The sequence below is a fragment of the Spinacia oleracea genome, chromosome 2 (assembly GCF_020520425.1).
Source record: "Spinacia oleracea cultivar Varoflay chromosome 2, BTI_SOV_V1, whole genome shotgun sequence".
Lineage (NCBI taxonomy): Eukaryota > Viridiplantae > Streptophyta > Magnoliopsida > Caryophyllales > Amaranthaceae > Spinacia > Spinacia oleracea.
The window spans coordinates 6,465,810-6,537,898 of NC_079488.1; the positions used below are offsets into that span (position 1 = coordinate 6,465,810).

A 72,089-nucleotide genomic window follows, 5' to 3' on the forward strand; every position below is an offset into this window, starting at 1 on the left:
TCCCCTGTTATGGAGCATTGACTCCCCCTGTTATGAAGCACTGGCTTCCCCTCTTCGTAGGAGACGTCCTACCATGTTTTCCTGTAAAGTCCTGACGACCAGAATAATACTGTTAAAAGGAAAAAGGTTAATGAAATAATGTTCCTGAAATGATGTTCCTGAAATGATGTTCCTGAAATAATATTCCTGAAATAATGTTCCTGAAATGATGTTTCTGAAATGACGTTTCTAAAATTATGTTTCTGAAATGATGTTTTCGAAATGATGCTTCTGAAATGATGATTTATTAAATGTTTTACTATATTCTATTCTCCCTGTGTTATTAATAAAATGAATTGAAATGATGTTACGATGCTAGGGTAACTTGTTACTGAGTCTTCGGCTCACCGTTTTGTTTTCCGTTTTAGGTACTGCTGGGGACCACGGAAACGAGTAGTGGCGAGGATTTCACTATGTTCACCTAAGTTACTGTTAAGTTGTAACAAGTTTAAGTGAAGATTCTTGATTAAGTTACGTACTTTGATTAAGGAATTGAGAAGGATTATTATGTTAATTTTGGAGTTTAATAGCTTATGATTGATGGTTGCCTTGTAATTCTCAAGAGGGAGTTACGGCAGTAATGTCCCGACCGAATTAGGATGTTTCCGCTGCTAAGTATTCCTTAATAAGTGAATTAGAGGTCGGGGCGTTACAGTACCAAAGTTATTTTTCAATTCAAATATGGTATGCGAACCATCAAATAGTTGTAATTAGTTATAGCTTATCCTATTTGAAGAAAATGGTGCCTCCCACGGAGATTTTCAAGACGGACTTTGAAGTCAAAGCTTCAAGATGAAGTCGGGCCATACTATATCACATTTATCTTATGCATGTTTTAAGTTATTTATTGCTTTTAAATATGTCTTAAAATGCATGAGATCAAAAGCTTGATTATGTTGCATGATTAAGGATTTTAGTTCACTTAAAATCTAACCAACATAGTAAGAGCCTTAAGTTCCAAACTTAAAAATTGAGTTAAAAGGTGCCATGCCAAAATATACACTTGCTTGGATATCCTTTACATCAATCTAGTAATAGTTTTCGCTCAGCGAGGTGTTACTTATTGGTCCTAAAGGGGCAAGGTACACAAATAATTGTGAGTACATGTTAGTTTTGGTGAAACTCAACGATATAAGTAAGGAGTCCTTTTATGTCGTGGCAAAATCGATAGGTTTACCTAATAAGTTCTTAGACGTACTTATCAACCAAGAATAGTTTCTAGACTATTAGCAAAAGGTTTTTGCTTACCTAAGATGTTTTAGGATTAAGTCGACAAACTGTGCTTAGTTCTTCAATGATTTTAGGATCTTGGAATCATTTTATTCACACCTGCCGGAACAATAAAATCGAATAAAATGCTAATAACTTGTTTGAATTGCATGGTTGCTTTAATTTCAAGTTATTATTCATGATAAATGTTTAGACTTTGCATGCTTCAATGTATGTTTTAATTATTGTTTATAATTAAATATCTTGCAATGCAATAAATCCTTTTAGAAAGGTAACAGTAAATTTCCTCGATTGGTAGTGAATCCAAGAACGATTCACGGAAATGAGAGAAAGTGAGCAATTTAAAATGTACGTTTCTTTTAGCGACTTTTATGGTTGTTTTCGAATATCAAAATCGAATGGCAAACCAATTGGTGCTTGTGAATTCGAAATACAATGTAGTTTTGAGATCATAAAGCATTGAGTTTAATACGCTCAGCTTTACCAATGGTTAACAACCTAATATCTTTGTCCATTTAATTCTCGAATGAGTCTAGTCCCTAGACATTCGAATAGATCGATGCTTAGAGAACTTTAGAAGCTTCTGGTAAGATCATCTAGTTGAAACAGAATATTCAACATAAATTAAATAGAAAGAACCTTGTTGGAGTGACATTGGACATGTCTAACAAAATATAAAAGTCAACACTAGAGAAATCAATTCTTAAGGCTATAAGAAAGGGTACAAGAAATAGGAAAACAAAGGAACAAATGAAAGGAATTTACGATTTCGTTTCTACCTATAAGTTTATGTTTAAAGAGAAGTGACCTAGCAATCAAACTTCCTTGGTATCATATACCGCTTGAGGTTCTTACTTCGGTAATAACTCAAACAATGGAAGCTAGGATACACTAATGACCTACAAGTGGGAAATGAAGCATGGCATTGCTACATTAATTGTAGGGTCATCTAAGTTTGTTTTAAGTCCTTTCAAAGGCTGGAACTTAATGGCTATTTTGTTCCATAATCAGCATACCTAAATTTCTGCTTCAAACACAAAAAGACTCACATTCAAGAAAAACAAAAACAATGTTTGTTTGTTTATTTGAATGAAATGGTCAATTACAGGTTGAGTCAATATGCTTGATTAAAACAAACAACTCTTTAAAGAACTTTACTAGGTTCAAATCAACCCCTTGATTTGAGTTCCACTAATCTTTGGCATTGTTGCTTAGACCATATCAATAAGTTAACATTCAAAAGCTCTATTTTGATGGACTTTTGAAAGTTGATTTATTTCTAGATCATTTTAAGACAACTAGTCTTACTTGTTGAAAGTAACAAAAGATATGAACTATTGTTAGAACGCCTAGACAATAGAGTTCAAAGCTAAAGAAAGATTTTATGACTTTATTATTTCACATGGATTTGAGTGAATATAGGTTTATTTACTCAAATGTGATATAAGTTGAATCTGTTTGGCTAGTTCAAAGATTCAGAAGTATAAAATCCACTTGGCAAGAAATCATAAAGATCTAGGTTAGATCATGTTGATGATTACTTGAGACCAAATATGATCATCAATGATTGTGTGTTGTAATTTCACAATCTAGGTCCATAAGTTATGGCATATCTTAGTTGGAATAATCGATGTCAATTGGTACTTGATTCGATTAATGATGAATCATAAAGGCTTTTCCTATAATTTCTAAAACAAAATGATCAACTACCACCAAACTAAACCAAATTCGTCAAAGCTATTGAAAAGTAATTTCAGAATAACTTTTCATAAAATATATCTAGAGAGTTCCTAAACTCAGTGGGAGCTTAGTGTTTTTCATTCGACAAACTAAGGCCCAAGTATAGATATATGTTTCATTGTGATTTATTCAAATGAGACACAAGGGTATTGTTTCTACCACGAATTTTTGAGAACATAATGTTTGTTTGCTCGAAATGATGTCCTTTTGGAGATTCGTTTCCAAAATGACAAGTGGGAGAAAATAGACCTCGAAAGTCTTCGAGGCGAACAACAAACATAAACGGACATTCCGGAGGCTTTTCGAAGTGCTTCAGAAAATCCGGACTTATTCTTTAAGGACTTTAGAAGTGGCTTTAAAGAATAGACATCTCTTAGAAGACTTTACAAGTGCTTCAAGGAGAACAGAATATTCAAAGGACTTTCAAGTGGCTATTGATATTCTATTGTTTGATGTTCTATACCCTAGTAGGCATAGAGTTCAAGTCACTGGAACTATGAGATTCTTCTATTAGATAGTGAAGAAACGTGGAGTTCAGGTCATTGAAGCTATGCGATTCTTCCATTAGATAGTGAAGAAACCTACAACTTGCAATCAAACTATTATCATGTAGATTAATGAGTTTGTGACTTGTAAGAAAGCTATGACGAAACCCAGATTCCCTAAAATGGTTAGAGGCCATATATAGACTCAAATGTTTTAAATGGTTAGAGGCCATAAAACATACTCAATGTTTTGATGACAAAATTGAAATTTTGTTGATTTGCAAGAATAGTTTCACACCTATTGGTTGCAAGTTTGTTTTAAGGATAAAAACCATCAAACATGGAATTGTGTTCACGCACAAAGCTAGATTAGTTCTAAAAGGTTACAAGCAAATTTATGGCATGGATTGTGTTGAAACCTCATGCATAATCGTAATGCTCAAGTCTATAATTCAAGCAATGATTGCATATCGGTACATATGGCAATTGGATGACAAAACGTATTCCTCAATCAAATGTTGGAATAAACTATGTACATGGTATGTCATAGGATTTGTGGATCCAAATAAATGCTTAAAAAGGAAAGCTAGCTTATAAAATCTAAGTACAGATTTAAGCAAGCAATTGGGAATTGGAACTGTATTTTAAGTGAAGCTAATAAGCATTTTAGTTTCATAAAATATACATGATTCTTATAGATATATAAGAAGTTTAGTGGGAGTACTTAAAACTTAATTGGTCCTATGTGTATTACACACATATCTCTCTATTGTGAAATAACATTCAAATGCTAATGACTTAGATTTGAAATAATTCATCGATGATGGACCATGGCGAAACTTAGTACATACTGGGTATTAAGATCTATTTACAAAGATCTTATGATATTGTTTTGGATTAAGTAATGGCATTTACTAAATCAAACACGAAAGTCTCCATTGGAGATATTCGACCCATGTGAATAAATCTAAGTAAAGAATGTTTGAACTATGTATAAGCATTTACTAAGTTAAACATCCAAGGATCTAAGTAAGATTCTTAACCTATATTATATGTCAAAGAATTTAGCTGGATTTAGTATCTACTGAAACTAGATGAGCTAAAGTTACATGAATAGAATTCAATTGGGAATTATTCTGCAAAAGAATTTATCATGTATGATATAATATGAGGATCGCCAAAAACGTATCGTATGACTTTAGGCATGACGAACATATACCAATCTCTATTGATCTAAGTGAAGATCAACTAGATTGAGATCAAGAATACTTATGATACTTGAAAAGGTACATAGGAATAGTTCTTGATTCAAGGAAACAAAGATATGCTAAATATTGATGCTACACGCATAAACACTGGCAAAGGATCAAGCAAGACCCTTTGGAGTTAACCATTGATAAGGACGAGCTATAGAGCATCGTGTTTTGAAAATGGCAACATGGGTTGGAGACCATGAGTTGTTGCGTGGGAAATTAAAATAATAATTTCTATGTTCCAAGATATAGTTGGAGAATCTTCCACATATCTATGAACTGCCTGGATAGGTAAATCCAAACAAAGCATCACTAGCAACCTATACAGTTGAAGTAAAAGTAATTATTGCCTAAGAAGCAATAAAACAGGGTTGTTTAAAGTTCTTCACTGAACTTGGGTAGATCACCTATCTGCTGGCTTGATGGTTCTTCATTGAAAAATGCGTACAACCACTCTTGAAGCAAGAAAAACGTCTGCTAACTTGATGGTTCTTCATTGAAAAATGAGTAAAACCACCATCGAAGTAAGAAAGACTAGATCACATAATAAACAAACTCGAAAAGATCTTATCATCATATCTCGAAGAACATTCGATGAAAAGGATATTAAGATTGGAAAAGCATGATAACTAAACCTATGCAACAAGTGAGAAGCAACACTCACATTGTGGCACTGGAAATCAAGCATAGCTTTGAATTCCATGAACTGTTTTTAAAGATGGGTTTGAGGCCCATGGTTATAAAACATTGGGGTTGAAAATTTATCATATATGAAATGTGTTTTCATATTCCATTTAATCTTGGTTTAGTATTAAATGATGAGTCCCTTCAATTTGACAATATATTCAAGATAGACTGTCAGGACCAGTCCTGTGACTAAGAAATGTCTATCAAGTGAACTTGAATGTCAAAGGTTGAAAATGGTCCCTAGTCGGAGTTTTCTATAAAATTGGACGAATAGAAAACGTTAGACGACTAGAATGCAAGATGACTAGTAGTTCTGTTTCTTGAACTATGTGGACATGGCAATGTCATAATCATTTGCATAGATGCTTACTTTGGGAAGACTAGTATCGGACAAGACCTATGAAACTTTACTGTAAGAGATAAAAATCTGTCATAAGTAAATTTCATTAAATTATTAGACACTAAATCCTCAATACCTGAGTGATTTGAGATTACTTGTTTGAGAACTGGTTGCTTTGACGTTGACCAACCGTCGCACCGTAAAAGGAGGCTATAAAGGCAACGCTCAGGTAATCACCTATCAAACGAAGTCTAATCTCAAGATCGCAAGATTGGGATTGTCCTCCCATAAATCGGGATGAGATGCTTAAAAGTTGTACAAGGCCACTCGGAGAGCTAGAAACTGTGAAATGCATGGCCGTGCTCGGATGAATCATAGGCTATGATTATCTGTTTATTTGATCAGTTGAACTCTGAAACCGAGGAACACCTCTGGACATAATAAGGATGACAACTCTTACCTTATGTTCAAGAGCAAGCATCGAGCGACAAAGGAATTAGGAAATGCACACTTGTCCCTAAGGACAAGTGGGAGACTGAAGGAAATAATGCCCTTGGTCCAAGTATGCATTCTATGTTAAGTCTAATAAATGCGGTTCAGTATTAATTAACAAGTTAATAATTCAGTGAGATCAAGTGAGCTGAATGCCTAGCTAGAGGCCGCTTCAGTTCAAGTGGAATTAATGATATTAATCCACAGCTTACTCTTGACTGAACCCGTAGGGTCACACAAATAGTACGTAAACGGATCAAGTATTTAATGGCATTAAATACTCCATCTATGAATATTCGGAATCGACGGATCTTGGTTTCAGTGGGAGCTGAGATCGTCACAGGCAATGAATACTCCGGAAACGATGATATTGCCGGAAACGGAAATATGGATCGTATCGGAAATATAAATATTATCCAAGTCGTAGATGTTGCCGGAAACGGAAACATGGTACGTATCGGAAAATATTATCGGAAATGGAAATATTACCAGAATCGGAAATATTGCCGGAAACGGAAATATTGTCAGAATCGGAAATATTATCGGAATCGGAAAATAATTCCGGAAACGGAAATATTAAATATTTGTTCGAAACGGAAATTAATTCCGGAATCGGAAATGTTAAATATTGTTCGTATCGGAAATGAATTCCGGAATCGGAAATTTAATCGGAAGCGTATCGTACGAATAAGCATCGGACGAGGCCTGCCGGACGAGGGCCCAGCTCGAAGCCAGGCCATCGCCCAGCAAGCCAAACGCGCGCCACAAGCCCAGCCAAGGCAGCGCCCAGACCTACCGCAAGGCAGGCCCAGCGCGCGCCAAGGCCGCGGCTGCGTGGGCTGCTGCTCGCACGCACGCGCATGGGCGGCCCATCGTGGCTGCCGTGTGTGTGTGTGTGAGTTTGTGTTCATGCACGATTCCTAAAACGTGCAGAGTTCGGTTAATGATTAAATTCCTAATTCTATTTGATAAATTAATTAATTAGAGTTCTTGTAGGATTCTAAGTTTAATTAATTTGTATCCTAATAGGATTCCAATTCTCTTTCCATACCCCTATAAATATGTGGCCTGGGTTCACAATTTATAACGAGTTTTCAAGTATTCAAAGTGAGTTTTTAAGAGAAAAATTCAGCCACACATCTTGCTCAAAAGTGCCGAAAATTCTAGTACCTTAAGGGCGATTCTAGTTGGTCAATCTTAAGGCGGATCCGGACGTGCTGTGGACTATCTACGGAGGGACGACACTTGGAGTCCTAAAGACTTGTTCTTGCTCGGTTCGGGCGCAGCTAGGGAGGGCACGCAACAAAGAGTATGCATCTAAATTATGCTATATGATTATGTGTAAATAATATGTATTCCTGGGTTAATGGTTGTTTCCGCATGATTTATGTAATATCATATGTATCATAACCTAACACGAAAATGAGTGAAAAGACGAAAAGAAATGAGAAGTTAGGAAAGAAGAAGAAGAAGAAGAAGAAGAAGAAGAAGAAGAAGAAGAAGAGGAAGAACAGAGTAGTTGGCAGCAGCAACAGGTCGAATTTGGAAGAAGAAGAAGAAGAAGTGGGGGTCTGGGTTCTAATTTAAAGGGGTGGGTGGGTATTTTGAGAGGGTGGGTTTTATTAAATGGGCGGGTATTTATTAAACGGATCGGTTTTTTAAGTGGGCACCTGATTTTTTTTAACAACCTGACACGTCATCAGTATTTACTTACCAAACCGGTCACTTTTGGGAAAGGCCCACGCAAAGTCAACACCCCTCTTAGTTGGGACCAGTCAGTAATAATCCGTACTTGGGACCTTTTAAAGAAGAACGTCCATAGTTGGGACTGCCTTTATCAATTTTTCTTAATTATTAATTAGACAACTACCACCACCAATCATTTTGTTAGGAATTAAACACAACTTAGTTAAGTCTACAAGAATACGAAACGGACTTGGAGTCAAATATAGTCTTGTTTGGTTTAATATTTTATTTCCTAGTTTATTTAGAATTGTAATTAGAAAACTAGATATATTTTGGTATGTAACAATCTTTAGAATTATTTAGATTTGGGAAGCAAGTATAATTCTAGTAAATGTAGGTTTCTAGTTTAGCCTATAAAAGGGATTTAGGCCTAACTAGAAAATAAAAGGGGAAATACATTGGTGAGAGGAATCATCAATTGAGGGTTTATTGTATTATTTTGCAGAAACTTAATAATACGATAATATTTGAGAGGAGGAAATCTAAATTTCCTCACAAACATATGTGTCTTTTATTATTGTTTTTGCTATTTGGTCTATATTGTATTTACAGGGTTTGTTTCTAATCGTTCGTGGCACGCGTTTGGTTATAACACATCTAAAAATAAAGTATACTTAATTTTTTATTTTTTTTTTGACCGACAAAAGTAGTCAAGTAACACTGTAATACAATTACAACAAACAATACACAACCTCATATAATCACTTATGCAAACTTTTTTTTTAATTTTTTACGAATAAAAAACTAGTACTGAATATCAGTGGATCGTGGAATTACGACTAAAAACTAGTACTGATAATGAAATTGTGGAGGGCTTGATTCAATCAACTTTCGTTGCACGTGAAGAGAATATGAAGCGTACTCTGCTATGGATCATCAGTGATTAGTGAATTGGGGTTTTATTTGGACTTATTTGTTTAATAAAAAAAAGAATCTTTATTATACGTTAATAAACGTGCAAAAGTCCAAACGTAACAAACAAAAAGAAACGGATATAGTATATTTCAATTTCTCATATACTATATTTCACTTTTTTTAACCGTGTATTTAGCCAAACGGGAATATGACGAATAGAGTATTATTTTATTAGGAAAGTAGATAATGAGATAATTTTGTTGAAAAATAGAAAGTGGAGTGTTTATTTTAATACAATGCAAGAGAGTAGGGCCCGTATTTTATACCGATGCAAAGAGAGATGTATTAAAATAACTGTGAGACATTTTCAAAATAGAAATGTATTTTTAATATTAATTTAGGACGAATAAAAAATAAAGGTGTAAATATTAATGTGAGACCCTTGATTAATAAGTTGATTGGAAACAAAACTTTCGAAATAGGATAGTACATTATTAGTCCATTAGTAGAATAGTAGGCTCTTAATTATTTACACTCCACTTAAGCTTGGAAAAAGTTGCGCAACATTACCCCACCTACCTTTATGTTTTCCTATGAGATTATGTAAGAATTTAAAATTAACTTAAATATTGCAAATAGACAAGAAAATTGTTCATGTAGTATTGTTATTTTTAAGAGCGGTAACAGGGACTTAGGTGTCAAATCGGATCTCGGATGGATAATGGGTTGATTCATGACAGTTTGGGTCTATTCATTTTGGGTCAACTTTGAGTCAATTGTTGTCATATTCAGGCCAATTTCAGGTCTGGTCAAGTCTGGTTCGGGTAAAAAACGGACCGGGCAATTTCGGCTCAAAGTTCTAAATGAATTTGGTCGGTCAAACTCGGGTCGGATAACTTTGGCTCGGGTCATTTCGGCTCAAATCATTTCAGTTCAGATTATTCAGTACCAGTTCGGGTCATTTCAGTTAGGTATCGGGTTGGTTCGATTTCAGTCTAGATCTTTTCAAGTCACTATCGATAAATGTTTTCATTCTATTTGTGTTTATTAAGCTATTAATCCATTTATCTACGAACATCAATAAAGTAAAAAAAAAAAAATACATATATTTTTTTATTTGTATGAGAGTTGAATGATATATGCATGGGCCCAAAAAAATCTTTAAATAAGTTTATCTATTATAGTAAAAAAAATTGTTGAAAATGGAGTTTGTAAAATAATTATGTATTGACGTTGTAAAGTCTTTACCGTAAACGGATAAACTTTAGGCCCTGTTCTGTTCGACTTATTTTGACTTATTTCAGACAAAATAAGTTCAGATACGTTCAGTCAGATAATATAAGTTCAGCAAAAATAAGTTTTTTTCAGACATTTCACACACAAATAAGTTTTTTTCAGACAAAATAAGTTTTTTTTTTCCAGATAAAATAAATTCAGATGAGTTCAGATAAATTTAGTTAAGTTTAGATAAACTTATTTAATTTAATTTCAGATAATATAAGTTCAGTCAAAATAAACCCAATAAAACGGATCCTTAACGAGATTTGCACTATTATTATCGCCCAGAATTAATCACTGCAAAAGTATGCAAACGTTACCCACCTACCTTTTACGTATACTAGTCCGCGTCACTTACGATGATGCGCATTTCATTTCATTTTCATTCCCCCTTATGCCCTCTGCACAATCAAATTTAACAACGACAACGACAACGACGACTTTCCAACGACTTTTCTTCTTCTCCCCTCTCATTTTCTCTCTCCTCTCAATCTCAAACTTCTCTCCACTCTCAGCTCTTACACACAAAAACAACAATCTATGCCGAACAAAGGCGGCTTCAATCTCAGGCTCGATGTTCCTCCTGATGAAGATTCTCTTGCTAAATTTCTGTATGATTATTTTGCTTTTATTCTTAATAATAATGTATTTGATTTCATTTCATTTCTTCATCATTTTCTACTTTTGTTTTTTCTGATTTTACTTTTATTCTTAATAATGTAGTACTTGATTTGATTTGTTCATTACTTTCTTGTTTTTGATTTTGTTGAATTTTTGTTGTAGAACTCAAAGTGGTACATTTCGACATGGCGATCTTTTGGTTAATATGGATGGAATTCGAATTGTCCCGAAAACCGATGCAGATGCTGTGAGTTCTTTTTTTTTAAAAACCTTCCTTTCGTCTAATTTGTATTTTTTTTAAATTTATTTATTTGTGTGGTTAATTTGGTTTTCTGATCTCCATTTTATGATAATTTGCTCAATGTGAACAATTGCATAAAATGTTGAATTTTGGATTGATGAAGAATTTCAGAAAGATTTTATGTTGGAGCATCAATTAATAACCATGAAGATGTACATTAATTTTTTTTAATTTTGGTGTATTTTGGAAGTTGTGGCTGAAGTGAGTGAGTGTGTGAGATTTATTAGTGGTTAGGATTTTCAGCACCTGATTAAACAATGTTCATTAGTGAATATCGAAAGCTGGTTATGGATCGAAATGCCTAAGATGTATTATTTAATGCCTAATTAGCTCAATGTGCACAATTGCATAAAATGTTAATTTTGGATTGATAAAGAATTTCAGAAAGATTTTATGTTGGAGCATCAATTAATTATAACCATGAAGATGCTCATTAATTTTGGTGTGTTTTGGAAGTTGGGAAATGAAATGGCTGAAGTAAGTGAGTGTGTGAGATTTCATTAGTGATTAGGATTTCAGGCACCTAATTAAACGACGTTCATTAGCGAGTATCAAAAGCTGGTTATGGATCGAAATGCCTAAGATGTATTATTTCATTGTGAAGTTATAATTTGTTGTTTACAAGTCTGTTCGGTACTCTTTTGGAGGAAAGGTTTTAGTTTAAGAAGTATCATGTATATTATCGTGGTAGACGATGTGGATTATTTGCAGAATGTAGGCCATGAGTTTCTGAATATGGGGAGGACTGAATACTCAACTTAGGTGAACATAGAGTCATTGTTGAACAAGATTTACAAGGAATGGAAGTATGTGTTTCTCTCAGGTATCTTATGCTTCCGATCTAGTATGGAAAAGCAAATTAGTAAATGTCTAACCGATAGAGGAGAGTGACACAAATTGGAGGCTTTGAAGCTACCTACATCCCCTTCCCTCTCCCTCTTGCCTTGTCTCACCTTAGTGAAGTCCTTATGAGTGGCAATGATGATGACTGCGTATGATGTACACTATTGGCTTGTTTATACTGTATGTGATAATGTGATCAGGAACTTTCAAAAGCTGACACCGATTCCTCTTTGATACCTTTCTTTTTCTTTCTTATGGTGGATTTTTCCATGTATAAACAAAAACAGAACTGCATCTTCTAAGTTATACGGTTATACCTTCAAGGAGAGTTTGTTAGCGTATAATTGCAGGAAAATAATACTTCAATACCAAAAGAATTTCTTGACTGCCAAGATATTGTGCGGATTTGATATTTGCATCAAAATGGTTCCTAATTTTTCTCTTATACAAAACATATTCAGATATGCATTTCTATATGTAGGCAATGTTGACAAAAAATTCTTAATTTTGGTGGTCAGTGTATTATCATCCTCCCTCCCTCCCCCCCCCCCAAACACAAGTTGCAAGACTTATAGTTACAAACATTAATGCTTGGCCAAATAATGTGCTCTTAACTACACCAAGAGGCATTCTTTTCTTATATCCGTATCTCTTTTCTTCTCTTTCTTTTTAATGCCTTTGTAACAAAGTGCAACTTACTTATTAGTCTTGTTTTTATTCAATAACTTATTGCTCACTGTCATTTTGTTTGTTTCCCTCAGCCTCCTCCCCCCATTAAGCCGTTGGACAACCAGATAAGCCTGGCTGATGTAGACATGATTAAGGTCATTGGCAAAGGTAGTGGTGGACTCGTACAGCTGGTGCAGCACAAATGGACTAACCAGTTCTTTGCTTTGAAGGTAAGGTTTTGGTGAAAGTATTAGATCAGAAGGTTGCAGGGATTTAGAAGTATATGTGAAACTTATTGCTTATTTGAATCATGTTATGTCAGCCTGAAATGTGTTCTATATGACTCTACTTTTATCTTGTGAGATCTTTCTTCCAAGGTTTGTGTGTTTGAGGAGATAGTATGGAGTAGTAAGTGCCACACCTTGTTAATTTTCTTTCAGTGCGACTAGTACTTCCATCCATTGTTAAATCCTATCTTATCTGGCTGTATTCTTCAGAATGAACTCTGCAAAGTTTAGACCTCCAACTCTCCAAGTTTGTGCATTCAGAAACCGTCTCTCTAGTCTTTGACTAGTTTTGGGTATGGTTGTGTAGGTTTTGACCTCCCAGGCCTCGCTTCTCTGCATCTGGGATATATATAATACGAAGTAGGTCATTGTTGAATCATACAAGTCCAATTCACTGTTTTTATAAGTTGACACATGGCTGCGTAGAATCCCCACCCCCTGGTTCAGGCCATTAAGCGCATTTCCTGGCATTGTTAATCGCCTTGAGTCTTGGACTCATATTGTCCCCTATCCAAGATTACCAGTTATGCCCCTAGGACTGGTACTTTCAGACATTAAGAATCCTAGTAAAGCTGTGAAGTTCTTAACTTCCACCTATTTAGTACAACTTTATGGAACATACTACCTAATAAAAAAATACTACCTTTGTTCCTTTATGATGGTTACAAGTTACAACTACTGTAGATACACATATTTAGGAGCATACAATAGAGTAAACCTGTCAAACGGGTCGGTCGGATCGGGTTGCAAAAAATTAATTTTGAGTTCGGTTTAATTCGGGTCGATCACTTTCAGGTTCGGGTTTACAAATGCTTGTTCAAGACCCAGAACTTTCGGGTTCGGGTTGACCCAACGGGTTGAGAGATTTTAATACCCCCATTATATTTTGATTAATTTAGCTAATAAATATACAAAATATGAGCACGAATTAACAAACTTTCCTACACAAGTTTATATTTAGTCAAATTCAACTATAAAATGGCTATAATTCAAATTAAAATCATATTACACTCAACAATAGTAACAACAACGTGTTTACTATGCTTAAAATTCCTCATAATTTCATTCATCCATGTCAAAAACGAGTTCGATCGGGTTTTGACCCATTACTTTTCAGGTTGCCTGGGTTCATATAAAATCGGGTACGGGTCACAAAATCTTGTTCAAGACCCAGTATTTTCGGGTCGGGTTCGGCTCAGTTTTCGAGTCGGTCGTTTTTGACAGGTCTACAAGAGAGGGTATATGTAGTGGACTAGTGGTGCATGTGCAAGACAATGTAGGAAAGAGGATTTTGTAAGTTGGGTTTATGTACAAAAAGTAGGCAAGACAATGGTGTAAGTGGATTTTGTGTAAGAAAACGTAAGGGAAAAAGAATGTTCCATGTGGGATAAGATGAAATACAAACTTTGCCAAAGAGGGAATAAAATAGAAGTGCAAAGAAATAACTTACGTAAAAGGAAAGCATAACCATAAAAAGGAACGGAGGTAGTATATTTTAAAATAACTATTATCAACTTTTTATTTTGGTTGCATTACTAGTTGACAAAGTCCTTCCTTGGCGGCGCTGGGGTACTTCCAATCACCCCTTCCCCTCCAGCCCTCCCCCTTTCTAAAAATTTTTTTGTCTCACTTTTTCAGTTGAAACGTTGAAAAAATCTTACACAAAATTTGACCAACTTCAACATCCAAGCACCAAAACAAAGAAATTGGGCCTTGATGTTTTTATTATACTCAGCCCCGCCCCTGAGGGTAGGCGAGGAGTGCAACCGCCTTGGCCCAAGGCGAAAAGGGGCCCAAAAATTGAACTCTGTACAGTGTATTAATACAATACTAAATTAACGCACAAAAGAACAAAAATATATTCTGGGGTTCAGTGGTAAAGTACTTCCATGTTTTACTCTCGGGGCTTGGTTTCGAGTCCGCGCGCCAGCGAATATTACACAACTGCTGCATTCTTTTTCATTTATTTTGTTTTACTTTTTAGCTTTTTTTTAAAATGCACTTTTATTTTTTAGGAATTGATTTTCTCATGTATATTTTGTGTATGTTCATTTTTAACCTATTAAAACTCTCTCTTTCATGTTAGCACTACGTTTAAGACAAATAAGTCCACACCGAGCTTACGTATGTAGTGCTTGATATCTAGTTTAGCTTTTCGTACTTAGTTATAATTCATGTAATATTTCTGGGCAAAATTACCAGTAAGATGGACTATGAGTCTATCTTACCTATTACTAGGGGTGTAAATGAGCCGAGCCGAGCCGAGCTTTACCCTGTTCATGTTCATGTTCATTTAACTTATGCGAGCTCGAGCCCGAACCCGAGCTTTTAACCGAGCTCAAAAATTTGTTCAAGCTCGGTTCGTTTAAAATATTTTGTGTTCGCGAACTGTTCGTGAACGGCTCATTTATTAATCGAGCCGAGTTTATAAACGAGCTTTCTTAAACGAGCTTTAGAGTATAACCACATGAAAATCTAACAAATTATAATTATATCTAATAATAAAGATTAAAGTATACATTACTTTATTTGATAAACAAACTAATAATTTAGAAAGAGTCAAAGAGCAATAATTTAGCAATTAAAATTTTATTTCAAAATATTTTTATTCTATTATAGATTCCAAAAGTCAAAAACATGATTTTTATTTATATTTGAAAAATGTATATATGGTAAAATATGATACATAACATAACTAGACGAACTTGTTTACGAACATAATTGAACGAGTTGTTCATGAACATAAATGAACAAGTTGTTCATGAACTTAAATGAACGAGCATACATATGTTCATGTTCAAGCTCGTTTATTAAGCGAGCTTCAAAAGTTGTTCAAGCTCGGCTCGTTTAGTAAATGAACGAACATGAACGAGTTTTAAACGAGCCCGAGCCCGAGTAGTTTATTGACCGGCTCGGCTCATTTACACCCCTACCTATTACTGAAAAATCAAATTTTGAACTTTAATGAAAACAAGAGTAAATAACTACTAAAATAAGTATTGATACCAATTTTATTTTATTTTTGAACAAATAATAAAACTTATTATTTATATTGAATACCCAATACTACAATAAAATGATTATCTATTTTACTAATAGTTTGCAAGTACTTAGCAGCAGACCGATGAAATTCTAGAAGAAGATAAAATTATTTTTTATTGATTTGAATTTGAATATGTGGATTGGACGAAAATTTTGATGTGTCTATTTCCCAATAGTGAAACGATATATTTCAGTTATGTATCCGACATATTATTTCGAAAGGAGCCCTAATCCCTTATTTCGCCTAGGGCCCCCAAAAAATCAGGACCGGGCCTGATTATACTCCATATAGGGAGTAGTTCTTGAGAAATTTGGGCCTTGATGTTTTGATTATACTCCACATAGGGAGTAGTTCTCCTTGATAAATTTGGGCCTTAATCATTAATATCCGTTTTAGGATTTTCAGTTTGAGGGGGGGGGGGGGATAATTCAATATTTAGACTGTGGTTTTCAATATGGGGTAAATGCTTCAACTTCGGGAATTTGTTACTGCAACCAACTAATTAGGGGTAAAATAGTAGATTCATATCTTAGTTAAGGGAGGAAAGTGCTGAAGTGGGCCCCTTGGATGGATCATTGATGGAATCTTGTAAAAAGTTATTGCTTCCAAGAAAAAGAAAACTTGTAAAAAGGTAGTCACTTCCAAAAAGAAATGTATGTGGTAGTTGCTTTCGCAAAGTTGTTCTAAATAAGTAGTTCCCAAAAATTGAAGAAAATGATGCTACATCCTATGATCAGATTTTATAGACTCTTTAAAATTTTGATTTTGGAAATTCGATATTCAGATTCAAGATCTCTAAGTTGACCACAGTTATGTCAGAATTTTTGTATATGTGAGATGTTTCTTGTTTTGGAAGTAAAAAACTGACACAACCATACTTCCAGGTTATTCAGATGAACATTGAAGAGTCTGCTCGCAAGCAGACTGCACAAGAACTGAAAATCAACCAGTCCCTTGAATGTCCCTATGTTGTTGCTTGCTACCAGTGTTTTTACCAAAATGAGGCTTTCTCGATAATTTTGGAGTACATGGATGGAGGATCTTTGGTAGATTTACTAAAAACAGTTAGAACTATCCCAGAAGAGTATCTTGCTGCCATCTGTAAACAGGTAGATAATATGCAATAATAAACTGAGTATCCTTAGATGATTTCTTCCGGTTCCTAATTTCTTCTCTGCCCCTATGTTTAAATTTAACAACTTTCTAATATCTACATCTTTAGGTGGTAAAAGGTATGGATTATCTTCATCATGAGAAGCACATCATTCACAGAGACTTAAAACCATCCAATTTGTTGATAAATCATAGAGGAGAAGTCAAGATTACTGATTTTGGTGTTAGTGCAATTGTTGCGAGTACTTCGGCTCAAGCTAATACTAAAATAGGAACCTATCACTATATGGCTGTAAGCTCTACCTAAATATAAGCTTTTGAGGTTCTGAAAGTTGTCTGTGATGATTATCCCTAATTGTCAACTGCGTTGATATTATGCAGCCAGAGAGATTCAGTGAAGAAACCTATAATGCCAAAAGTGACATATGGAGCTTTGGTTTGGTTGTGCTTGAGTGTGCAACAGGAAAATTTCCCTATCCTCTACCAGATGAAGATGATGGTTGGGTTAACTATTTTTCAATTATGGAAACCATTATTGAACAGCCACCACCGTGTCCCCCCTCTGACCTCTTTTCTCCTGAGTTCTGTTCATTCGTATCCTCGTGGTATCTCTCTCTCTCTCTCTCTATCTATCTATCTCTCTCTCTCTCTCTCTCTCTCATACACACACACACACACACACACACACACACACAATTCCAAAGACGGATATAAACATCAGTAGTTGATGTGATGAACGTGAACAAAACATTGTTACTTCTTGAAAGGAGTGTATTAGCAGACGATATATTTGACATACATTATCGCAACCCATCTTCTTAAATTAAACCCACCTTTTGGTTATTCAGGAAGACCTCCAAGTTATGGGGTTCTGAAAATAGTCTGAAGCTTTGTTTTTCCTATTGACAAGTCACGACACATTAAAAAGAACCTGCATAAAGAAGAAATAACACTTGGGGCTATTTTGAAAAGGACTCCCTGATACTGTGTGATTGATAGAATGGATGACATTTGCGATTATTCATGTCAACTTTTCTTTCTTGAAATCAATTTCGTTACTATTCATTAACATGACAACTGACATTCCAACCTGTTAGGTCGGTTGCATTAGATAGCTGACTGACAGTATCATTGTGTCAGTATTTTTTGTCTAATCCTTTGGTCACATGTACATTATCATGTATTTATGTGTTTTTTTGGTGGTGGAGGATTCTTGTACTGAACGACACTGTTCTAAACTTGCTGTGTTTTGGTTTAATGAAACAACCAACTTCACTACTGTCATCAACACTGGACTATCTATTGAACACTGGACTATCTATTGTTCTAAACAGTGAACACCTAGAGAAACTGTTTTGTTGCACCTTCAGCTTCACGCAAACTATATAACATACATAAGTTATCAATGGCATATATTGACTGCTTAGAGTCTGTGCTTCATATTGCATCGATTTAAGACTGTTGTGCCTTTGCTATTAGTATATCACCCTACCCAAATTTCAGGTTATTGCAAATAGGTAAAATACTCAAGAGTAGAAACCAATCTTTACCCTCTTTGGGAGCACCAAAACAGACTCTACAGCTACGTGTCCAAGTGTCCGACTCGGCTATTTTGTGAAAAAAAAAATCATGATTCTGGTCCAAAGTGAAGTGTCCATTGTCCATACCCATGTCCGAGTGTCGAGGATCCTACTTGAGTCTTGAGGTAAAATGAAGAGTCCAAGTAACATAGTTCTACAGCATTGAGGGAAATAAAAAATTCAGTTGCCCTTTCCTATAGTATTTCAGTACCTTGGTGTAACCGGTGAGCCTTTACACCCAATTTTTTCAAGAGGAGGCTTGTAGTGATCTTTATAGATCCTAGTAGAGTGAGCCTCAACATTTCAGTCTTTCTAAACATGAAGCACTTATCTATTAGAATCTTAAAACATTATTCTTGGTTTTGTAAGATGCAATTTTTTGGGCCATCGTGATTCATGGACTCCACTTTGAAATTGGTAGTAGGGACTTGTGAGTAGTAACAAATCCTGACTATCTTTTTCTGATTGGACTACTAAGACTATTGGTTAAATTACTTATTGTGTTTCCCTCAAGTAAATTATAACCAGCATATAATGCGATATATATTTGTGCTTGTGCATCCTGGGAATTTGGATACAACATATAACCTTTTTTTCAAGAAAATGAAGTGAATCCTAACGTAGGAAATTTCTATTCTCTGCGTTGGTTTTGGTATATTTTACCCTGAAGTTTTGTTCATTTACTCAGCTTACAGAAAGATCCGAAGGCTAGACTCTCAGCTCAACAGCTAATGGTATGTGGCTCAATTTTTTCCTAGATATACTTCTTTTAGGTCAGAAGCATTTTTTTGTTCCATTGCTCTTACGGATTTCTGAATGGCTTAATGCATAATTCAGGAACATCCTTTCCTCAGTATGTATGATGACTTGCACGTTGATCTAGCATCCTACTTTGCAAACGCTGGATCTCCACTCACAACCTTGTAGAATCTGTTCTGGACTTCTGGTAAGTCTTTGCTCTGGACCTCTGTTACTATTAGAACAAATGAACAATCTCTCATTTAATATTTTTAACAGTTGAGTCAAAAGTGACATTTCTCTAGGAAGCGTAGACATGTGTAAATATGGTTGTGGTCCGGGTCGCGCGAGCCCACGGGCCATGGACCTAAACGGGTCCATGCCCACTCTGCATCATTCTGGGCCGGTCTGAAAAGTTCAAAATGTGGCCAGGCCCACGGGCCATCGTGCCTAAGCCTGATTTTATTAAATTTTGCGTGCTTTTTTTAAAAAAAATGCGGCCCAAGCCCGGCACACGACTTCGTGATCGTGTCGGGTCATGCCTAGGCTCGGCCCGGCCCGGCCCGGCACACAGCCATCTTTAGACATGTGGACTGGTTTGGGAAGAATAGCAAGGCCGTCATCGAAGTACTTAAATCTTAATTGAATCAAGCAATTGTGGCCAAGGGTGCGTTCTATTCACCCGATTTTCACTTATTTTTCCTAAATTTATCTTATCTGAGCTTAACTGAACTTATTAGAACTTATCAAAACTTATTTTAACCCTTATTTTTCTTAAACTTATCTTATCTGAACTTATCTTTCCTGAAATTAGTGGAAATAAGGTGAACAGAATATAGCCTAAATGCATCTATTTCTTTGTAGTTTCTGGCGCATAGCTCCTTCTTTGCGGAATTTGGACTCCCAAGTATTAGGTACAAAAAAACAATGTGATTGAGGCAATGTTCTATAAGTGCAAACCAACTGTGACAACAATGCCTGAGAAAGTTGGTCGATTGTGAAGGGTGCTATAAATGCCTAGAGATTTTTGAGTCGAGAAGATGTATTTTTGTTCATGGTGAAAAGCTTGTTTGGTGCAGTTGAAGCATTGAAATGATCAGCTGTCCAAAAGTGAAGTAACTGTCAACTTTAGGTTTTTACTGCTGTAAAGAATCAATGTCTTGTCAATTTTTCATGCACATATGTTGTATTGCTAAGCTGAATTCTGCCCGTTACTCAGTGCTTGAACCTAGACTATCTTATATTCTTATGTATGAATGATTTTCTGCTGTGTGGTTATGGTAAATTCCTTGCCAGTAATCAGGTCTATGAAATTGTTTGAAATCACAATTTCCTTTGAATTTTATAGATGAATTTGTCAAATACTGATATGCAGTTTATTGTTGCCGGCCTTTTAAATTGGGAAGTATCCTGTTAAATGCTTGATACTCCCTCCGTCTCTATTTGTTTTACTTTTTTTGTCTCATAAACGATTCCAAACAGGAATAACAAAAGAGACGGATGGAGTAAGTTTCTGAACTGCTGTTAAAAGTGAACAAGTTCAAAGAAAATTGTTTTCCCATTTTGATTAATTTGTCTATTATTTTAGTTAAAACTATACAATTTCAATGTTTTAAAGGTATACTTTCATTGAAACAAATACTTTGTGTTATAATTTCCACTTGATAATGTTTTACTCAGTGAGTTATACTGTACAACTTATACCCTATGGAGTCCACTCGTGTTTAAGGATAGCAATGGGTCGGATCTGGACCAGGTCCGACATGATCCAGACCCGCTTTTCAAGAGGTGGATCCAGATCCGATCCAGATCCGTTGGGTCCAGAAAAATCAGATCCAGTTCCATTAGGTCTAATGGGTCTAGGGTTGGATATGGGTCCTAAATGGGTCTAAGCGTGTTTCTTTTCCAAAAAATCGTTTTTTTTGGCCCATTTTTTTTGTAGGGTAAACGTAACTTTGCTTTAATAAAACCACTAAATATGGAATATTCGTTAATTTTGTTTAGGAAAAAATATCATATTAGCCTTGTAATACAATAAATATTTAAAGTTTCTAATATTATTATTTATATGTCACGTCAAACAATTTTTAAATAGTTTAGTATCATAAGAACTGAATAAATTTTAGCACATAAAGATTGAATTATATTTAATTTGTTTTAAAATTATATATATATGGGTCTGTGGGTCGAATCTGGACCGAATCTGGGTCTTTAATTCTTGGACTCAGTCCCGCCCCATTAAACAAAACAAAGACCCAAATCCGCCCCAGATCCACAAGGTCTAAATTTTTTGGACTCAGACCTTAAAAAATTGATCGGATCCAATCGGATCTGGGTCGGATCTTGGACCCATTGCCATCCCTACTCGTGTTAGACACAGTCAAGTAATGGCTTTGAAAGCGAGAAAAATTGACGCCGGTGGTTTGAATCTACTCATTGTGATGAGTTAGAACACTTGGAAGTTGGAACATCACCCTTCATCAAAATCCCATAGCATTATGGCAACCATTATCACAACATGGAAGAATATCAATCAACAAAATGGATGAGAATGGCTATGTATTTTGTTAAGAGTCCTTTTTAAATGAAGTCATTACACACATCCAATTAATGATTACTATTCATGTTAGATTTGGACTGATTCAATCACTTCCATTTAGGGATGGTAATGGGTCGGATCAAGTCGGATTATACGAACTCCATATCCGACCCACTACTATTCATTTTTTTTTTTTTAAGTCCGACTCGGATTATATTCGTCGGATTTGTGTCTAATTACTTTGCCTCGGATCGGGTTAGATTGAGTCGGGTACGAATTAAAATTACAAAAATAAGAGTTCTAACACATCATAATGTAATTTTAATATATTTGTTGATGAGGTGGCAGTAATAATCAAATTCGGGTCGAATTTGTCGAATTTTACACAAACTCCACCTCCTACAAGGTCTGGACCGGATTCACTTGTTCTAATTCTGATCCGATTCGGACTAAGTTGACATCCCTAACTTCTATTAATGTCAAAACCCGGTTACATGATTCATGTATAGTTTGACCTTGGACCAAGTGATTCGAATCGGCCCAGTCAGGTAGTGAAGGATATTGCCTACCATTTGGATTAGACACCAAGTGAAAGTGAAGGTCCTTCAACGAAGTGACAATTAGGAGTTGAAGAATGAAGATCTCCCAATCTCCCATGCATATATCTCGCATGCATATATATATATATATCCCTGCTTCCATAATACTATTAGTATATTTTTTTTTGGTTCTACTACGAGGAGTTTCCACCGCCTTCGGCTAGTGGACTAATCTCCCGCGGGAGTTTGCATGGGTACCTCGATGGGCAGCATCCCTCCCAGTTGAGATTTTTTCCATTCCCAAGGCTCGAACCCGAGACCTTGGTTAAGGAGCAAGAGGCCCTTAACCACTCATGCCAACCTCAATTGGTAAGTACTAGTATATCATTACACATAAATCCAATTTCAATCAACTGCGAAAAATGCTTGGGAGTGGCTCAAGCGTAAACCTGCATAGCTAAGTTGACTAACCTGTAATAGGTGTTGATTCAGTAAGATCTCTTCTTCTTACCTAATAAATAAAAAGAATCTAATTTTGATACGAATATCAGCAACAGAGATCGAACCTTGGTGAATGCAACAGAGAAAGAAAAATTCTAAAAGTAAAAAACTGTTCATAAAATTGTTCTTAGTTAGAATATATGTCAACAGAAACTAGAACACTGTTGTTGGCTCTATCTGAAATATAAGTACTATACATGGTTCTTTGAGCTACAAATCAACCCATTTTAAAAAGATGGGCTTACAAAATATTATGTTACAATCCCCATATGATTATATGTGATGCTGCTGAGTGCTGACAGGTATATTTCTACCTCATATAACTACAGGTCAAAGACTGGCAAAAAATAATATCGAAAAAAAAAGAGGAAAAAAGAATTAACATTTTGCCAAAATGAGGTGAACATTTTTTGTTTTTGTTGTCCTTCTTCAATCTTCATGTTTTAGTTTTGAACTTCCTATAAGGTTTCAAGTCAACCACAATGACAGTAATGTTGTCTTTGCTTCCCTTTTGCAGAGCAAGTTTGGAGAGGTAATCTGCTGCTGCTTGAGCCGCCAAATCAACGCCCTTCCCTCTATCCGAGGTGATATTAGGACCGTTCTTTTTATGCCACAGAAGAATTCTCCTTCGTGCTGCTTCGCAAGCTTCTTCGTTGCTTAGGACATCCCATAAACCGTCACTGGCGAGAATAAGGCAATCATCGTCTTTTGCCCGTTGAATTATTGTCACTTCTGGATCTGGTATAATCCATGGTTTCAAATAACGATCACCTGAAACGGTTAAATAAATATGAACCTGCGATTAGAAATGTGAATACAGGATATTTACCCTAGTTCTCTTCACCTTATTCTTATTGCTTATTAGATCAGAATAGACAGGAGCAGACCAGAAAAAAGCAAAAAGCACCAACAGAAAACAGACCAAACCAGAAACTAGAAAAATCAGATCAGATTAGGTGAAGAGAACCTAAGAAGATCAGATCAGATCAGATCAGATCAGATCAGATAAGTGAATGAACCTCCAATATCACTAGTACCAATCTGCTACCAAGAAAGTTTGATTACAATCTAAGTAAGAAATTATTTTTGGCCGTAAGAATTGGCAACCATTTGAAGCAGGGATATGGATTTCTCATTAACGTATTTAACCACTTCTTAAAGTCATATCCATGCTAATTCATTCAATTGATGAAGTGACTTCTTTTGTGATTCAATCAGTATCAGCAATCTGAAATTGCATCGCCATTCTTTGTTCAGTCACCATAATGCATGAAACTTCTACATATACAGATGTATAGTATCACAAAAACACAGAATTGGGTTAAACTATATAATCAGTGTTGTTCATAAAACATATTACTTGAAATATTCTTCGTATGTTACTTTATACTGCTCAGACTCTTCAATTCATTTCAGCATGACAGCATCTTTGTTGGATATTCTTTTTGGAACAAAACATGCAATTTGATACTTGATACTAAAACATGCAATTTTCACAAAATAGCCACTTCTAACACCTAGACACGTAACTGTATTGGACATAAGTAGTCATGTCCGACCAACAGAAAACCCAGACTCTTCTTTTCCCCTCAAGTATCCTGGTTGCACATAAGCAGATACTCAAACATGGATATGGTCACTCACTTCATTTTGGAGCAAAAACAGAGAAAAATATTCATAAGATGGCCACCTTTGACACCTAAACACATACCTGTTTCCTACAAGGGTAACAAAGTCTCTAAATTTTCACCAATAGAAAGCTTTTCGATTTGTAGAATATGCCAAAAATGACATTCCACTTACGGTAAATGTCAACCCTAGTAGTCTAGTACTACCTTCCCGGTGAACATCAGCAACTGGGCAAGATAAGGTCAACTCTTATAACTCTAATCAATTCAAAGCACTTGTTCATGATCCCTCCTGTCCCACTTTTCAAAAAGATTGATCTTGCCAAACCTACTTATAAGTTATAAGTGAAGTTATAGGCCTCCAAATTGTGAAGATACTACTTGATTTGACACTCTACTTCCCTATACCTAGAATCTTAATACCATTCTTGCTAAATGGCTAGTTTTTCAAGTATAGCATTTCTGTTACACCGTTTTGAGTTAAATGACATTGCAAAGCCAAACAAGCAGCAGAGACAAAATTGCAAATATTACGAATCCCCAGTAAATCCAAATCCGATCAAATCGATCAAGAATCTCATCATCTTTTTTCCTTCTTTTTTGAAAAGTATATTCCAGTCCTCAAAGGATTTAGACAAATCCTCAGGACAGGGAAACTGTCATCAAACTAAGATTAAGAGAACAATTCACCATCTGTGAAACTTCCAACAAAGAAATCAAGACGAGGCAATACAAACAACCAGATGCCAATTGAACACAGTAAGTAACTGTACTGCTAAGTAGAAACATCTCAATTCCTCAAACTGCACCCAAAATAAACCGATATTGGCTTGAAAATCTAACTATTTCATGGGCTATGCACACAAACATTCATGTCCTCTTTCCAGGACAAGCAAGCCATACTCTGGCGGTTTTTCACCAATATATTGATGTATGAACAACTCAACCATATAAACCAAAAGAAACAACCTTATCCCATGAGATGCTATTAGCTAAATGACCTTTCATAGTCATTGTTAGCTCTTTAGGCTTGTCACAATAACTTAATCTGGAAGATCAAATTTTGGAAGACCATGCCTCCAAACCCACATGTATACCACCTCCTCTGATTTATTGAATACACACATCTCATCTCATTTTATCTGAGTACAGGAACACCTTCCCTAAAATATCCAATTATCTCAAAGGTTCCCAACATCTTGTCTTGAATCACTCCTTTTCCCCAAGAAAATAGATATGAAGTATGTGATTAATATATAAAAGAATGTTACAGTCTCGCCAAATCTGTTTCATCCACCTAAAAGATGATGTTGCTATATTGCTATTTCCCTATCAAAATATGGGAAGCTATACCAAGTCCCACACTAAATCCTAAAATATCCCACAACTGTCTTGCTATTATTGCTTTTGCATTGAAAAAATCAGTAAATATCATCACATATTGCAAACAGATACAAGTACCTAATAACCCTGGCCACGGACCCACGGTGTATATTAACATATTTGCAGAAAGACATGACAAGATAAATAAGGTTTACGAAAAACAAACACATAATTTAAAGATATTTCTGAATATGGAAGGAAAAGTTCATGATATAGGGCCTGTTCTTGCAGTATGAAATAAAATGTAACATTAAGATCATAGTAGACTTCCAGCTAAGAAATGCTCACCAATAGACCTTGACATTGCGAGAACACCAAAAACGCGGTATCCATTCCACTGAATAACCTTGCCATCTGCAGCTTCTATCCTTTCCCACTCATCTTTTCGATCAGGCTAGAAGCAATATAATCTAGATTAGCTACCAGCATTTCTGAAACCATCTACAGCAAAAAACAAAACATGAAAAGGAGAGGAAACAAAGAAGAAACAGTGACCTACTTTATGGTCTACAGAAAGTGGCATGGGTGCTTTTCCACGACAAAGAACAGCCCTGGAATCCCCGCAATTACCAACTATGATATGTGTTGGACAAACAATGGCTACAACAGAAGTTGATCCAACAGTTTCAGGAGCAACAGGTTCCACACTAGCCTCAGAGACATTGTTGCTTCCTCCAAAAGACCCTTGTTTGACTCCCCCGACCTCAGCATCCACTTTCAGAAAACAACGGGAGAAAGCCTTCTCCCATTGCTGATGCAAATCCTCTGCAGATCTTCCTGTCAGAAAGCTCTCTTTTATAACTTCAATTTCCTCTGCCAAAGCTAGATGCAAGCGATCCCGACAATAATCGGCAACCTAAGAAGCAATTGGCATAAGATAACAATTCATTAGCACAAACATACAATATATCAATCAATCAATGTACTTCCTCCGTTCTTTTTAGTTGACACAATTTTTTACTCACGTTACATTACACATAAGTAACAAAATCCGGTCAAAGGAGAGTGTATGAATAGTGCTAAATTCCAATTGTGTCATCTAATAAGAACGAAGAAGTATATATCAACGTATATATCACCCATTTTCATTTTGATAAATTTCTCCTATGTGGGAGTTTCAAAGACAAACTATACTTTGCCTTCATTTTAGAAATGTACCTACGCATAAAGAATTCAAACACATGCTAATTGAAGGGTAGAAGAGATGACTATATACCTGGCAACCCCCGTGCCCATCATATACACCATAGAAGTGCGCAACCTGGCTTATACTTTCGGTTATTCCATTCAACGCATTTTCACCCATCAACATTTTTGCAGGAAATCTCTGGAAACATGGCACGGCTGCAAGAGCATCTTCCATCTCCGGCCTTCTACCGCACAGTGATGTAAAACCCCACAAGGGCACAGATTCCATGTCAAAAGCACACTGGCTGCTCATTGTTCTGACTATCCTTTCGTGATTAACTTCATCTCCAGACAACAAGGTTGAATCACGTACATCGTTACCCTCCACATCAAGATCCTCTGCCACTGCCAACACATCTCCAATAGGCTCCAACCCAGCATTTAGTTCCAATTTGCTAGAAGAATTATCCAATTTGACTTCAGAATCTTGAACACACTTATCCTGATCTACTGAAACAGGTGAATGGGGCAAAGAATTAGGCTCGGACGCCAAAAATTCCTCACCATTCATGCTGTTACTTCTATCACTAGTCAGAGACTGGGAACTTGAAAATAACCCATCCTCTCCACTTTCCTGATCAATGTTATCACTAGAAGCACAACAGCTATCATTTTCAGTTAACCCTCTAGATGATGAATCAGGTAACTTGTCATTCTCTATTTCACACAAAGTCTCCTTCAATACTACTAGTTCCACTACCGGATTTTCACAATAGGAGCTATCTTCTCCCATCAAAGAAGAATCCTCTGTTTTCATCAGTATAACCTTGTAAGAAGACCTAAAACTTAATCTGATTAGCCTAGTAATCTACTAGAAAAATGAGTATCTTCACCCATTACAAATAAACGCAAACTCATCGCTCGTGCTATGTCGTCAACCCAATCCCTTTTCCCCATTGTAATCAATCTGACTATCTAAAACCCTCCAACCTGATCCACACCCCCACTTCGGTCTCGACCTTTCTCTCTACCCCTCTGTCTATCTTTACTTCATCCCTTAAAACCAAAGGAAATCACCAAATTCCAGATACCCAGATGAGTAAATCACCAAGAACCACAAAAGTTGACCAATCTCAGTAGCCACAAACAGTGAACTGTAATAGTAGGCAATTGGGCACACCCCCCAAATCTATTGATACAATTTCATGGATCAATCACCAAACCAATTTAGTCCTATCAAAATGGGACTCTTTACCTCAACTCACAGCAATTTTTTCATCAATACAAACCCAATAAAATGCAAAAAAAAAAAAAAAAAGAAGAGAGAGAGCTAGGAGTGCCCAATTTCTCCTCTTTCTCACTCAGTCACACACCCCACAAATCTCACAATCTTGTGATCCAGAAATTTTTCCAACAACCTAAAAAGCAAAAGTTCATCAAATTTATAAAACAAACAAGAACTAGAAAGAAAGAGGGGAAAACGAAAGCAAAAAAAAGGAGGTCATGAAAAAGAAACACAACAACACCAGCAACAATAACAACAAAAAGTGGTCTGAAATCACAAGATTGTTCCACCCTAGTTCAAAAAAATTAAAGTCCAACAAGATTTTGTTAGTTGTTACCCGGATCTGAGGTTATCTAGCTCTGATTTGCTTACTTTCTCTCTCCAAAATCCAGAAACTGTGGTAGTAGAAGTAGTAGTTTCTTTCAAAGTTCACCAAACCCAATTACAAGAAAACAAACAAAAAACACAGTCAATCAGCTATAAAAATCCGATCCAAAAAACTGCTTGTAATAAAAGCGAAAACCCACGAAATTGGTGATACTATGAACTAATATTTTGGAGGAGGGGAAGAAGAGGACCATCGTTTGTTTGATTATTCTCGTGCTAATTTTGTTCCATGTAAATATGACAGCTGTGTTGTTCTTGATAAGGTTAAACACATACCATAAACCATCTGAGATTAGAAATATGCCTTTTGTTTTTCTTTCATGTTTTGACTTCGTTTGGACTTTGTTTTCAACTACTCTTATGTAATCGTGATAGAGGTGTTTCATCCAAGTCTGCCTAAATTATCACCTTGATATTACGAAATATTCCATAATTTTAAGGGAAATTATAAAAGTGGTCCATCCAGACCTGCCTAAATTATCACCGTGATATCGATAAAAACACACATTGCGAAGTATTGTCGATTTTTAGGGAAATTATAAAGGTGATTCTAGAGTTTGAATACAAAGGAATGTTCGTAAGTAAAAGGGTTTGAGGTGATATGATGTATGTTGACAATTTACCATACCTATTACTGTACGACGTATTATAGAAACTAGTTTAGCATAATGATAGCGTATACGCACTTGTAATGGTATTACAGAAACTAGTTTAGCATAACGGTAACTTTTGTGTAAGACCGTCTTACCGGAAATACCACTTTGATTGCTTAACTAATTGGTTTCATTGCTTAACTAATTTGTTCTACTGCTTTACTAATTAGTTTCATTGTTTAACTAATTGGTTAGTGCTTAACTAATTAGTTTCAGTGCTTAACTTATATGACACAAATGTGGTATTTTGTGTAAGACTGTCTTATATAAAAGTTTGTATTAGCATAATGATAGCGTATAACTTGTAATGTTGACTCGGACAAATAAGTCAACCATTAATAACTTCTTTATTCGGATATGGAAATTCTTAACCCATTTTTAATGCAGGTGGACATGAATGTCTTGATTGCTTAAGTATTGTATCATGTTAAATGATTTTGGACTCGCTACTGTTGGTGAGAACTGGGTAGAGATTTCATTCAAGCACAAATATCTTTAAATTGGATCTTACACCTATATAGGAGGATATACGCAAGGTTTTCCTTATCAAGTATCCATCATCTTAACCAATGATGTCTTGACCTAGTGGTTAAAACCGAGGGCCTGTGTACAATAGGTCTCAGGTTCGGATCCCCCTGCCCCCATTTGTAATTTATATTGCCCTTGTGGCTCATTCGCACCAAAAAAAAAAAAAAAAAAGTATCCATCATCTTATAACAACTCAAATTCACCATCATACTCTATCACTTGGTTGGAGAAATACGGTAGTTATTTTGCAACGTGTTTTATTTAATGTGTGTTTTAATGATAAAGTCTTGCAACTAGTATGAGATAAAACTCTCATGGCCATCACAAAATATGTGGAACATCCATAAATTGGTCCTTATTTTGGATTTCAACCTATGGGATATCGGTGGGCGGGATTTATGGGAGATCCGTCCCGCATCCGCCTGAATAGGTGGGGATGGAGGAAAGTTTGGCGGGTGATGGGACGGAAATGGGTATAAAAATCATACCTGCCATGGGTGATGGGCGGGTGTGGATTTTGTGTTGGACCAGCCCCATCCCCACCAGCCCCGCTTGTTACTCGCCAACCTTATCCGAGTATCACTTCCTACGTGAATTGAAAATTTTAAAGATAAAAAGTTGAACAATTTTTTAAAATTAGTTTATAGTATGAGATAATATAAATTAAGGCGAAACTTTTAATTTTGTTTGTTTGAATTTTTTTTTACAAAAGTTACTTTTTCGCAATGTTTGCTAATAAGAAAAAATAGGTGGATGTTGGCGCGGATATGGGACAGACATGAGACAGGGATAGATACCCAAGCGGGTGGTGGGGCGGGATGGATTTTAGCTTGTACCCATTAGAGTGGGGATATGGATAATTTTGTACCTGCCATAAATAATGGGGTTGGGGTGGAGATGAAAATTTTAGGTGGGAATTGGGATGGGAATGGAGCCTGGAGGAAACTACATCCGCATGCGCACTGCACATTGACATCAATTCAACATCTTATGCATCACAAAAAATAACAAAAAAAAAAAAAAAATATGAAAAATGGAAAATCTTCTATCAATTGCTTTGATCCAAAGGACTCGACAAAAATAGCTTTAAACAATCATTTGTCTCTTCAACCCAAGTTGGTGTTCATAGAAGATAGGGTTTTCAAGGTTGACCCATTTATGAACTTACACAACCTTAAAATATAATCTTAAGCCATTAAAAATCTCCCTTATTCACTGCTTAGCCAAGTCACAAGTTGTGATAAGTTGATGACCAATCCAGTCTTGGGTTCGAATTTACCACTATATTAAAAGCGGGAAAAGTGCTCGTAATAAGCCATTTACATCAAAATCGGGAAAAGCACTCGTTATAGAGGAAGTACAAGCGCATATCAGATATGTATGGGCAAATACATATCAGAACAAAAGACAAAATAGGGAAAAGGACAAAAAAGAAATTAAATGGTACTTTTTTAAACAAAAATGATACTCCCTCCGTTCCTAAATAAGTGTCCAGTTCCCATAAATAGCGTTCCCTTATAAGTGTCCAGTTTCCATTTTTGGACATACACCTTTCCCACTTTTCTATACACTTTTCCCACTTTTCCACACACTTTTCCCACTTTTCTATAAATCATTATTACTTTTTCTTACACATTCTACACTTTTCCCACTTTTCAATCCCTACATTCTTTTTATTTGTACTTTTAACATTAAACTATTATCTACTTTTTCCTTTTCCCAAATAAAACATTCTCAATCATCACTTCTTACACACAATTCAGTTTTATTAAATCTCGCGTAAATATCCAAAGTGGACACTTATTTAGGAACGGAGGGAGTACTTTTTTTTACAGAATAATACTTTTTTTTACAGAATGGTACTTCCTTTTTTGTCTTTTAGTTGATAAGTGTGTTTCCACACATATCTGATATGCAAAAAAACAACCTCCTCGTTATAAGCCCTTTATATCAAAATCGGGTAAAGAACCCATAATAAGCCCTTGGGTTTCATGGATGATCTCTCATTCATCAAAATTACAAAATTATTTGGTTTAACCGTGGAAAATTATATTCCCTCATGAAATTGCAAGTAGGGAATACGGAGTAATCCTTATTAAGTAACAACCACATTTTGTGGGATGTAACTTTCTCGAGAAATCATACTTCTTTCCACCAAGAGGAGCCAAATAACCTCAAAAGTTGTGATGTCAACCAAACAACCACTATCATCCTCAAAAAAAATGATCCAAAAGTAAAATAAAAGACAAGAATTTCAATGGATGCATCCTTCAAAAATCAAGAGTTCAGAAGTATGAGTTTTTCATATACTTCTACGGTGGGTTGTGTCATGGGTCATAAGTTAAGAGGGTTATGAGTGGGGTCGGGGTTCGAGCTAAGCCCACGAGTTGTGGGCCTAAACGGACTGGGCCCAAGCAAGTTCCACTCGACTTTGTGTCGAGCTTGACTGAAAAGTTAAAAACATGGCCCAGGCCTACGGGCTTTCGTGTCGGGCCGCGTGTGTATTTAGCGTGTTTTGTCGTGCCGTGCCTTGTCGTGTTTTTCCCTACAAAAGTGGTCCTGGCCCGGCCCACGGCCCACGACTTCATGCTTGTAGCAGGCTTTTTTCGTGCCGGTCGGGCCTCGGGCCGGGCCGGGCCGTGAACTATATTATAGATATATCCTTCCTGTTCTCCCTGCCATTATTCTGTAATCAATCAATAAAGCATAATACATTCTCGATACATATTACAACTTCCTCAAATTACAATGTTTCAATCAACCACCTAAACAAAGAAAATGCACAAATTTATTGACCACTTTTGAGCTAATTTATCAAACTATTAACGTGTTCATGACATTTTATGTCAATCCACTTCACTAAACTGCGCATACATAACATATATACATCATCATCATGCTATTGCAGCAGCCCCTTGCAAAAACTATACGGAGCTACTTTGTTACCCACGGTAAATTTCTATATCATGTCTAAAACAAAGAACAAAAGAGTAAAAAAAACCTCGAATCTAAGACTTACGGAGTAAAAAAAAAATATAAAAAAAAAAGATTAAAAAATATACTTATATGAATAACACCACTCTCAAATAGGGTGGTATTACTGTATTACCTTTCTTTAAGTTTTGCATTTCAGCTTCCTATGAGGTTTCAAATCCACCACGATAACGGTGATGTTATCTTTGCTACCCTTTTGTAGAGCGAGCTTGGCGAGGTAATCGGCTGCAGCTTGGGAAGCTTGATCAACACTCTTTCCCCGTTCCAGGGATGGCATCATGCTGCCGCTGCTACTGCTGCCGCTGCTGCCGCCACCGCCGCCTCCGTTCTTTTTATGCCACAACAATATTCGCCTCCGTGCTGCTTCACAGACTTCTTCATTCGTCAGCACATCCCATAAACCGTCACTAGCTAAAATGAGGCAATCGTCGTCCTTTGACCTTGGAATAACCATTACTTCTGGATCGGGAATGATCCATGGCTTTAGATACCTATCCCCTGTAAAACGCCACAAATGTAAGTAAAGTACTCCCCTCTGTTCCTGAATACTTGCAACAGTTTGATCGATCGGTCTGACACACTTGTCTCAAGACATTGATTTGACCGTAATTATACGCACTTACGTATTACTAAAAACTTTATAAAAAAAAATGATACTTGAAAAAACCTCCATAAGACTAATCCAACAACATATTACACAATAACATTTGATTTGTATACATTAGTAAGAAATTTTGGTCAAAGTTAAGGTATGAAGTGCACAATCCAAATTGTTACAAGTATTAGGAACGAAGGGAGTACAAAAGTTTAAGCAAATTGAAACAATACACTCCCTCCATCCTAAATGATTAGCATTGATTTGAAGTCATTTTAACGGGACAAGCTAAAATATCATAATTTTTAGGAAAATTTGTCAGAAAGGACCTTTTAAAACACAAAAATTGTGAGAAATGACCTTTTAAAAAAAAAGTTGTGAAGTAAGGCCCAATTGGAATTTTTTGTTGTGAATCAGGACCAAATGTGATTTTCCGGTAGTCAACGACTACTTTCCAGCGTTGACCGCCACGTGACACGCACGTGTTTCATTTGAAACGATTTTTTTAATTTATTTTAACACTATCCCTCTAATTTTTTTTCCCACCCCAACTAACTTATTAACTTTAAAAAAAAAAAAATGAATCTCTCTCTCTCTCCTGCTCTTCCCCCCATTTTCTTCTTCATTCCAAGCACAAATCTCTTCTCCTCAGTTGAAATCAATCAAATACGCACAACCCAATTGCTTTTCGGCCCTTTTCGTACGAGGTAATACTAAAAGCCCCAATTTTTTTGCTCTCATTTCTCCAATTTTGGAAATCTTGAAATTAGGGTTCTTTAATAAGCTATGAACATAGCATTGTAGGACCAAGTATTTTTGTGAGGAATTTCATCGAACACCTTACGTGCATGAATGATGTTACCGGTTTTACCGTAGAAATTGATGAGTTTTGAAGCAAGGAAGTTATCCAGGGTAAAATTGAAGAGGATAATACGACAATGGATTAGTTTTCCTTGGCGTATGAGACGATTGTTTGCGCAGAACTGAAGAAGATGGCCAAAATCGCCATTGGAGAGGATGGGTCGTTGACTAGGGTTTTAATGGCGAGTTGGATGGGGTTAAAACGTTTGATTAGTGAAGATGAGTGGGTGTATAATGGTGGGATTAAGATCTTTATACATTCTGCAATGTATGCTTCAAGTTTGCTGTAATGGATCGATTTTCATGATGGGTTTAATTAGGGTTCACCAAGAGTACTTGCCATTAATGAGGTGAAGAGGAAGGAGAAGCAACAGAGTAGTGAATAGAAAGTCCAAGCTATTTTTTTTTTTGGGTTTCTGGGTAGTTTAAAGGGGTGGGGGAAAAAAGGAGGGAAGTGTTAAAAAAAAAACGTTTAAAATAAAATATATGTGTGTCACGTGGCGGTCAACGCCGGAAAGTAGTCGTTGACTACCGGAAAATCTCATTTGGTCCTGATTCACAACTAAAAATTCCAATTGGGCCTTATTTCACAACATTTTTTTAAAAAGGTCCTTTCTCACAATTTTTGTGTTTTAAAAGGTCATTTCTGACAAATTTTCCTAATTTTTAATTTCTTACAGCTCTATTACAACCAGCGTAGGCCTTGTTCTCTTCACCTGATGTGGTATGATTTTTTTAGTTTCTGATCTGGTTTGATTTTCTAGTTTCTAATCTGGTCTGGTCTGTTTGGTCTAGTAAGCAATAAGAATAAGGTAAAGAGAACAAAGCCGTAGTAGTTCTTTGGAATTCTTAGCTAAAGGTGTAATAAAGAATAAAATGGGGAAGTTTAAATTTGAATTTACTATGTTTAGAACGTGGCATATTATTTTGGAGCCGAGGAAGTACCAGCTTATCTCAAATACAAGCAAGACATCACCCAAAAATAAAATAAACTTGGCTCCCTCCCGGCCTTTTCTTTTTGCTTCTCAGCAGCTAGCATTTCTCAAAGATTAGAAATTAGAATTGTTTAAAACTGTGGCAATGTGTATCGTGAAATTGACATTACTGCACCAATCTAACAACTTTCCCAATTCATGTCTTAGGGTTATATGTATCTCATACACTAAACTATGCACAATTGAAAGTATGCTAGAGGCTCTCCCTAACAAATTCACCTACTTGCCATTTTCCAGGAATTTCACGACATTGGAAAGCTTTTTATAGAAGGTGTTTAAATGGGGAAATACTTTCCAAGAAAGAAGTTTTTTAATATTCCACTCTCGGGTTTCTATAACCAATGCCCGCATTTTCCACAGCATTGTCTTCATCCTACTTTCCTCTCCACAATTTCTACCAAGGAACTAACAATGGAAAATGACATTTGAAAGCTGGATTGTGGAAAAATATTTTGCCAAACACAACCAAAATTCCCCTTTCCTGAATACCAATTTACTAGGGGCCCGTGTAGAAGTGGAGCACCCAGGGAGAAAAGGAAAAAATGAAAGTAAATAAAAGCAATCTCCTATACTTTGGTGTGCACTTTCTTGAAGAAGTGGCAATGGAGCCCGCGTTTTTTACCAATGAAACCTGGTTACATCTTCAGAAATATGTATAGCAATCAAATCAACTTTTTATCATCCCCTTATTACAATAGTATACGAACTTACGCTAATCCAAAGTTTTAACAGATAAGTTTTTCTTTTCTTCTGATTCGCTGCTTCTCAATTATAAGACGACTCTCTAAAGCATGTTTGACACAATTGTTAAGACAAATGAGCATCACTAACTAGGACAAATGATGTTCACCTTATTTCCACTTACTTTTGTGCAAAATAAGTTCACATAAGTTCAGTTAAGTCCAGATAAGATAAGTTCAGGAAAAATACGTGTTGACCAAGTACAATTTATAACTAAAATAACTTTGATAAGTTCTAATAAGATAAGATAAGATAAGTTCATAAAAAATTTAGTGAAAATCAGGTGAATAGAACGCACCCTTAATAAGCCAAGGCAACTTGAAGATTTCAATTTAATTCACATTCTTAAGCATGCTTGTCGAATGGCATCAGCTAACAAATGCACTAAATGGTTGATTATCTGTATGACAGGACATCATCAACCCAACATGCATCCCCCTGGTTGATGCAGTTTTCGGGAGCTGAAACATAGTCTTACCCCTAGCTAGTCAAATCTAAATAGGACGCGGATAATAAAAAAAAATGTCTCATATCAAGCATCTCCAATAGGCAAGTTATCTTTCCAGAATATCTTACCATAAGTCATTTTGTCTAGCAACTATGTTGGTCCTAAAGAACGAATTAAGTTTTTTAAACAATAAGTTGGTTTAGCATCAAATTTCAACTCTAATCTATCTTCTGCATTGAGCTAAGGCATCATGCAGCTAAAGCCAATAAGACTGAGTATAATTAGGAGAAAAAAATCAGATCGGAAATATATAGTAATATAGGCCTTGTGAAGTGTTGTAAGATTTTTCGTCATGAAAAGAACGATAACCAATAGATCTTGAAACAGAAAAAATACCAAAAGTATGCCCTGTAAACAAACAGAGACAAGAATAACTTTTGCATCATGTAAAAAACACTAACCAATAGATCTTGACATTGCAAGAACACCAAACACACGGTAGCCATTCCACTGTATGACCTTCCCATCTGCAGCTTCTATCCTATCTAGTTCATCTTTTCTGTCAGGCTGGAAAAAAAAAGGGTGAGATGATTATGATAATAAATTCATCATACTCCTAGCAGCTATGTTACACGGACTCGGATACCCCTATCAGGCACAGGTACGTGTCCAAGTGTCCGACAGATATTTTGTGAAAAAATTGCATGATTGTGGTCTAAAATGAAGTGTCGAAGTGTTCATATCCTTCTCCGAGTATCGAGGATCCGACATGGGTATTTGAGGTAAATGAAGAGTCCAAGTAACATATGCTAGCAGTTACTGGAGTGAGAAAAGATAAATGAAAAAACATAACATAAAAAACCTACTTTGTGATCAACTGATAAAGGCATGGGTGCTTTTGCACGACAGAGAACTGCCCTTGAATCACCACAATTAGCTACTAGGATATGTGTTGAGCAAACAACAGCCACAATAGCTGTCGACCCAACAGTCTCGGGTGCGATAGGTTCAAGACTAGTCTCAGAGACATCATCATTTCCCCCAGCATGGGCTTGACGAACTCCTCCAACCTCGGCATCAATTTTATGAAAAGTACGGGAAAATGCTTTTTCCCACTGCACCCCCGAGTTATCTAGAAAACTTCCATTTTGGGTACCCCTCTTCATAATTTCTATCTCTTCAGCCAATTCAACATGGAGACGATCACGGCAATAGTTAGCAACCTAAACAAAAAAGTATTAAGATTAACTAATTTACATAAGGTAAACCTCTGTGAACAAATACCATTACGGTCTGTTTGGTAGCCGGCCATAAATGGCATTAATGTGAATGAATTTGTATGTAACTTTGTAAGGAAAATCAATATCCATTCCCATGGTAATGCTAATTCACTCAAATTTTTCTCTTTTTCTTTATAAATTTTCATTACCATCCCTTACCATTTGTGGAGTGGTATTAGGTGGGAATGCAAATTTATGAAGAAAAACACCAAGTTTGTGACAAAATTTCATTACTATGGTCATCATGGTGTTATTTTCTTGTCAAATAAGTAACACTTAGATTTATTCTCATTATTCTTTTAACTTCAAAAGAAAGACAAAATATAAACAAGAGGTCCAACAGTACGCCAAATATCTTAATTGTACAAAGGGCATGACCGAATGCATCTGCGGCAAACTGAAGAAACAATACAACAGTATCTCTAACATAGAAACTACTAGATATTGCAAACTGAAGAAACAATACAACAGTATCTCTGTATCTAATTATTTTCTCAAGAAACACATAGAAAAAACAACAAAGGATTAAAAATCAATTTTAGGTTTTACCTGAGAACCTCCATGTCCATCATAAACAGCATAGAAATGTGCAGTCTGACTCAAACTTTGACTCATTCCATTCAATATCTGGTCCTCACCCATAATTTTCATTGGAAGCTTCTGGAAACATGGTATAACAGCTAGAGCATCTTCCATCTCCGGTCTCCTCCCACATATAGATGTGAAACCCCACAGAGGCACAGAACCCGTTTCAAACCCGCAATGGCTACTCATTGCTCTGACGATTTTTTCATGCGATGGTTCAAGAAGACCCATCGTCGATTTCCGATCACGTCCATCCACATCAAGATCTTCCGCAACTGCAAACACGTCTCTAACAGGATTTGGCATAGAAACTGATCCCATGGTATTAGGCTTTTGAGGAAGAACTGATTGGGTGTTCTTCTCTGTATCACTGGAATTTGCATCAGAATTAGACTCTAAAACTAGGAATTCCTCGCCATTATTACTGCTGTTTTCACTAGCCAAAGATGCGCAGGATACAAAATCTTCCTCCCCGATTTCCTGACCAGTGATTTCATAAGAAACACCAGAACTCAATGATTCAGGCACTTCCTCGTCATTCTTAACAGAAAATGATTCTACAGATTCACTAACTTTGGCAGGCAGATCATTGCAATCAACAACAACCTTATTCCCAGTAGTTGATCTGGGCACAAAGATTGCGTTTGTTTCAGGCTTATAAGACTTTGATTTCAGCACAAGCCCGGCAAGTTGCAGAGGTGAACTAATAGCCTTTTCCTCGCTAACAAGATTGCCAATCATTATTGGCATACTAACTCTTTTCTGAATCTCCTCTACAAACTCCATCAATCACATACCAATTAATACGAATTAGTACGAATTCACCTGTCTACAGTCTACCCACTTCTGTATAAACTCATGAGTGTTGATCACAAGGAATCTGGTGCCTAATCAAGTCCTTAATCACTCAACAACCAAGACAAAAACTACCTAAATCTTATCAAAATCACCTCTTCTTCTCCCTTTCTCTACTCCCCAGGAAAGATTACAGCTCAAACAACCAATTATGAGCTTCAATTCCCAGATAAACAACCAACAACAAAGAACAAAACAAGAATCTGATCAGTTGAGCATCAATAAATAGGCATCGATTTCTACTTCAATCTTGTCTATTTATGCTGAAAATCCCTAATTCCAGTTCATAAAACAAAGAAAACTCTGAAAGCTAGTCAATCTAAACACTGTTTCTTTACAAAATTACAACTAACCTTCATCAACCAAATCAAACCCAGGAAAACAAAAAAAAAGGCTTAAATTATTGATTTTCTGAATTTGGAAGAAACCCAACAAGAAAATTTATTTATTTCATTAATCCAAAAGGCAAAGGGTCATGGAAAATAACAAACAAAAATATATAGCAAAAAAACAATAATAATCACAAGAATGCCCTTTTTCCTAAATTATAAAAGTCCACTGTATGTTACCCAGATCTGAGGCAATCTGTGTGCACCCTTCAATCTTCTGTACCTTTCAACTTAACCAAATCACGAAATTAATCTACCCCAGAAAATAAAATTAAGGAAATTCAACTTAATTACCATTAAACTTCAAGAAAATCAAATACATTAACCCAAAAAAAAGTACCATTAAATTAGAATAAATAACAAAAAAGGGGAGCAAGAAGATGAAGCGACAGAGTTGCTTACCAGTTTAAAACAGCTGAAGGGAGGAGGAGAGAATGGGAAGAAGAAGGAGAAACAACAGAAATTAAAGCAAGAAAAACGCTTTTCAGTAATTAATTGATTAATATGAATTTGATTAATCAAATGTAATTGGTATTAAAAATGTGTATTTAATTATGAGAATTAAGAAAGATTGTGTATTTAACGGAAATGAGGAAATAATTAGGGGAGAAATTAAGGGAAATGATAAATCCAAGGAAGAATTTCACTTCTTCCAAGGAAATCAACTTAAAAAAAATGTGGATTTCCTTGGAAGAAGTATAATTTTCCTTGGATTTATCACTTCCCGAAATTAAAGGTGAAAGTGACAATGGAGGGGAGGAAGGACATACACGTGTCCATCCGGTGAAACCGTAGAAAAAGTGATAGTTTTTTTAGGTGAACGCAAACTCACTTTTTGCTTGTTTCACTAAACAAAACTGTCATCATGTAATGAAAACAAAACAGAATAAGCATGGAAAGTTTGGTGGGAAACGATCTTTTTGGGTATATACTTATTATTCCTGTCATGAACCCTAGATGAAAGTGAACCGTTAAATGTTGCTTAAAATTACCGTTGGTCGGAAAATGAACAGCTAAATGCCGCTTAAAATTACAGTTGGTCGGAAATTAAACAGTTAAATACCGTTTAAAATTACCGTTGGTTGGAAAATGAACAGTTAAATGCCCGATTAAAATTACCGTTTGTCGGAAAGTGAACAGTTAAATGCCGCCTGAAATTACTGTTGGTCGGAAAGTGAACAGTTAAATGCCGCTTAAAATTACCATTGGTCGGAAAGTGAACAGTCAAATGTCACTTGAAATTACTCCGGGTCAGAAAGTAAACAGTAAAAAAATGTTGCCTGAAATTACCGCTGGTCGGAAAGTGAACGGTTCAATGTCGCTTAAAATTACCGATCTTTGTCTTAATTGTGAAAATAACTTAATGAAATGCAGAGAATTCGTTGTTATTATAACTAAGATTATATCTCGTTTTCTGACATAAACCGTTAGAGAATATCTTATGCAGTTAGCAGACGCTTTTTTTGTTTACATCTTCCTTCAATGACTACAAGTAGGAAAAACATACTTGGTGGGAAACAATCTTACATGAGTTGCTTATTAATTATTCCCGTCAAGAACCCTAAGTGAAAATGGATTGTAATTGTTGCCTGAAATTATCACTCGTCATCTAGTTTGAGAATATATAGTTCAATGACATGCAAGAAATTCGTTGCAAATGTAACGAAGATTGTATACGTGTTAGAAAACATATTTATTTTTCTGACAAAAATTGTTAAACAATACAATATCTTTCTTTATTGCAAAACCGCTATAGAATACTTATGAAGTATTGAAGTTAGCGAGTTTTTTTTCCCCGTCTTCCTTCAGTGACTACAAGCGGGAGGATTTCTAGAATCCTCAATCAAAAAGATATCCTTGGTTGGCAACAACCTTTATATAGGCTACTTATTATACATTTCCATAATCAACACAACCAAGTGCAAATAAATGGTTAAATGTTGCCTAAAATTACCACTCGTCATCTTGGTTATGAATATGAAGATAGTTCAATGGTATTAACGTTTGTTGCTAATGTAACAAAGATTCCATAAGGAAATTTCTTTCTTTTTCTGTTATAAACTGTTAAGGAAATTTCTTTCTTTTTCTGTTATAAACAGTTCGAAAATATATTTCTTTATTTAAAACCGTTATAGGATATCTAATGCAGTTAGGTATCGTTATTTTCGTTTTTTTTACAACGTCTTCCTTCAGTGACTACGAGCATAAGGAGTTGCAGCTAGAGATGGTCAACGTGGCGGGTTGGGTGGGTTTGGTGGGTCGTGGGTCGGGGTAATTGACACACGACCCACCTCAGTTAACTAGGGTGGGTCGAGTCGTGGGTTGTGTCGAGAAAAATGGACACAGTACATGATGAGTCTGAAGGAAATAGTGCCCTTGGTCCAAGTATGCATTTAATGTTAAGTCTAATAAATGTGGTTCAGTATTAATTAACAAGTTAATAAATTCAGTGAGATCAAGTGAGCTGAATGTCTAGCTAGAGGCCGCTTCAGTTCAAGTGGAATTAATGATATTAATCCACAGCTTACTCTTGACTGAACCCGTAGGGTCACACAAATAGTACGTAAACGGATCAAGTATTTAATGGCATTAAATACTCCATCTATGGATATTCGGAATCGACGGATCTTGGTTTCAGTGGGAGTTGAGATCGTCACAAGCAAGAAATGAATACTCCGGAAACGATGATATTTCCGGAAACGGAAATATGGATCGTATCGGAAATATAAATATTATCCAAGTCGTAGATGTTGCCGGAAACGGAAACATGGTACGTATCGGAAAATATTATCGGAAATGAAAATATTGCCGGAAACGGAAATATTGTCAGAATCGGAAATATTAACGGAATCGAAAAATAATTCCGGAAACGGAAATATTAAATATTTGTTCGAAACGGAAATTAATTCCGGAATCGAAAATATTAAATATTGTTCGTATCGGAAATGAATTCCGGAACCGGGAATTTAATCGGAAGCGCATCGTACGAATAAGCATCGGACGAGGCCTGCCGGACGAAGGCCCAACACGAAGTCGGGCCATCGCCCAGCAAGCCAAACGCGCGCCACACGCCAAGCCAAGGCAGCGCCCAGGCCCACCGCAAGGCAGGCCTAGCGCGCGCCAAGGCCATAGCTGCGTTGCGGGCCTCGTGGCGTGGGCTGAGCGCGCGCGCATAGGCGCCCCTCGTGGGCTGCCGTGCGTGTGTGTGTTTGTGTTCATGCACGATTCCTAAAGCTATTAGGATTTGGTATATGATTAAATTCCTAATCCTAAAAGGATAAATTAATTAATTAGAGTTCTTATAGGATTCTAGTTTAATTAATTCGTATCCTAGTAGGATTCCAATTCCCTTTCCATACCTCTATAAATAAGAGCCTAGGGTCATAATTTATAGATACAATTGAAGTATTCAAAGGGTAAGTTTTTGAAAGAAACATTCAGCCATATTCTTGCACTAACCTAGCCGAAAATCCTAGCACCTTAAGGGCGATTCTAGTTGGTCAATCTTGAGGCGGATCCGGACGTACTGTAGACTATCTACGGAGGGACGACACTTGGAGTCCTAAAGACTTGTTCTTGTTCGGTTCGGGCGCATCTAGGGAGAGCACGCAACAAAGTGTATGCATCTAAACTATGCTAAATGATTATGTGTAAATAACATGCTTTCCTGGCTTTATGGTTTTTCTGCATGATTTATGTTTTGTCATATGAATCATAACCTAACAGTGGTATCACGAGCCTCTTATTATTTTCATAATCTAAAATGCATAAACATGGTTAAATATTACAAATTTGCAAGGAATTAAAGGGGTGATTAATTTTCGTAATTGTTAATTAATTGCAAATTGCGTTTATTTAATTATATGTACGCAGTTTTTCGGCAGTTTCTTCGTTACTCATCCAAATCGAGTGATTTTTGTGTCAATTCCGCATGTAAAAGGCATTCTAAAATTTTGACGAAAATAGTAATTTTTGGCCGAACCCAGAATTCCCAAATTCGAAGCCTAAGTATGACTTTTCGGAGGTTTTAGTTTTTCGAACGCAAAATTTTGTAAATTTAAGATGTTAAATTAAGTATTTGCGATTCTTGTTGATAAATCTTGAATTTTTGATTGACCTACAGTATATGTTTAACAAGTTTGAATGCCTAGCCTTGTTAATTATACAACCTAATTTGTAATTATGATTAATTTGTTGAAATTCGAATAATTTAGAATTAATTTGATTTTCATAATTAATTAATAGTTTAATTAGGTATCTGTGATTAAAATCCACCATAAAAATTGTTAATTTATGTTAAATTTTTAATTTTTATGACCTATATTTGAATCCATGTTAATCGGAAATTAATTGATTAATAAATTTTCGTTTTTTCGCCCTAAAATTATGAAATTAATATGTTTTATTAATTTGCCATTAATTTTGAATTAAAAATTTTAAATTTTTATGAAACGCTCATTTATGTTGCACGCACAAAGCAATGGAAGCTACGTGTTACCCTTAAGGGGTGTTGTATAATGCGGGCACGCGACGACGAGCAAGGGAGCTCATCGCCCGTGCGGTACGAATGCAGCGAGCAACATAGCGCATGGCGCGCGCACGAGGCAACGCAGCCTATGCGTGTGTGCATGTGTGTTATGCGATGAGCGAGGGCGACGATGCAAGGCACGAGCGACGAGCAAGACGCGTGTGGGCAGCAATGCTGCCGCGCCACAGCGCGCCTGGCTCGCCCAGCCAGCAAGCAGAACGCGCGAGCAGGGAGCGATCCCTCGCTCGGCGCGCGCTGGCCTGCGCAGCAACACGCGACATAGCACAAGGCTGCGCGCAGCGTGGCCAGCTGTGGCGTGTCGCTGTTTGTGCTTTGTGCTACGATCAATCGAACGGGGCGCGAGCCTCGTAGCTTGATGGGGCTTGGGCGCAAGCCCAAGTGCCTCGTCTCGCGACGATTGGTACGTTTTGATTTTAATTTTAATTTTCAGTTCGGAAACGATTTTATTTAATTTTAAAATTCGAAATTTAAATTGTTTTCTTGGATTTTAATTTTGAATATTATAATTATTATAAATTTTATTTATACTAATTATTTTACTAAAATTAAATCTTGAATTAATTTAAATTTGTTTAATTCAACTGAAATAAATTAAATTAATGGATTTGATTATAAATTTATATGAGCTTTAAATTTTAATTAAATTTGTATGTTTCCGGTTAGACTAGAAATACATTTTTATGTTTAAAATCAGTAAAGCATATGAATTTATTGGTTTAAGTGGGAGCATTTTTAGTCATAAACTCTTGATTAGGTCTACAAATCCCTTAAGGTTAAACAACTTGATTAGAATTAATAAGGACTAAATAATTGGTAGATTATTGGTGCCCTTGATTAATTGCTGCAAATATTTATGTGATGCATAACGTGTTTTACTAACCAGCTATGTGGGCTATTCATGATAATGAATGGGTGAATGGTATATATATGTTGCATATGTACTGTTTTGCAGGTTATGAAGTGATTAGTATGGCCCAAATAGGATAGAAAATATGGTCCGCGTACCATTAATTTGAATGTAATTGGTCTAAAGTACCAAAATTGTTTTTCAATTCAAATATGGTCTGCGTACCATCAAATAGTTGTAATTAGTTTAATTATAGCTTATCCTATTTGAAGAAAATGGCGCCTCCCACGGAGATTTTCAAGACGGACTTTGAAGTTGAAGCTTCAAGATGAAGTCGGGCCATACTAGATCACATTTATCTTATGCATGTTTTAAGTTATTTATTGCTTTTAAATATGTCTTAAATATGCATGAGATCAAAGCTTGATTATGTTGCATGATTAAGGATTTTAGTTCACTTAAAATCTAACCAACATAGTAAGAGCTTTAAGTTCCAAACTTGAAAATTGAGTTAAAAGGTGCCATGCCAAAATAACACTTACTTGGATATCCTTTCTTCATCGATCTTAGTAATAGTTTTCCGCCATAGCGAGGTGTTAGTTATCGATACTAAAGGGGTAAGGTACACAAATAATTGTGAGTACATGTTAGTTTTGGTGAAACTCAACGATATAAGTAAGGAGTCCTTTTATGTCGTGGCAAAATCGATAGGTTTACCTAATAAGTTCTTAGACGTGCCTATCAACCAAGAATAGTTTCTAGACTATTAGCAAATTAAAGGCTTTTGCTTACCTAAAAGATTTTAGAATTAAGTCTAAATACATAATGTGCTTAATTCTTCAATGGATTTTAGGATCTTGGAATCATTTTATTCACACCTGCCGGAACACATAACTTGAATGAAATGCTTAATGAACATTGAATTATGCATGTATGCTAGAATTTAAGTTTATTAAGAGAAACTGTGAATGATTATTTATTTGTTTATTCTTTTCAATTGTAGTTTTAATTATGGCAAACAACAATTCATTCAACATTCGATCAATTCTCGAAAAGGAGAAGTTGAGCGGGAAAAACTTCCTTGACTGGCAAAGGAACTTGCAAATAGTTCTTATGCAGGAAGAAAAGGAGTATGTCCTGGAAGAGGCGATGACCGAAGCCGCAGGCGAAGGGGTCACTCAGGCAGCCCTCAATCGTTGGATTGATGCCAACAAGGATGTGAAATGTCTAATGCTCGCCACCATGAGTGCAGATCTGCAGAAAACGTTCATCAACTCAGATGCTTTCACAATCATCAGTGAGTTGAAGAACATGTTCCAAGATCTGGCTCGAGTCGAAAGATTCGAGACTCATAGGCAAATTCTTGAGACCAAGCTTAAGAAAGGCGAGCCCGTAAGTCCACATGTTCTCAAAATGATTGGACTCATTGAGAATATGAGTCGGCTGGATCAACAATTCTCTCAGGAAATGGCTGTAGACACCATCCTCCATTCTCTTCATAACGGGTATGATCAGTTCAAACTGAACTACAGTATGAATAGTCTGGAAAAAACGCTCACTGAGCTTCACGGTATGCTGAAGACCGCTGAAAAGACGCTCAAAAGTGATAAGCAAGATGTGCTTATGGTGCGTGGGGGCAAGTTCAAGAAATCTGGAAAGAAGAGGAATGCTAAGAAAGGTGGCAACAAGGCCAGCCCAACTAAGAAAACTGGCGCCAAATCTGAAAAGAGGAAGGTCAGTCAACCCACTTCTGAATCCGAATGCTTCTACTGCAAGAAGAAGGGGCATTGGAAGAGAGATTGCTTGAAGCTAAAGGAAGATCAGAAGACCGTTCGACCATCTTCAGGTATTTTCGTTATAGACTGTACACTTGTTAATTCAACTTCTTGGGTATTAGATACAGGTTGTGGCTCACACTTATGTTCCAATTCTCAAGGACTAAGAAGAAGTAGAAAGTTAAGCAAGGGTGAAGTCGACCTACGAGTGGGAAATGGAGCAAGGATTGCTGCATTAGCTGTAGGAACTTATTATTTGTCGTTTCCCTCTGGGCTAGTTTTGGAACTGGAAGAGTGTTTCCATGTTCCAACTCTTACTAAAAACATCATTTCAATTTCTTGCTTAGATGCTAAGGGATTTTCCTTTTTAATAAAAGACAATAGTTGTTCGTTTTATTTTAAAGAGATGTTTTATGGATCTGCTAGATTAGTCAATGAACTATATTTATTAGATCACGACAAACAAGTTTATAACATAAATACCAAAAAGGCCAAAAAGGATGATTCAGATCTCACCTATCTGTGGCATTGTCGATTAGGCCATATTAACTTGAAACGCATGGAAAGACTTCAGAAACAAGGAATTCTAGAACCATTTGACTTAGAGGATTATGGTAAGTGCGAATCATGTTTACTTGGCAAAATGACAAAGCAACCTTTCTCTAAAGTTGGACAAAGAGCAACTGAACTATTGGGTTTAATCTATACAGATGTATGTGGACCAATGAGTACAAATGCTAGAGGTGGTTTCAGCTACTTTATCACTTTCACTGATGACTTAAGTAGATATGGTTATGTCTACCTAATGAAGCATAAGTCTGAATCCTTTGATAAATTCAAGGAATTTCAGAGTGAAGTAGAGAATCAATTAGGCAAGAAGATTAAGGCACTACGGTCTGATAGAGGCGGTGAATATCTGAGCTATGAATTTGATGACCATCTGAAAGAATGTGGAATTCTATCAGAATTGACCCCTCCTGGAACACCACAATGGAACGGTGTGTCGGAACGGAGGAACAGAACCTTGCTAGACATGGTTAGGTCAATGATGGGTCAGGCCGAACTTCCAATAGAATTTTGGGGACATGCACTAAATACAGCTGCACTCACTATAAATAGAGCTCCGTCTAAAGCTGTCGAAAAGACTCCATATGAGTTATGGTTTGGAAAGCCTCCAAAAGTGTTTTTTCTTAAGATTTGGGGATGTAAAGTATACGTCAAACGATTAATTTCAGACAAACTTCATCCAAAATCTGACAAATGTATCCTTGTGGGCTATCCAAAGGAAACAAAGGGGTATTACTTCTACAATACATCTGAGAACAAGGTGTTTGTTTCTCGAGATGGTATCTTTTTGGAAAAGAATCACATTTCCAAAATGACAAGTGGGAGAAAAGTAGACCTCGAAGAAATTCGAGTCGAATAACAAACTCTATAGAATGCTCAAGATGACATTCAAGATAAAACTCAGAGATCTTTAGAAGTATCTGGTGAGAATCATGGTCAATCTAGAGATGTAACCCCGCGTAGATCGCAGAGATATAGATCTCAACCGGAAAGGTACTTAGGTATTTAGACGAACGAGAGCTATGACGTTCTATTACTTGAAAGTGATGAACCTGCGACTTACAAACAAGCTATGACGAGCCCTAGCTCCAAGCAATGGCAAGAAGCCATGCAATCTGAATTAGACTCCATGTCAGAAAACCAAGTATGGGATTTGGTCGATTTGCCAGATGGCTACCAAGCCATTGGAAGCAAATGGGTTTTCAAACTGAAAAAGGACAAGGATGGGAAACTTGAAGTTTTCAAACCTAGATTGGTTGCAAAAGGTTACAGGCAAGTCCACGGTGTGGATTATGATGAAACCTTTCCACCAGTTGCAATGCTAAAGTCTATTCGGATAATGTTAGCAATCGCTGCATATTACGATTACGAAATATGGCAGATGGATGTCAAAACCGCTTTCTTAAACGGCATTTTAACAGAAACTGTGTTTATGACACAGCCTGAAGGTTTTGAGAATCCAAAGAATGCTAAAAAGGTATGCAAGCTAAAGAAATCAATCTACGGATTGAAGCAGGCATCAAGGAGCTGGAATATACGTTTTGATGAAGCAGTCAGTGACTTTGGTTTCATCAAGAACGCAGACGAATCTTGTGTATACAAGAAGGTCAGTGGGAGCAAAATTGCTTTCTTAGTATTATATGTCGATGACATATTACTTATCGGAAATGACATTCCTATGTTGAACTCTGTCAAGATTTGGCTTGGGAAATGTTTTTCGATGAAGGATCTAGGAGAAGCACAGTACATATTGGGCATCAAGATTTACAGAGATAGATCTAAAAAGATGATTGGACTTAGTCAAAGCACTTATATCAATAAGGTGCTTGATTGGTTCAAGATGGCAGACTCCAAGCGAGGCTACCTACCCATGTCTCATGGAATAACTCTAAGCAAGACTCAGTGCCCAAAAACACTTGACGAGCGTAGACGAATGAATGGGATTCCGTATGCATCATTGATTGGTTCAATAATGTATGCTATGATATGTACACACCCGGATGTTGCGTACGCACTCAGTGCTACGAGCAGATACCAGTCAGACCCAGGAGAGGCACATTGGACTGCTGCCAAGAACATTCTGAAGTACCTGAAAAGGCACAAAGATGACTTCCTGGTCTATGGTGGAGATGATGAATTAATTGTTAAAGGCTATACGGACGCAAGTTTCCAAACCGACAAAGATGATTTCAGATCACAGTCTGGGTTTATCTTCTGCCTCAACGGAGGAGCAGTAAGCTGGAAAAGTGCTAAGCAAAGCACCATTGCGGATTCTACAACTGAAGCGGAGTACATTGCTGCACATGAAGCAGCAAAGGAAGCTATATGGCTAAGGAAGTTCATAGGTGAACTTGGTGTAGTCCCCTCCATTAAAGGACCAATAGCCCTGTATTGTGATAATAACGGAGCTATTGCACAGGCAAAGGAGCCTAGACACCACCAAAGAGTCAAGCATGTACTTCGTAGATTTCACCTTCTACGAGAGTTCGTTGAAAGAAAAGAAGTCGAGATAAGCAAGATTGGAACTGATGACAACATATCAGATCCATTGACTAAACCTCTGCCGCAGGCGAAGCACAACTCGCACACTACAGCTATGGGAATCAAGCATATTGGAGAATGGCTTTGATGTCCTTATGTTTTAAAGTTTTAAAGTTTAATTCTTTGTAAAACATTATTGGTTAATAATTCACAATAAATGAATAGAATTTATTTTTCCATTTAATTTGTGGTTTATTAATGATGAGTCCCTTCAATTTGATGATATATTCAAGATAGACTGTCAGGACCAGTCTTGTGACTAAGAAATGTCTATCAAGTGAACTTGAATGTCAAAGGTTGAAAATGGTCACTGGTCGGAGTTTTCTATAAAATTGGACGCATAGAAAACGTTAGACGACTAGAATGCAAGATGACTAGTAGTTTTGTTTCTTGAACTATGTGGACATGGCAATGTCATAATCATTTGCATAGATACTTACTTTGGCAAGACTAGTATCGGACAGACCTATGAAACTTTACTGTAAGAGATGAAAATCTGTCATAAGTAAATTTCATTAAAATTATTAGACACTAAAACCTCAATACCTGAGTGATTTGAGATTACTTGTTTGAGAACTGGTTGCTTTGACGTTGACCAACCGTCGCATCATAAAAGGAGGCTATAAAGGCAACGCTCAGGTAATCACCTATCAAACGAAGTCTACTCTCAAGATCGCAAGATTGGGATTGTCCTCCCATAAATCGGGATGAGATGCTTAAAAGTTGTACAAGGCCACTTGGAGAGCTAAAAACTGTGAAATGCATGGCCGTGCTCGGATGAATCATAGGCTATGATTATCTGTTTATTTGATCAGTTGAACTCTGAAACCGAGAAACACCTCTGGACATAATAAGGATGACAACTCTTACCTTATGTTCAAGAGCAAGCACCGAGCGACAAAGGAATTAGGTAATGCACACTTGTCCCTAAGGACAAGTGGGAGACTGAAGGAAATAGTGCCCTTGGTCCAAGTATGCATTCAATGTTAAGTCTAATAAATGCGGTTCAGTATTAATAAACAAGTTAATAAATTCAGTGAGATCAAGTGAGCTGAATGCCTAGCTAGAGGCCGCTTCAGTTCAAGTGGAATTAATGATATTAATCCACAGCTTACTCTTGACTGAACCCGTAGGGTCACACAAATAGTACGTAAACGGATCAAGTATTTGATGGCATTAAATACTCCATCTATGGATATTCGGAATCGACGGATCTTGGTTTCAGTGGGAGCTGAGATCGTCACAAGCAAGAAATGAATACTCCGGAAACGATGATATTTCCGGAAACGGAAATATGGATCGTATCGGAAATATAAATATTATCCAAGTCGTAGATGTTTCCGGAAACGGAAACATGGTACGTATCGGAAAATATTATCGGAAATGGAAATATTGCCGGAATCGGAAATATTGCCGGAAACGGAAATATTGTCAGAATTGGAAATATTAACGGAATCGGAAAATAATTCCGGAAACGGAAATATTAAATATTTGTTCGAAACGGAAATTAATTCCGGAATCGGAAATATTAAATATTGTTCGTATCGGAAATGAATTCCGGAACCGGGAATTTAATCGGAAGCGTATCGTACGAATAAGCATCGGACGAGGCCTGCCGGACGAAGGCCCAGCACGAAGCCGGGTCATCGCCCAGCAAGCCAAACGCGCGCCACACGCCAAGCCAAGGCAGCGCCCAAGCCCACCGCAAGGCAGGCCCATCGTGCGCCAAGGCCATGGCTGCGTTGCGGGCCTCGTGGTGTGGGCTGAGCGCGCGCGCGCATAGGCGCCCCTCGTGGGCTACCGTGCGTGTGTGTGTTTGTGTTCATGCACGATTCCTAAAGCTATTAGGATTTGGTATATGATTAAATTCCTAATCCTAAAAGGATTAATTAATTAATTAGAGTTCTTATAGGATTCTAGTTTAATTAATTCGTATCCTAGTAGGATTCCAATTCCCTTTCCATACCTCTATAAATAAGAGCCTAGGGTCATAATTTATAGATACAATTGAAGTATTCAAAGGGTAAGTTTTTGAAAGAAAAATTCAGCCATATTCTTGCACTGACCTAGCCGAAAATCCTAGCACCTTAAGGGCGATTCTAGTTGGTCAATCTTGAGGCGGATCCGGACGTACTATGGACTATCTACGGAGGGACGACACTTGGAGTCCTAAAGACTTGTTCTTGTTCGGTTCGGGCGCAGCTAGGGAGGGCACGCAACAAAGTGTATGCATCTAAACTATGCTAAATGATTATGTGTAAATAATATGCTTTCCTGGCTTTATGGTTTTTCCGCATGATTTATGTTTTGTCATATGAATCATAACCTAACAGGGTCGTGGGTTACGTGGGTCGAGGTGGGTTGTGCGGGTCGGGTGGGTCTGATGGGTTTGGTGGGTTACGACAGATGTGATTTCGGTGGGTCAGGTGGGTTTGGTGGGTTTACATGAGTTTCAGGAACTGATTTGGATCAGGTGGGTTTGGACGATTAATCAAGCGCTAAAACGTTATATAATTTGTATGAATTTAAATTAATTAGTTTGTATGTTATTCACTTACTCACATAAAATGTGGTTAATGTATATTTACACAATAAAATTAGAATTTGTTAGCATTTTAAACATACAAAATTGTTTAAATTAGGATGAGTTTCATGGGTTGGGTACGTGTGTTGGGTTGGGTGAGTCGGGTGTGTCGGGTCGGATGGGGTGGGTCGAAATGGGCTATGTTGAAAAAATCCTACCCACAACACATCTAAAAAATATCCGGGTTGGGTTGGGTTGTATCATGGGTCATAAGTGGTCCGACCCATTTGACCCACTATAGAATGTGTCAGGGTGGGTTGGGTCAAACCCGACCCACTGGCCATCTCTAGTTGCAGCACATTGAAGACCAAAGTCCACAAACGATCAAATAATGCCATCTTGAAATTCAACACTTCAGAGTTAGTAATTGGGCTTCTGTCCATCTATAGAGTCGTAAAAGGCCATTTGGGCTTTAAGTCATCTTCTGATTTATGGGCAGCATTCTCTTGGGCTTTACGATTATGGGACATTGGACTCAAAAGATACTGCCCGGCCCAAAAATTCACCAGTTTGGGCAACATTTTTGGCATCAGTTTAAGGACCATGAACGAGTTGGCCCGGTTTTTTTAAAATTGGAGTTCTGGTTCAAAACTCGGCCCAGGCCTATGGCCCAAAGGGCCATTTGTTTTTGGCTCGAAATAGGGGACTTCGGCCTTTTGGGCACATACTTTCCAGCCCGCACTTAGGCGTGGCTTGGCGCTTATTTGGGATATCGTTTTCACAAATTCTTATTTATAATTGGTGTACAATAAATATTGTATATCGAATTTAAGTTATTTTTATATATGTAAAAGTTGTCTATTTTTTAATGATAAATTTTTTCATTTTAATAAAAAAAAAGTTACTCAAAATCACTAATAAAGTATAAAATTCATCATTTAACCCTTTAAAATGTTTATCTATCAACCTTTGTTTTAAGTGATGTTTGGCTGCACTTGGTAAGTTATATTTTCCTTGTATTTTGTAATTTCCATGTGTTTTGACTTCCTAGGAATAAGAGTTATTGTTTGATTGAGCATATGAAGTTAGAATTCCCATTGGAAGTTTTACTTACCTAGGGGAGACTAGGTAAGCAATTTCCCCTATTTTGGGGGGAAGTAGAAGTACCTAGGAAGTTGCACTTTTTATGCTCATGTCAACCAAACAACTATTTTGCTCTGCACTTCCTATAAAATGAGACTTTCCATGCATTATAATGCCAACCATACTAACATTTATAATATAAAAGTTAATCAAAACATACTAAAAGTACAAAAAAAGGTAAATGTTACAAAAAAACATTGGGTAAAAGTTATCCTACAAGACCTTTTGTATCTTTTTTTTACTAATGATCGGTCCAACGGATGATCAAGACTTTGAAAGGAAATCTATCTGGCATTATTATTTTTATGACGTCAACATATTAACTTGACCCACTGACTTTGTTCTCTTCTCCTTGTTATTGATTATTGGATCAGAGCAGAAAAATCAAACATGGCCATACAAAAAAAAAAAAGCAAAAAGTACTTACATAAAACATTTCGACCAGACCATACCAGAAACTGAAAAATCATACCAGATCAGGTGAAGAGAACAAGACTTTTATTAGGTAAGGTCATCACAATGGTGGGTCTTACCTTTCCCTTGGGAATTTCCGGACGGGAATCTCCGTAATATGTTTTAGTTATGTTCCTTAAATTTTGTGTATAATGTGTAAAATTTTATATTATATTACTAATTCTTTAATTTGTGTGGTCTATTGGTTGAAGTGACATATTTATTGTCTTTCATTCTCATTTTTTAGTGGGTTTGATGATGTTGTTGGAAATCCTTGTGAGAAATACAAAAGAAAATGAGTGGAAAGTGGGAAAATGTGGGAATATGGAAAGTCCCACATGGGAAAAACACAAACCTTATTCAATGTTTATATTTGGGGACTTGAGGGAATCATTTGTTTAAGAAAGCATGTGATTGGCATGGGTGGACACACAACACACACAGAAATCATTCTCTACGAATCTCTCTCACACTCTAAACACTGTTCTTGTATTTTCTGGGCAAATATTCTGGTCTCCAACCGAGGCTTGTGAGTGCACACAATCCTTGGTGTCGTGTTAACCCTGGAGGGCAACCGCAAGTGTTCTACTGCATCGGAGGTAGCGCAGAATTGTCTTTTAGAGCAGTGGTCCGGCCACGGCGCGACAATTGGTTCAGTTCGTATAAAGGCATTATCCAGCTAAGTTGTTCCAATTCATTATTTAGCTAACAATCTAAAAGACAAGTATTCTGTTATGGCTATTAATATATCGAAATTTCTTATTCCCGATATGTTGAAATTGGAACCCCTTGATGGGAAAAACTATAAACGTTGGGCTGTTAGGATGAGATTTTATTTGGAACAAATTGATGTTGCGTATGTTATTTCTGATGTTGTGAAACCTGATGATGATGAATTGCATGATTTTGAGGTTAAGTTTGCTAGGGATGATAAAACCTGTAAGGGAATGTTGTTGCATCATATGTCGAATGCTTTGCTTGATATTTATATGGGTTATAAACATGCTAGGGATATTTGGGATGGTTTAGAGAAAAAGTATGGAACTGATGATGCTGGGACTAAACGTTATTGTGTTAGTAAGTGGTTAGGCTTTCAAGTTGAGGATGATAAACCCATTATTGATCAGGTTCATGCTTATGAAAATATCTGTATTGCTATGGCTGCCGAGGGTTTGAGTATTTGTGATATAACTCTTGCTATTGTTCTAGTTGAGAAACTGCCACCCTCATGGAAAGATTTTAGAAACCAGTTAATTCATAAGAAGACAGACCTTACCTTAGAGGAACTCGTAGGTCACCTAAAAATTGAGGAGGAGAACCGTATTAATGATAAGGATCAATCTGTGTTTTCTGGTTCTGCTAAAGCTAATATGGTTGAACCTAAGTGTGAGGGGGTCGAAAAAGCGCGAGGCTAATGCGTGACCTGTCCCTCGTGGGTGTGACGATTCTTTTTATTCAATCAAGTGTAATTGGATTTCCTGTGAGTATACACCCAATTGAATAGTAATATAGGAGTCGCCATTCAGTTTTTAACAACAATGAGAAAAACTGACAAAACCCGGTTATCGTGACATAAAGGGAGTGCAATTATGTTTGACCACGACGGCCGTAGGTTCCCTTGTGATCCCTGGTGTGGAGATCTCTCAATATACACCCGCAAGGTAGAGATTGAGGGTTCGGGGGACTGTAACTACCGAGAGGAATAATTCGCTCGTCGATAACTCCAGAGGCAGGATATCCTTACTAGCTCAGCATAAATAATTGAAGGGAGATGCGTTAACTATTAAACTAATCTGAATTGATTTTAACAATATGCAACATATAATACTAGATCGATCGCGATTATCTGATTTAAATAGTTTCCCAAAAATATTATATTTGTTAGGCGTGATAGAACAATCAAATTAGGTTAGTTTAACAGTTCATAAAAAGGGCGAGGAAAGCAGTTAAATCATCGAAAAGGGACACATTACGACGCACCCTTGAGAGGTGCGTCACGGTTCTTAGAAAACTAACCACTTTGACTTTGCTATTTCTCCTTTTTATTTAACGAATCTCGATTATGGGACAGGATACGTTCTGTTCGATTTATGGATCAATTGCGACAGAACGCGTGAACAGTTTCGCAGCGAGAGGCTTAGGCTAAGGGGTTTAGAGTCAATACTCAGAGTATATTATGTGTTGTTGTCTGTTGTTTCACGTCGAAACTAGGGGTCTATTTATAGGGAAGAGTTTGTGGAAAGATAGAATTGCAGAGTTCTAATCCACAAAGAATTAGGAAAAGAGACGTACCCAGGTATTTTCAGCGCCCAGGCCTGGGCGCCGAAGATTTCGGCGCCCAGAGCCAGGCGTTGAAAATAGGGTCTGGGCAGTTTTTGTTTAGTCAGATTCGGATTCTAAAATCTGTAGAGTTTGAGATTAATTTGAGTCTTTTAGCGCGTATCAATTTGTGACGGAATGCGTCTGGGCCCGTTACGAACTCTAGGCTCGTTAGGATTTTAATTAATACGTAACTCTTATTTCCGAATCCTATTAGGAATAGGATTCTCGCAGTTTTCTATCTCATTTAGGATTTATGTTGGAATGCAACACCTAATTCTGACAGGTTTCTATCTTTTATGATTTGCCACTTTTAGAAGCTACCTTTTACGGCAGTTACTATTTTTAGCAGGTTTCCATAAATAGCAGGTTTCGGGTGAAATGAAATAGGGAATCGAGATTCGTTTATTTTATAGGAGATGCGTTGTCAAGTGGAGTTTTTATGCTGTCATCATCGAACCTTTCCCTTGCGGGAATGGGGACAAAAGTAGGTGTCTATAGTTAGCCCCCATTTTGACTGAGTCTTGAAGTAAGACGATGGTCAAAGTATTAGACGGAGTGCGTCACACAAGCCATGGTGTATGTGACCTGTTTTGCGAGGGTCTCACGAGCCCCCGAGTGATAACATTTGACTTAAGGGTCATCACTTGAAGTGTCGACATATCCCTCACGTGTCATTGGGATTTGTCAACTGATAGTATAGAAACTTCCTCACTTTGTCATTGGAAGGATCTAAAGACGCGTAGAAACTCCCTCACTTTGTCATTGGGAGTAACTACAAATGTTTTCGAAATTAAAGCTGTAAAGTGTAATTGGGCCTGGCCAAGCCCAATCACGAGGTAAAATGTTTTTAAAGATTCTCATTTTCAGGGCTGGCTAAACGAGAAAATCCCCTTGTTTTTATAGGATGTAAAACGAAGGAAAATCCAGTACCCTTGTTTTTATATGAAGTAAAACGAAGGAAAATCCAGTAAAAGTTATCGCTGCAGCGACTAAGGACCTGCGCTGTTAGTGACGCAGACCCCGCCCGCTGAAGGTGGGCGAGCCTGTCCTCTGAGGGGGACCCCCCGTCCGATAGAAGTGGACGAATCTGTTTGATGTTTTTTTTGAAAATAAGGACCTACGCGGTTTGTGACGTAGACCCCGCCCGCTGAAGGTGGCGAACCTTGTCCTCTGAGGGTGGACACCCCGTCCGCTGAAGTGGACGAATCTGTTTTGAAATTTTTGAAAATAAGGACCTACGCGGTTTGTGACGTAGACCCCGCCGGCTGAAGATGGCGAGCCTGTCCGCTGAGGGTGGACCCCCCCGTCCGATAGAAGTGGACGAATCTGTTTTGAAATTTTATTTTGTTTTGTTTTTTTTAAAATAAGGACCTACGTGGTTTGCGCCGTAGACCCCGCCGGCTGAAGATGGCGAGCCTATTTTAAATTTGAAGACTTTATTCTTTGAAAAACTGAGGACCTGCGCGGCTAGTGACGCAGACCCTGCCCGCTGAGGGTGGGCGAGCCCTGTCCGCTGAGGGTGGACGTCCCTGAATTCAATTTTTAATTTGGAACTCGCGTGGTTTGATCTTGCCTATTTCATTTTTTTCTTGTGATTTCTTTTGAGAATTTCTTTTTATTCATTCTTATAGGAGCGAATTCTTCCGAGGGATGCTCGGATTTAGTTGTAACCTGAATGTGGGTTGACAATGTGTTTAGATGGACCATAGTCTCGTGGTCATCTTCTTTCATGGTTTTGAGCTAGTCTTTATGGCTCAATTTTGCAATTACATGGGTCCTTGATTGGGGGACCATGTATAAGTATCAACGGCGACCTTTGTCTTGAGGTCGTAAACCGGTTCTTTTTTCTTTTGAGATTATCCAAACACGGGACTTTGTACAGCGTAGTCTGGGAATTTTGTTTTAACTTTGCATACCTTTTTTGAAATATATATTTTCTTTTGAGCCCCCAAGCATTCGTGCTTGAGGGTCATTTCTTGTCAAAGAGGTTCCTTGGGGATACGCATTTTGTAATGTCCTTGATCGTGTTTTGGGATCGTACTCGTAAGTGCGAGCGATCTTTGTAGTGGTGTGCTATTCTTGACAAAGTCGTGAGGTGCGACTTTCAGTAAGGAAATCGGTAATTTTTGAGTCAAATGAATATGACAGGGCCCTATAGAAGTCAGAAAGGGTCTTTTTGGGCCTGGGTTCATTTTCGGCGCCCAGGCCTGGGCGTTGAAATAATTCACGCCCAGGTGGGGCGTTGAAAGTGTTGTTTGGGCTGGTCTTTTGATGACACAGTTGGCCTCTTGGAAGTTCTATGTATTCTCTTCTCTTTTGTTTTTTCTTTATTTTTAGAACGTGATGATTTTCTTGAGAAGCCGTAGCCGATTGGTGGACTACGGTGCTTGTCGCTTTGGGGCGGTTATTTTAAGGAACTGTTGCTTTTTAAGGCGTACAGTTATTGCGATAGTTGGGCGAGTCTATATGGCCCGAGGAACATACCTTGAGGCGTAAGACTTTGACCGCTCTTGTCGTTGTATATTTTTCCTTTTGAACGCGTTCGTGAATGTTCGATACTTAGATGAAGGAAATAATGCCCTTGGTCCAAGTATGCATTCTATGTTAAGTCTAATAAATGCGGTTCAGTATTAATTAACAAGTTAATAATTCAGTGAGATCAAGTGAGCTGAATGCCTAGCTAGAGGCCGCTTCAGTTCAAGTGGAATTAATGATATTAATCCACAGCTTACTCTTGACTGAACCCGTAGGGTCACACAAATAGTACGTAAACGGATCAAGTATTTAATGGCATTAAATACTCCATCTATGAATATTCGGAACCGACGGATCTTGGTTTCAGTGGGAGCTAAGATCGTCACAGGCAAGAAATGAATACTCCGGAAACGATGATATTGCCGGAAACGGAAATATGGATCGTATCGGAAATATAAATATTATCCAAGTCGTAGATGTTGCCGGAAACGGAAACATGGTACGTATCGGAAAATATTATCGGAAATGGAAATATTGCCAGAATCGGAAATATTGCCGGAAACGGAAATATTGTCAGAATCGGAAATATTACCGGAATCGGAAAATAATTCCGGAAACGGAAATATTAAATATTTGTTCGAAACGGAAATTAATTCCGGAATCGGAAATATTAAATATTGTTCGTATCGAAAATGAATTCCGGAATCGGAAAATTTAATCGGAAGCGCATCGTACGAATAAGCATCGGACGAGGCCTGCCGGACGAGGCCCAGCACGAAGCCAGGCCATCGCCCAGCAAGCCAAGCGCGCCGCACAAACAGCCACGCCAGGCCCAGCGCAAGGCCAGGCCCAGCAGGCTGCGCAGCGCGCACAGCGCGCACAGCACGCGCAGCGCGCAGCGCGCAGCGCGCGCGGGCGCTGCGTGGGCTGCTGCTCGCGCGCACGCATGGGGCCCATCGTGGCAGCCGTGCGTGTGTGTGCAAGTGTTTGTGTTCGTGCACGTTTCCTAAAACATGCAGAGTTCGGTTAATGATTAAATTCCTAATTCTATTTGATAAATTAATTAAATTAGAGTTCTTGTAGGATTCTAGGTTTAATTAATTTGTATCTGAATAGGATTTCGATTCCCTTTCCATGCCCCTATAAATATGAGGCTAGGGCTCACAATTTATAATAAGTTTCAAAGTATTCAAAAGTGAGTTTTTTGAGAGAAAATTAAAACACACATCTTGCTCATAAAAGTGCCGAAATTTTCTAGTACCTTTAGGGCGATTCTAGTTGGTCAATCTTAAGGCGGATCCGGACGTACTGTGGACTATCTACGGACGGACGACACTTGGAGTCCTAAAGACTTGTTCTTGTTCGGTTCGGGCGCAGCTAGGGAGGGCACGCAACAAAGAGTATGCATCTAAATTATGCTATATGATTATGTGTAAATAATATGTTGTCCTGGGTTAATGGTTGTTTCCGCATGATCTATGTAATGTCATATGTATCATAACCTAACAGTGGTATCACGAGCCCCTTATTATTTTCATAATCTAAATTGCATGAACATGGTTAAATATTACAAATTTGCAAGAATTAAAAGGGGTGATTAATTTTCGTAATTGTTAATTAATTGCAAATTGCGTTTATTTAATTATACGTACGCAGTTTTTCGGCAGTTTCTTCGTTACTCATCCGAATTGAGTGATTTTTGTGTCAATTCCGCATGTAAAAGGAATTCTAAAATTTTGACAAAAATAGTTTTTCTGCCGAACCCAGAATTCTCAAATTCGAAGCCTAACTATGACTTTTCGAAGGTTTTAGTTTTTCGAATGCAAAATTTCGTAAATTTAAGATGTTAAATTAAATATTTGCGATTCTTGTTGATAAATCTTGAATTTTTGATTGACCTACTGCATATGTTTAACAAGTTTGAATGCCTAGTCTTGTTAATTATGCAATCTAATTTGTAATTATGATTAATTTGTTGAAAATTAGAATAATTTAGAATTAATTTGATTTTCATAATTAATTGTAATTTAATTAGAAACCTATGATTAAAAACCACCATAAAAATTGTAAATTTATGATAAATTTTAAATTTTTATGACCTAGACTTGAATCCATAACAATCGGAAATCAATTGGATAATAAATTTTTGATTTTCGCCCTAAAATTATGAAATTAATATTATTTATTAATTTGTCATTAATTTTAAATATAAATTTTAAATTTTTATGCGATTCGTTCATAAAACTTGCACGCACGAAGCAATGGACGCTTCGTGTTACCCTTAAGGGGTGTTGTATAATGCGGGCATGCGACGACGAGCAAGGGAGCTCGTCGCCCGTGCGGCACGAATGCAATGAACAAGGGCGTAGTGCACGAGCACAAGGCAGCAGCCCTACCTTGTGTCGTGTGCCACGAGCAATGGACGAATGGGCATGGGCGAAGGGCGAGCCAAGGCAGTCGCGTGTGGGCAGCAAGCGAGCTGCGCCACAACGCGCGCTGCCTCGCACAAGAGCGCGCAGCCTCGCGCGCAGCGAGCGCAAGCTCGCGTGCCACGAGCGCTGCGCCCAGCATTGCTCGCGCGCACAATGAGCAAGGACTCGCCCGCCCAGCGAGCGATGTCGCGCGCGCACTGCGAGCGATGTCGCCCGCCCAGCGAGCGATGTCGCGCGCGCACTGCGAGCGATAGCTCGCGTGCGATGAGCGCTGGCGCGCGCAGCGAGCACCAATGCGTGCGGAGGCTTGCGATGGGGATGCAGCAGCTATGCGACGAGCGCATGGGCTGCGCGCACATGGCCAGCAATGGCTGTGTGCGTGCGGCCCATGGGCGTGCAACGCGTAGGGTGTTTGCGTTACGATTAAAGATCGTTTTGAATGTTTAATTTAAAAATTTCAGTTCACGTAATTTTAATTAATTTTAAAATTAATAATTTAAATTATTTTCTTGGATTTTAATTTTGAATATTGTAATTATAATAAATGTTATTTATTCTAATTATTTTACTAAAATTAAAATCATGAATTAATTTAAATACGACTGAAATTAAATTAAACCTTTTGGATTCAATTATAAATTGATATGAGCTTTAAATTTTAATTAAATTTGTATGTTTCCGGTTGGACTAGAAATACATTTTTATGTTTAAAATTAGTAAAGCATATAAATTTATTGGTTTAAGTGGGAGCGCTTTTAGTCATAAACTCTTGATTAGGTCTACAAATCCTTAAGGTTAAAACAACTTGATTAGAATTAATAAGGACTGAATAATTGGTAGATTATTGGTGCCCTTGATTAATTGCTGCAAATGTTTACGTGATGCATAATGTGTTTTACTAACCAGCTATGTGGGCCATTCATGATAATGAATGGGTGAATGGTATATATTGTATATGTACTGTTTTGCAGGTTATGAAGTGACTAGTATGGCCCAAATAGGATAGAAAATATGGTCTGCGTACCATTAATTTGAATGTAATTGGTCTAAAGTACCAAAGTTATTTTTCAATTCAAATATGGTCTGCGTACCATCAAATAGTTGTAATTAGTTATAACTTATCCTATTTGAAGAAAATGGTGCCTCCCACGGAGATTTTCAAAGACGGACTTTGAAGTCAAAGCTTCAAGATGAAGTCGGGCCATACTAGATCACATTTATCTTATGCATGTTTTAAGTTATTTATTGTTTTAAATATGTCTTAAAATGCATGAGATCAAAAGCTTGATTATGTTGCATGATTAAGGATTTTAGTTCACTTAAAATCTAACCAACATAGTAAGAGCCTTAAGTTCCAAACTTAAAAATTGAGTTAAAAGGTGCCATGCCAAAATATACACTTGCTTGGATATCCTTTACATCAATCTAGTAATAGTTTTCGCTCAGCGAGGTATTACTTATTGGTCCTAAAGGGGCAAGGTACACAAATAATTGTGAGTACATGTTAGTTTTGGTGAAACTCAACGATATAAGTAAGGAGTCCTTTTATGTCGTGGCAAATTCGATAGGTTTACCTAATAAGTTCTTAGACGTACCTATCAACCAAGAATAGTTTCTAGACTATTAGCAAAAGGCTTTTGCTTACCTAAGATGTTCTAGGATTAAGTCGACAAACTGTGCTTAGTTCTTCAATGATTTTAGGATCTTGGAATCATTTTATTCACACCTGCCGGAACACATAACTTGAATAAAATGCTTAATAAACATTGAATTATGCATGTATGCTAGAATTTAAGTTTATTAAGAGAAACTGTGAATGGTTATTTATTTGTTTATTCTTTTCAATTGTAGTTTTAATATGGCAAACAACAATCAAAACATCATCATGGGTTCTGAGCTTATGGTCAAGCTGAACCTGACAAATTTTCTTGAATGGGAAGCTAAGCTAGTTGAAATAGTCAAACTCAATGGACTTGAGTATGTACTGTCACATCCCATGCCAAGCTACTATGCCAGAGACATGACCCCTGAGAGATTTTACGCCTGGGATGCGGATCTCAAAAAGGTTATGAGTCTCATGCTGAACAATATCCCTGATGATTGGGCTAAAAGGTTTGTAGCCTATGAACCTTTTACGCTCATCAAGAATCTGAGGGATATCTGTCGTGGAAGCACGGAGGACAGGGACCTGAACGTCCATGAGTTGATTGAATCAATGTCTGGTCTAAAGGTTAGTTCTCCCAACAGGTGTTATAGGATGGAAGTCCAAGAAACACATGTTCAGCTCCTTCGCACTAAACAGAGGGTAGGCGTCCCACTGAGGTTCCATGTGGATCTTATGTGTTCATATTTTGATCGCCTAAGTCTACTAGGAACACCAATAAGCGAAAGGATGGCAGTCTCTGTCTTGCTCAATTCACTACACAGTGGGTTTGGTCGCTTCAAGCAACTATACCTAAGTGAACCAAGAGAAGAAACAATTGCAGAATTTGTTCACCTTGTCAGAAAGGCTGAAATAATACTGGACTGTGAAGCCAAAGATTTACTCAAGGCTAGAAGGAGACCGTTCAAGAAAGGTGGAAAGTCCAAGGGCAATGCTAAATCAAAGCAGGACAAGTCCACATCAAGCTGTCTTTATTGTGATGGAATAGGCCATTACAAAAGAGAATGTCCAAAGCTAAAGGAAGATCAGAAGAACGGAACAGTCGTTCCATCTTCAGGTATTTTCGTTATAGACTGTATACTTGCTAATTCAACTTCTTGGGTATTAGATACAGGTTGTGGCTCACACTTATGTTCCAATCCACAGGGACTAAGAAGAAGTAGAAAGTTAAGCAAGGGTGAAGTCGACCTACGAGTGGGAAATGGAGCACGGATTGCTGCATTAGCTGTAGGAACTTACTATTTGTCGTTGCCCTCCGGGCTAGTTTTGGAACTGGAAGAATGTTTCCATGTTTCAAGTCTTACTAAAAACATCATTTCAGTTTCTTGCTTAGATGCTAAGGGATTTTCCTTTTTAATAAAAGACAATAGTTGTTCGTTTTATTTTAAAGAGATGTTTTATGGATCTGCTAGATTAGTCAATGGACTTTATTTATTAGATCACGACAAACAAGTATATAACATAAATACCAAAAAGGCCAAAAAGGATGATTCAGATCTCACCTATCTGTGGCATTGTCGATTAGGCCATATAAACTTGAAACGCTTAGAAAGACCTCAAAAGGAAGGAATTCTAGAACCATTTGACTTAGAGGATTATGGTAAATGCGAATCATGTTTACTTGGCAAAATGACAAAGCAACCTTTCTCTAAAGTTGGAGAAAGAGCAAATGAACTATTGGGTTTAATCCATACAGATGTATGTGGACCAATGAGTACAAATGCTAGAGGTGGTTTCAGCTACTTTATCACTTTCACTGATGACTTCAGTAGGTATGGTTATGTCTACCTAATGAAGCATAAGTCTGAATCCTTTGACAAATTCAAGGAATTTCAGAGTGAAGTAGAGAATCAATTAGGCAAGAAGATTAAGGCACTGCGGTCTGATAGAGGCGGTGAATATCTGAGCTATGAATTTGATGACCATCTGAAAGAATGTGGAATTCTATCAGAATTGACTCCTCCTGGAACACCACAATGGAACGGTGTGTCAGAACGGAGGAACAGAACCTTGCTAGACATGGTCAGGTCAATGATGGGTCAGGCCGAACTTCCATTAGAATTTTGGGGACATGCACTAAATACAGCTGCACTCACTATAAATAGAGCTCCGTCTAAAGCTGTCGAAAAGACTCCATACGAATTATGGTTTGGAAAGCCTCCAAATGTGTCTTTTCTTAAGATTTGGGGATGTGAAGTATACGTCAAACGATTAATTTCAGACAAACTTCATCCAAAATCTGACAAATGTATCCTTGTGGGCTATCCAAAGGAAACAAAGGGGTATTACTTCTACAATACATCTGAGAACAAAGTGTTTGTTGCTCGAGATGGTGTCTTTTTGGAGAAGGATCACATTTCCAAAATGACAAGTGGGAGAAAAGTAGACCTCGAAGAATTTCGAGTCGAACAACAAACTCTAGAGAATGCTCAAGATGACATTCAGGATGAAACTCAGAGATCTTTAGAAGAATCTGGTGAGAATCATGGTCAATCTAGAAATGTTACCCCGCGTAGATCACAAAGATATAGATCTCAACCGGAAAGGTACTTAGGTATTTTGACGAACGAGAGCTATAACGTTCTATTACTTGAAAGTGATGAACCTGCGACTTACAAGCAAGCTATGACGAGCCCTAGCTCCAAGCAGTGGCAAGAAGCCATGCAATCTGAATTAGACTCCATGTCTGAAAACCAAGTATGGGATTTGGTCGATTTGCCAGATGGCTACCAAGCCATTGGAAGCAAATGGGTTTTCAAACTGAAAAAGGACAAGGATGGGAAACTTGAAGTTTTCAAAGCTAGATTGGTCGCAAAAGGTTACAGGCAAGTCCACGGTGTGGATTACGATGAAACCTTTTCACCAGTTGCAATGCTAAAGTCTATTCGAATAATGTTAGCAATCGCTGCATATTACGATTACGAAATATGGCAGATGGATGTCAAAACTACTTTCTTAAACGGCGTTTTAACAGAAACTGTGTTTATGACACAGCCTGAAGGTTTTGAGGATCCAAAGAATGCTAAAAAGGTATGCAAGCTAAAGAAGTCAATCTACGGATTGAAGCAGGCATCCAGGAGCTGGAATATACGTTTTGATGAAGCAGTCAGTGACTTTGGTTTCATCAAGAACGCGGACGAATCTTGTGTATACAAGAAGGTCAGTGGGAGCAAAATTGCTTTCCTAGTATTATATGTCGACGACATATTGCTTATCGGAAATGACATTCCTATGTTGAACTCTGTCAAGATTTGGCTTGGGAAATGTTTTTCGATGAAGGATCTAGGAGAAGCACAGTACATATTGGGCATCAAGATTTACAGAGATAGATCTAAAAAGATGATTGGACTTAGTCAAAGCACTTATATCAATAAGGTGCTTGATAGGTTCAAGATGGCGGACTCCAAGCGAGGCTACCTACCCATGTCTCATGGAATGACTCTAAGCAAGACTCAGTGCCCAAAAACACTTGATGAGCGTAGACGAATGAATGGGATTCCATATGCATCATTGATTGGTTCAATAATGTATGCTATGATATGTACACGCCCGGATGTTGCGTACGCACTCAGTGCTACGAGCAGATACCAGTCAGACCCAGGAGAGGCGCATTGGACTGCTGCCAAGAATATTCTGAAGTACCTGAAAAGGCACAAAGATGACTTCCTGGTCTATGGTGGAGATGATGAATTAATTGTTAAAGGCTATACGGATGCAAGTTTCCAAACCGACAAAGATGATTTTAGATCACAGTCTGGGTTTGTCTTCTGCCTCAACGGAGGAGCAGTAAGCTGGAAAAGTGCTAAGCAAAGCACCATTGCGGATTCTACAACTGAAGCGGAGTACATTGCTGCACATGAAGCAGCAAAGGAAGCTATATGGCTAAGGAAGTTCATAGGAGAACTTGGTGTAGTCCCCTCCATTAAAGGACCAATAGCCCTGTATTGTGATAATAACGGAGCTATTGCACAGGCAAAAGAGCCTAGACACCACCAGAGAGTCAAGCATGTACTTCGTAGATTTCACCTTCTACGAGAGTTCGTTGAAAGAAAAGAAGTCGAGATAAGAAAAATTGGAACTGATGACAACATATCAGATCCATTAACTAAACCTCTGCCGCAGGCGAAGCACAACTCGCACACTGCAGCTATGGGAATCAAGCATATTGGAGAATGGCTTTGATGTCTCTGTTTAATGTTTTAAAGTTTTAGAGTTTAAATCTTTGTAAAACATTATTGGTTAATCATTCACAATAAATGAAATGAATTCATTTTTCCATTTAATTTGTGGTTTATTAAATGATGAGTCCCTTCAATTTGACGATATATTCAAGATAGACTGTCAGGACCAGTCCTGTGACTAAGAAATGTCTATCAAGTGAACTTGAATGTCAAAGGTTGAAAATGGTCCCTAATCGGAGTTTTCTATAAAATTGGACGCATAGAAAACGTTAGACGATTAGAATGCAAGATGACTAGTAGTTCTGTTTCTTGAACTATGTGGACATGGCAATGTCATAATCATTTGCATAGATACTTACTTTGGGAAGACTAGTATCGGACAAGACCTATGAAACTTTACTGTAAGAGATGAAAATCTGTCATGAGTAAATTTCATTAAATTATTAGACACTAAATCCTCAATACCTGAGTGATTTGAGATTACTTGTTTGAGAACTGGTTGCTTTGACGTTGACCAACCGTCGCACCGTAAAAGGAGGCTATAAAGGCAACGCTCAGGTAATCACCTATCAAACGAAGTCTAATCTCAAGATCGCAAGATTGGGATTGTCCTCCCATAAATCGGGATGAGATGCTTAAAAGTTGTACAAGGCCACTCGGAGAGCTAGAAACTGTGAAATGCATGGCCGTGCTCGGATGAATCATAGGCTATGATTATCTGTTTATTTGATCAGTTGAACTCTGAAACCGAGGAACACCTCTGGACGTAATAAGGATGACAACTCTTACCTTATGTTCAAGAGCAAGCATCGAGCGACAAAGGAATTAGGAAATGCACACTTGTCCCTAAGGACAAGTGGGAGACTGAAGGAAATAATGCCCTTGGTCCAAGTATGCATTCTATGTTAAGTCTAATAAATGCGGTTCAGTATTAATTAACAAGTTAATAATTCAGTGAGATCAAGTGAGCTGAATGCCTAGCTAGAGGCCGCTTCAGTTCAAGTGGAATTAATGATATTAATCCACAGCTTACTCTTGACTGAACCCGTAGGGTCACACAAATAGTACGTAAACGGATCAAGTATTTAATGGCATTAAATACTCCATCTATGAATATTCGGAACCGACGGATCTTGGTTTCAGTGGGAGCTAAGATCGTCACAGGCAAGAAATGAATACTCCGGAAACGATGATATTGCCGGAAACGGAAATATGGATCGTATCGGAAATATAAATATTATCCAAGTCGTAGATGTTGCCGGAAACGGAAACATGGTACGTATCGGAAAATATTATCGGAAATGGAAATATTGCCAGAATCGAAAATATTGCCGGAAACGGAAATATTGTCAGAATCGGAAATATTAACGGAATCGGAAAATAATTCCGGAAACGGAAATATTAAATATTTGTTCGAAACGGAAATTAATTCCGGAATCGGAAATATTAAATATTGTTCGTATCGGAAATGAATTCCGGAATCGGAAAATTTAATCGGAAGCGCATCGTACGAATAAGCATCGGACGAGGCCTGCCGGACGAGGCCCAGCACGAAGCCAGGCCATCGCCCAGCAAGCCAAGCGCGCCGCACAAACAGCCACGCCAGGCCCAGCGCAAGGCCAGGCCCAGCAGGCTGCGCAGCGCGCACAGCGCGCACGGCACGCGCAGCGCGCAGCGCGCGCGGGCGCTGCTTGGGCTGCTGCTCGCGCGCACGCATGGGGCCCATCGTGGCAGCCGTGCGTGTGTGTGCAAGTGTTTGTGTTCGTGCACGTTTCCTAAAACATGCAGAGTTCGGTTAATGATTAAATTCCTAATTCTATTTGATAAATTAATTAAATTAGAGTTCTTGTAGGATTCTAGGTTTAATTAATTTGTATCTGAATAGGATTTCGATTCCCTTTCCATACCCCTATAAATATGAGGCTAGGGCTCACAATTTATAATAAGTTTCAAAGTATTCAAAAGTGAGTTTTTTGAGAGAAAATTAAAACACACATCTTGCTCATAAAAGTGCCGAAATTTTCTAGTACCTTAAGGGAGATTCTAGTTGGTCAATCTTAAGGCGGATCCGGACGTACTGTGGACTATCTACGGAGGGACGACACTTGGAGTCCTAAAGACTTGTTCTTGTTCGGTTCGGGCGCAGCTAGGGAGGGCACGCAACAAAGAGTATGCATCTAAATTATGCTATATGATTATGTGTAAATAATATGTTGTCCTGGGTTAATGGTTGTTTCCGCATGATCTATGTAATGTCATATGTATCATAACCTAACATTAGAATGATGATATGTATGTGTGAACGAGCGTTCATAGAATGGCCGTTGTGTGCGGTCCATTAATCAGTTTGCTTGAATCATTTTTTTTGAGCAATGACTGATTTTAAATAGTTTGCTTAGAAGCTTGATAGGGTTCAGGTCCATTCATGAAGTGGGCTCAAACATCGTGCCCTTTCGTTTGTTCAAACATTTGCTTTGAGATTCTTTATTTTGTTATGGTTGTTTCGTAGCTTGGAGCCCCCAAGTATGCATGCTGGGATGCTTCCTTTTGGCGTACGATTTTCGTAGGTTCTTTCGAGAAAGATGCCCTGGGGTTCCACTCGTGTAGGTGCGAGCTATCCCTTCCATGGTAGGTAATGTTTTGCTACCTTTAATCCTTAATGTAGAAGTCGTGTGGCTTACATTTTGAATTTGGGCGATAAGTAGTCTTTGCCTCTTTTACACGTGCTCTTGGTCGTGCCTACATTAGTGCAACATGCCTTACTCTTCTTTTAGACTTGTACCGTGGGACGGTTGAACTTATGGTGCGACGTAGGCTTGTGTGGCCTAACGGCGTGTCTTAGAACATTCTTCCAGGTGTTGGGATATCATTTGCATTGGAGTATTTCATCATGCCTTGTTCAGGTGCTCGAATAAGTGTAGCACCTTCTGCGTGGGTTTGCACGGCTTATTACTTCGTTCGATGCGAGGATTCATAGGTGTTTCTTTCTTATTTTTATATCTGGGCAAAACTTGGCTAGCAGAAATAATCAGCGCCCAGGCTGGGGCGTTAAAGATATTGGCGCCCAGCTCTGGGCGTTGAAAATAATTTCTGGGTATATTTTGACAGTTCTTATCCTTGATTTTTCTTTCGCTTTTGCTTTGGAACGAGGTAGACTGTGTAACGGGCGCTTGTAGGGCGAGCGTTATGTGCAGTGGTTTGGTCGGAGTTTTGGTGACTCGCGATTTTCAGTTACCCTTGATAGTGGGGTGACTTCATGTATTCTAAGTAGCGCTTAGAATTTGGGAGGGGTTGTAGCCACTCTAAGGTTTGTTTTATACGATTAAAGCTTAGGATTGTGCCCCTATGACGTATGTATAGCATTAGCGTCGAGAATTTGCGATAAAATCGTCATTTCGAGCATTTTTAGAGTGTTTTTCTCAAGCCCCAATTGTAGCTACGGGATTGGCTTGGTGCTATAATGCTTTGCATACGCTTTTTACGCATTCATGGTGACACGGATCATGAATAGTTTGAACCAGACTCGTTTAGTGCGAGGTACGTTCGAGTAGTGATCTGCTACTTCTCTTGTAAACGTCGTATTGTGCGACATTGCCATGGTCAAGGTAGTCACATGTTGAAGTGTGCCTTGTCCAAAAGCTAGGTGTCTTTCTTTACCCATAATCATATTTGGAAATCTTTTGACTCACTTGCAAAATTGAGATAAACGCATACTTAGCTTAAACCAACGACACTTTATTATGTTCGAAAAAGTCTTTTAAAAATCATTTGAAAATTATTTAAAATCCGAGTCCTACTGTGTACAATCCGAGGTGTCCTATGTAAGTTTGACTTATAGAAGGGTTCGTACAAGATTACATGAGTGAATCAAAATACTGTTACGATTTTTGGAATGCTGTCTAAGGATTTGCTGGAAGCCAGGGTGCAGGCGTCAAGACATACTTGTGCCCGTTTGGCATATGCTTTAGGCTTTTAGGGCCATCTTTTCCAAAATTGCGGGAATATAAGCCGTTTTCAAATTGACTTAGATTTACTTGGTGTATGTCTGTATAAAAGGTCGAGGTATACTTAGTTCCTTCCCTATCTCTTTCATTTCAATTTTTAGCCCCCAGTTACCGTTATGTCTTCCCATTAATAATGTTTTCAGATTTCGATTTTAGATGCCCGTGTCATATGTCTAAGTAGGGTGAGCCTTGGTTAAGTGCCAAGTCCTATTGACAATGTCTGATTTTTTTTCAAAGGAGATTAGCAAGCATTCGACTTACCATGAACGGGTGCCCTGAGTTCGAAGGAACGATGGGGCGATGCCGTAGAACAATCTTTTTCATTTGCAAGCTTACTGCCTTTACTACTTGTTGGCGATCATGACTGTGTCTAGTGAAAGAAGGTCTTTAAGCGAACGACTATGTCTAGTGGTGAAAGAAAGTCTTTAAGTGAGTTAGTTCGCTTTAGGGAGGGTCAAGTCGAGTACTTTTAGAGGTCATGGACGCTTGCGCTAGCCCCCCATTCAATTGAGGCGAAGCGATCTTTTGAGTCTTGGCTAAGTGCCTAGGAGTGTGAGAGCTCCTTCTGGCAAGGGTACGTGCCCTTATTATTTTTCGATGTGTGCTCATTAATTTTGGCATCTTGATGACTTGGATTCTTCCTTTGACCTAAATTTTTCTTTCGACTTGGATTGCAAGTAATTAAATTTCAATAAGGGACTTCTATTTTTATTCTTGTTTTTCTATAGGCTTTAATATTTTTGCAAATTGGTTGGACCGAATCATGGATTGCCTACGTATCCGCCTTAAATAGATTTAATTTGGAATCAGGTCTCGCGTAGTTCTTAGCCTAGAAAATGGTTTCTTAGAATGCCGAATTTGATAAGTATGTTCTGAGGTGGAAACATATTATTTGAAACGGTAGAATAAGTGAAGTTTATTATTATTTTAATCTACTGCTTTGCCGTAAGCCAAAAATT

The 72,089-nt window shown here is 37.5% G+C and overlaps 3 protein-coding genes across 5 annotated transcripts; 1 reads left to right on the top strand and 2 right to left on the bottom strand.

Moving 5' to 3' along the window:
- Positions 1–10,487: 10,487 nt before the first annotated feature.
- On the top strand, positions 10,488–20,687 carry LOC110776277 (mitogen-activated protein kinase kinase 2). Its single transcript, XM_056836439.1, has 9 exons — positions 10,488–10,756; positions 10,929–11,013; positions 12,672–12,809; positions 16,794–17,018; positions 17,132–17,314; positions 17,404–17,627; positions 19,291–19,336; positions 19,440–19,548; positions 20,205–20,687. Exons 1-8 carry the CDS (start codon positions 10,686–10,688, stop codon positions 19,527–19,529), a joined length of 1,062 nt encoding a protein of 353 aa, XP_056692417.1. The 5' UTR covers positions 10,488–10,685; the 3' UTR covers positions 19,530–19,548; positions 20,205–20,687.
- Positions 20,688–23,029: 2,342 nt separating this feature from the next.
- Positions 23,030–29,066, bottom strand: LOC110776278 (protein phosphatase 2C 50). 2 transcript variants are annotated; one of them, XM_021980824.2, is made up of 5 exons: positions 28,681–29,066; positions 27,147–28,476; positions 26,430–26,786; positions 26,219–26,324; positions 23,030–23,690 (listed from the first exon to the last, which is right to left on the bottom strand). In XM_021980824.2, the coding sequence occupies exons 2-5, from the start codon at positions 27,873–27,875 to the stop codon at positions 23,356–23,358; spliced, it is 1,527 nt and encodes a 508-aa protein (XP_021836516.1). In that variant the 5' UTR covers positions 27,876–28,476; positions 28,681–29,066; the 3' UTR covers positions 23,030–23,355. The 2 variants fall into 2 exon arrangements, with proteins under 2 accessions (XP_021836516.1, XP_056692418.1); XM_056836440.1 differs by having other exon boundaries at positions 27,147–29,066.
- Positions 29,067–32,611: 3,545 nt separating this feature from the next.
- LOC110776274 (protein phosphatase 2C 50) lies at positions 32,612–40,218 on the bottom strand. 2 transcript variants are annotated; one of them, XM_021980820.2, is made up of 5 exons: positions 40,057–40,218; positions 38,375–39,421; positions 37,412–37,768; positions 37,007–37,112; positions 32,612–33,403 (listed from the first exon to the last, which is right to left on the bottom strand). In XM_021980820.2, exons 2-5 carry the CDS (start codon positions 39,194–39,196, stop codon positions 33,027–33,029), a joined length of 1,662 nt encoding a protein of 553 aa, XP_021836512.1. In that variant the 5' UTR covers positions 39,197–39,421; positions 40,057–40,218; the 3' UTR covers positions 32,612–33,026. The 2 variants fall into 2 exon arrangements, with proteins under 2 accessions (XP_021836512.1, XP_056692419.1); XM_056836441.1 differs by having other exon boundaries at positions 38,375–40,078.
- Between the last annotated feature and the right edge of the window lie 31,871 nt (positions 40,219–72,089).

Coding starts and splice junctions, on each gene's coding strand:
- LOC110776277 (XM_056836439.1), top strand. CDS start 10,686: ATGCCGAACAAAGGCGGCTTCAATCTCAGGCTCGATGTTCCTCCTGAT. Junction 11,014..12,671: donor CGAAAACCGATGCAGATGCT/GTGAGTTCTTTT, acceptor TGTTTCCCTCAG/CCTCCTCCCCCCATTAAGCC. Junction 17,315..17,403: donor GAACCTATCACTATATGGCT/GTAAGCTCTACC, acceptor GATATTATGCAG/CCAGAGAGATTCAGTGAAGA.
- LOC110776278 (XM_021980824.2), bottom strand. CDS start 27,875: ATGAAAACAGAGGATTCTTCTTTGATGGGAGAAGATAGCTCCTATTGT. Junction 26,787..27,146: donor ATGGGCACGGGGGTTGCCAG/GTATATAGTCAT, acceptor ATTGCTTCTTAG/GTTGCCGATTATTGTCGGGA. Junction 23,691..26,218: donor CGCAATGTCAAGGTCTATTG/GTGAGCATTTCT, acceptor TAACCGTTTCAG/GTGATCGTTATTTGAAACCA.
- LOC110776274 (XM_021980820.2), bottom strand. CDS start 39,196: ATGGAGTTTGTAGAGGAGATTCAGAAAAGAGTTAGTATGCCAATAATG. Junction 37,769..38,374: donor ATGGACATGGAGGTTCTCAG/GTAAAACCTAAA, acceptor TTTTTTGTTTAG/GTTGCTAACTATTGCCGTGA. Junction 33,404..37,006: donor TGCAATGTCAAGATCTATTG/GTTAGTGTTTTT, acceptor GGCGTTTTACAG/GGGATAGGTATCTAAAGCCA.